Here is a 63,869-nt window from a genome sequence, read left to right on the forward strand (position 1 = left end):
TTCCAGAGGAAGGAACAGGCAGCAGACTTTGCTCTTCTGCAGCCTTTCCTGGTGATACCCAGGAAAACAGGGTCTGGAGTGGACCTCCAGCAAATTTCAGCAGACCTGCAGCAGAGGGGCCTGATTGTTAGAAGGAAAACTAACAAACAGAAAGGAATAACATTGACATCAACAAAAAGGACATCCACACCAAAACCCCATCTGAAGGTCACCAAAATCAAAGACCAAAGGTAGATAAATCCACGAATATGACGAGAAATCAGCACAAAAAGGCTGAAAATTGCAAAAACCAGAAAGCCTCTTCTCCTCCAAAGGATCACAACTCCTAGCCAGCAAGGAAACAAAACTGGATGGAGAATGAGTTTGACGAATTGACAAATTTGTCAATTCGTCCTATAATTGACAAATTTGTCAATTCGTCCTATAATTGACAAATTATAGGAACTGCTAACTAGAATAACCAATTTAGAGAAGAACATAAATGACCTGATGGAGCTGAAAAATGTAGCACGAGAACTTAGTGAAGCATACACAAGTTTCAATAGATGAATCAATCAAGCAGATGAAAGGATATCAGAGATTGAAGATCAACTTAATGAAATAAAGTGTGAAGACAAGATTAGAGAAAAAAGAATGAAAAGGAATGAAATAAGCCTCCAAGAAATACAGGACTATGTGAAAAGACCAAACCTACATTTGATTGGTATACATGTAAGTGACAGGAAGAATGGAACCAAGTTGGAAAACACTCCACAGGATATTATGCAGAAGAACTTCCCTAACCTAGCAAGGCAGGCCAACATTCAAATTCAGGAAATACAAGAACACCACAAAGATCTGCCTTGAGAAGAGCAACACCAAGACACATAATCATCAGATTCACCAAGGTTGAAATGAAGGAAAAAAATGTTAAGGGAAGCCAGAGAGAAAGGTTGGGTTACCCATAAAAGGAAGCCCATCAGACTAACAGTGGATCTCTCTGCAGAAAGCCTACAAGCCAGAAGAGAGTTGGGGCCAAAATTCAACATTCTTAAAGAGAAGAATTTTCACCCCAGAATTTCATATCCAGCCAAACTAAGCATCATAAATGATGGAGAAAAAAATCCTTTACTGAGAGATTTTGTCACCACCAGGCCTGCCTTACAAGAACTCCTGAAGGAAGCACTAAACATGGAAAGAAACAGCCAGTACTAGCAACTGCAAAAACATGCCAAATTGTAAAGACCATTGACACTATGAAGAAACTGCATCAACTAACATGCATAATAACCAGCTAGCATTATAATGACAGGATCAAATTCACACATAACAATATTAACCTTAAATGTAAATGGGCTAAATGCCCCAATTAAAAGACACAGACTGGCAAATTGGATAAAGAGTCAAGACTCATCAGTGTGCTGTATTCAGGAGACCCATCTCATGTGCAAAGACACACATAGGCTCAAAATAAAGGGATAGAGGAATATTTACCAAGCAAATGGAAAGCAAAACAAACAAACAAACAAAAAACAGGGGTTGTGATCCTAATCTCTGATAAAACAGACTTTAAGCCAACAAAGATCAAAAAGACAAAGAAGGGCATAACATAATGGTAAAGGGATCAATGCAACAAGAAGAGCTAACTATCCTAAATATAAATGCACCCAATACAGGAGCACCCAGATTCATAAAGCAAGTTCTTAGAGACCTCAAAAGAGACCTAGATGCCAACATAATAATAGTGGGAGACTTTAGTACCCCACTGTCAATATTAGACAGACCAACAAGACAGAAAATTAACAAGGATATCCAGGACTTGAACTCAGCTCTGGACCAGGTGGACCTAATAGACATCTACAGAACTCTCCACCCTAAATCAACAGAATATACATTCTTCTCAGCACCAAATAGCACTTATTCTAAAATCAACCACATAATTGGAAGTCAAACATCCCTCAGCAAATACAAAACAACAAAAATAATAACAAACTGTCTCTCAGACCAATCAAACTGTCTCTCAGTGCAATCAAATTAGAAATTAGGATTAAGAAACTCACTCAAAACCACACAACTACAAGGAAACTGAACGACCTGCTCCTGAATGACTACTGGGTAAATAACAAAATTAAGGCAGAAATAAACTAGTTCTTCGAAACCAGTGAGAACAAAGACACAATGTACCAGAATCTCTGGGACACAGCTAAAGCAGTGTTTACAGGGAAATTAATAGCACAAAATCCCCACAAGAGAAAGCAGGAAAGATCTAAAATCGACACCCTAACATCACAATTAAAAGAACTACAGAAGCAAAAGCAAATAAATTCAAAAGCTGGCAGAAGGCAAGAAATAACTAAGATCAGAGCAGAACTGAAGGAGAGAAAGACACGAAAATTCCTTTAAAAAATCAATGAATGCAGGAGCTGGTTTTTTGAAAAGATCAACCAAATAGATAGACCACTAGCCAGACTAATATAGAAGAAAAGAGAGAAGAATCAAATAGATGCAATAAAAAATGATAAAGGCAATATCACCACTGATATCACAGAAATACAAACTACCATCAGAGAATACTATAAACACCTCTGTGCAAATAAACTAGAAAATCTATAAGAAATGGGTAAATTCCTGGACATACACCCTCCCAAGTGTAAACCAGGAAGAAGTGGAATCCCTGAATAGAGCAATAACAAGTTTCAAAATTGAGACAGAAATTAATAGCATACCAACCAAAAAAAAGCCCAGGACCAGATAGATTCACAGTCAAATTCTATCAGAGGTACAAATAGGAGCTGGTACCATTCCTTCTGAAACTATTCCAAATGATAGAAAAAGAGGGAATCCTCCCTAATTCATTTTATGAGGCCAGCATTATCCTGATACCAAAATCTGGCAGAGACACAACAAAAAAGGAAAATTTCAGGCCAATATCCCTGATGAATAAAATAATACAATAATAAAAAAATAATAATAATACAATAAAATACTGGCAAACTGAATCCAGCAGCATATCAAAAAGCTTATCCACCACGATCATGTTGACTTTGTCCCTGGAATGCAAGGCTATTTCAACATATGCAAATCAATAAATGTAATCCATCATGTAAACAGAACCAATGACAAAAACCACATGATTGTCTCAATAGATGCAGAAAATGCCTTCAATAAAATTCATGCTAAAAACCTAATAAACTAGGTATTGATGGAACATATTTCAAAATAATAAGAGCTATTTATGACAAACCCACAGCCAATATCATACTGAATGGGCAAAAGGTGGAAACATTCCCTTTGAGAATGGCACAAGACAAAGATGCCCTCTCTCACCACTGCTATCCGACATAGTATTGGAAAAAAAACAACTCCATCAAAAAGTGGGCAAACTATATGAACAAACACTCCTCAAAAGAAGACATTTTTGCAGCCAACAAACATATGAAAAAAAGCTCACCATCACTGGTCATTAGAGAAATGCAAATCAAAACCACAATGAGATACCATCTCATGCCAGTTAGAGTGGTGTTCATTAAAAAGTCAGGAAACAGCAGCTGCTGGAAGGATGTGGAGAAATAAATAAAAATGCTTTTACACTGTTGGTGGGAGGGTGAATTAGTTCAACCATTGTGGAAGACAGTGTGGCAATTCCTCAAGGATCTAGAACCAGAAATACCATTTGACCCAGCAATCCCATTACTGGGTATATACCCAAAGGAGCATAAATCATTCTACTATAGACACATGCACACGTATGTTTACTGTGGCACTGTTCAGAATAGCAAAGACTTGGAACCAACCCAAATGCCCATCAATGATAGACTGGGTAAAGAAAATGTGGCACATTACACCATAAAATACTATGCAGCCATAAAAAAGGATGAGTTCCTGTCCTTTGCAGGGACATGGATGAAGCTGGAAACCATCATTCTCAGCAAACTAACACAAGAACAGAAAACCAAACACCACATGTTCTCACTCATAAGTGGGAGTCGAACAATGAGAACACATGGACACAGGGAGGGGAACGTCACACACCAGGGCCTGTCGGGGGGTGGGGGGCCAGGGGAGGGATAGCATTAGGAGAAATACCTAATATAGCTGATGGTTTGATGGGTGCAGCAAACCACCATGGCACGTGTACACCTATGTAACAAACCTGCGCATTCTGCACATGTATCCCAGAACTTAAAGTATAATACAAAAAATTAAAAAAAAAACAAAATAAATAAAAATAAATAAAGAAAATAAAATAAACGATAAGGAGAATTACCCTTTTTCAAGCACCCTGTGGTTTCATGCCACCTCTACTTGCAATCATTTGTGTAAAATGGAAAAGTTTGAAGTCATGCCAGGTTTTGTTGTATTCCAGCTGGTTCCATATTATGGCCTGTTGTGCACATTTTAAACCGATGGGCAAATTACATCAAGAAAAAATTCAGAGCCCAAAGGTTAACCTGCCACCATTTAGTTCCTAAATTCTGTATTTCTCTATTTTGTTTTCTGCCTGCTTTAAATTTGCTGTTATTTTTCTACTGAGATAAATACTACTGTTTGGATACATGCATGTTTTTTGTGTGCTGTTTTTTACTTTTGTAAACCAGTAAGATTGTATTAATATGTCATGGCTAAAGGTCTAATGTAAAAGCTATAGGATCTTTGTATGAGTGTTATACAGGTGTTTATGCCTATGTACACATATTTTGTTATATATTTTGGTTAAAAGGTACCAAATTGGCTTAAAGTTAAGGCATACTCATAAATTAATTATAAGCCCAAATGCTTTTCAAGTTTACTTAAGTAAAATCTTTGATAAATAAGCTGGCTTTAAAATTATTGGTAAAGTAATATTAGAGATTTCTTAAGAATTTTCAGCATTTTGTTTGTATTTATTGATCAAGTGATTTCACACTTATCCCTGCCAAAAACTATAAGGTGTCAAAATTTGGCACAAGGGCTATAAAACTATAAACCTAGCCCCAAATTGAATGATCTTTGGTAGTTTAATTTTTGATAAATAAGACATTTAATATTGTTAGTTTAATAAAAACTACTAAATCCTGAGTTATTGGTAATATCCAAATAGTTAACATTGTTTCTTAAACACCTGAAATTCATAGGCTATAAAAGTGGCTAACAGAAAAAATAATTTTAAATGATGACTGTCACAGTTTTTATGAATACTAGGTAAATTATTAAAAATAAAATAATTGGGCAAATGTAATAAATAAATGCTTGTAAACAAACTTGTCATATAATTTAGAATCTAAAGTTATATCAAATTAAATAATAGATATTCATTAAATGTCTAATTTCCAATTTAAAAACTTATACTGCAGAAAAACATTTTTTCTAAAAAATGTATTCTTATTAAAGGGTAAATTTTTGTGTGTAATTCAAAGTTTATTTAAAGATTATATATAAAACAAGGTAAATAAACCAGGAAATAAGAGACATAAAGAGGTGCTTTTTGGTAAATAAAGGATAAAAGAAAAATGACTTTATATGAGAGAGGATCTTATATGGTAAATTTCTATCCTAAAATAAAACGATTGTTCAAAAAAGAGATGATGTATATTAAGGACAAAAGAGAAAGTCTAAGCATGTTGTGAATGGTCTGTGTAAGTTGTAAGGTTAGCAAAAGAGTATTTTAAAAGTTATATGATCAAATTGGCTATACTTAAAAGGAAATTATAATAGTCTTTTTAGAAATTGGGCTTTGATATTAAAAATACACTAATACAAAAATAAATAACTGATTAGGACAAAATTTTATTAAAATTGACTTACTTTTAATTCAAGAAATTTATTTTTAAATTATATAATCTTTGTTTATTCAGTTCTTCAGATTGATATCTCAGAAGTTCAATTTCTGCTGTACCCTGCTGCCTCAGCTCTTTTCCATTTGAGAAGGCCTGGGATGGTAACTCTCTCTTTCAATGTTTATTGGCTCCTATAAATTTTTTTTTTGTTAATAGTCTAAATTAAGGGAAAGAACTTTTAAAAATAGGTAAATAAAAAAGCATTTTGCATCTGCCTTTGTCTGTATGTCTATTATGTCTATATGTTTATGTGTGTCATGTGGAAATAATATGTCACGACTATATGAAAGAGCTGTAATCAATTGGCTTAAAGAAAAGTGCTTACCAGGCTAATAAAAGCTAGCTCTCTGATGCCTTTTAGCTCACATGACTTTAGTAATACTTGGTAAGACTAATTTGGTAAATTTAATCAAAATTCTCTCCAATAGTTAAAAATCTTAAAGTCATGTTGTTAAATTAAGTAACCTGTTTTTTCATTGGGAATTTGGGTTACTAAGTGTATTAGTTCATTTTCATGCTGCCTATAAAGACATACTTGAGACTGGGCAATTTACAAAAGAAAGAGGTTTAATTAGACTCACATTTCCACATGGCTGGGGAGGCCTCACAATCATGGCAGAAGGCAAGGAGGAGCAAGTCACATCTTATATGGATGGCAGCAGGCAAAGGGAGAGCTTGTGCAGAGAAACTCTGGTGTTTTCTGTTTTTGTTTTAGTTTTTGAGTCATAGTCTCACTCTGTTGCCAAGGCTGGAGTACAGTGGCACCATCTGGGCTCACTGCAACCTCTGCCTCCTGGGGTCAAGTGATTCTCCTGCCTCAGCCTCCCGAGTAGCTGGGATTACAGATGCCCACAACCACACCCCACTAATTTTTGTAGTTTTAGTAGAGACTGGGTTTCACCATGTTGGCCAGGCTGGTCTCGAACTCCTGACCTCAGGTGATCCATCTGCCTAAGCCTCCCAAAGTGCTGAGATTACAGGCATGAGCCACTGTGCCCGGGCAAAACTCCCATTTTTAAAACCATCAGATCTCATGAGACTCATTCCCTATCAGAAGAACAGTGCAGGAAAGACCTGCCCCCATAGTTCAATCACCTCCTACTGGATTCCTCCATGATGTGTGGGAATTGTGGGAGTTATAATTCAAGATGAGATTTGGGTGGGGACATAGCCAAACCATATCACTAAGAGTTAAAATAGTAGGAGAGTCAAATGTGGTTTTGGTGAAGTTTATAAAAACACAAGCATGTGGTTTTTGCCAAAAAAAATGTGAATTTTTCTAGTTTACACACTATTTAAGAGTTACTTTATAATACCTAAAAAATTGATAAAACTAAATGTATAAAGAAAAAATAAAAAGGTGGGGAATGAGAAACATTGACTCTTGGGCAGCCACATGGTCACCCATTTTAAGAAGTTGTAGCTGGGCTGCATTCAATTACTAAAGGTAAAAATTACCAGTGGAATTTAGAGTTGGATCATACTCATTCTCACAGGGAGTTCACTGAATACATAAGAAAATGCAAACTAATAAGGAATAGATAAAACATTCAATACATTAGTTATTGTTATATGTAATAGCTAAAATGAAGGTAAAAAGGAATGCTAGGTTGGGCATTAAGGCTGGGCCAAGCTCAAATATGGGTCTGTCTCAGCTCAGGCCACTAGCCTCAAAGGTGCAACAAAAGGAAAAATTAAACCAGTGAAAACAAAAGTTACCTCTGAGTCCTGTGGTTACCAACAAGATAGTCGTGTAGGGGAAGGGCAAAACCAAGTAACTATTAAAACCAGAGGGTATAATGTAAAGGAAATGTTCCATTTTGTAGATTCCATCAGCTTCTTGAGAAACCTTTACTATAACGGATTATAACCACTTTAAGGACAGAATCTTTCGTTTTAAATGCCGCAGAATGAAAAGGCATGTTTGGGTTGATGCAGGACCCACAGCTCACTATTAAACAATCACTGATGAGTATATGTGATCCAGATGCACAGGAGGTTATTCCTGAGAGAATAGCCAGCCTAGTGGACTGGATAAATGCCACTGTAAGGTCTGTTTACCCTGAAAAGGTGTATTAGTCCATTATTGCATTGCTATGAAGAACCACCTGAGACTACGTTATTTATAAAGAAAAGAGTTTAATTGGTTCTGCAGGTTGTATAGGAAGCATGGCTGTGGAGGCCTCAGGAAACTTACAATCATGGTGGATGGCAGACAGGAAAACAGGCACGTCTTGCATGACCAGAGTCGGAGAAGGAGTGAGAAGGAGGAAGTGCAACACACTTTTAAACAACCAGATATTTTGAGAACTCACTATCATGAGTACAACAAGTGGCAAGTCTGCCCCCATGATCCAATCACCTCCCGCCAGGCCCCTCTCCCAAACTGGGGATTATAATTTGACATGAGATTTGGGTGGGGAGCCAAACATATCAGGAGACTTCCCAACTCTCCCTATAAATTGCCAAGTGAAGCACCCAAGATGAAGCACCTGATAGGCTTTCTATGCAAGCCATGTGGGACTGGCTTTAAGAAGACCAAGATACTCTCCCATTGACAATGCTTATGACCCAGATTATAGTAAATGCTGTGGTTAAGGGGGCCCTTCTACATGGGCACCCCAGGTGACATTACTCCTACAGAATCAAATAATTGTTTGAGAAGACGTATTTGCTGTCCTCATAGGTCTTACAGATGTTAATAAAACATTAGAGTAATTAACAAAATAAAGCAAAAATGGGAAAGGCAAAAGAAAGTCAAAGGACTCATCCCAGAAGGGTGGTGTAAATCTTTAGATGGTTATTAAGAAATGAAATAAATAAAATAAAAATTGATGGAATTAAAACAAAGGTCTTTACAACACTGTCAAATGTTGAGTGGACCAAGGGAATGTCTGCTGGTCCCCAGCTTTAAAGGGTCACAAACCAGTGTTCTGCATTTGCCTCAGACTGGAGATATTTAAGAAAAATCAAAAGGCAAATGTTATAATGAGAAAGCTGACATTGCCTTGGGTAATACTGAGGCAAATTAAGATAAAGATTTACAAAAGGGTCTGAGTACCTTCGCTCAGCTCCCTGCTGGAAACCTAAATCCTTTTTCACCAGAAAAGGTAAAATGGTCTAGGGGTAAAGAAGACAAGTTCCTGAGACTAGAACATAAAAATGTAAAGGTTGATAGGATTATGAAATTTGAGATGTTTAAACAGACTTTATGTAAGGTAGTTGTGATTTCTTTATGCAAATGTCTTATGAAAATGGGTATTGTATGTAACTGAGGGATGTTTCCCCTACCTAGTACTATAAAACTGAAGGCATGTAAATTGACCCTTTAAGAAATATTAGTTGGACACACTAAATGGGAACTATTAATATTAAGAGTGCCTGAGTCCACAGAATATAGGGTAGAAGCTGGAGCACTAGTCAGGGCTAGCATTTTATAATAAGCATAAAACCTCCACTTGATAGCTCTTTGTGGAGCATTTATTAGGGCTTATAGCAAAAAACATGTGAGCACTTAAGACTTTGGACTGGAGAATTTCTACTTGAGGGGCATTTACTGCCTTGCTATGGAATGTTAACTAAAGCTATTCCTATGCTAATGGAAATAATGATGCCCAAAACAGTTCTATGATAAAATAAAAGTGGTTTATATAGAATCCTGCTATGTGGTGATGCAAGGAGGAGGTACTTATGAGCAGGGAGCCTCTTTTTTTTTTTTTTTTTTTTTCCCTAGGACTGACTCTATTTGAGGAGCTGCCAGATCCTACAGTGCCTGATAAACAGCTCTCATCTGACAAGAGCTGCTTGGCTTTAGAATGGCAGTTCCAAAGTGAACAAACAACTTTGGAAGGCTACTGTTCTGGTTAAAGAAGAGTCAAGGAAATCTTTTACTTCTGAGTTATTTATTGTTTAGCGCCATTGGAGAAAGTATTTTTGTCAGCAAATTTACCTTTCTCTCTGAGTTCTCCAAAATTTAAAAACTATTTGTGGGACAATGAGAGCCAAGATGGCCGAATAGGAACAGTTCTGGTCTACAGCTCCCAGCATGAACGACACAGAAGACGGGTGATTTCTGCATTTCCATCTGAGGTACCATGTTCATCTCACTAGGGAGTGCCAGACAGTGGGCGCAGGTCAGTGGGTGAGTGCACCGTGCACCAGCCGAAGCAGGGGCGAGGCATTGCCTCACTCGGGAAGCGCAAGGGGTCAGGGAGTTCCCTTTCCAGGGGTGACAGACGGCACCTGGAAAATCGGGCCACTCCCACCCGAATACTGTGCTTTTCCGACGGGCTTAGGAAACGGTGCCCCAGGAGAGTATAGCCCGCACCTGGCTCAGAGGGTCCTATGCCCACAGAGTCTCGCTGATTGCTAGCACAGCAGTCTGAGATCAAACAGCAAGTCGGCAGTGAGGCTGGGGGAGGGGCGCCCGCCATTGCCCAGGCTCGCTTAGGTAAACACAGCAGCCTGGAAGCTTGAACTGGGTGGAGCCCACCACAGCTCAAGGAGGCCTGCCTGCCTCTGTAGGCTCCACCTCTGGGGGCAGGGCACAGACAAACAAAAAGACAGCAGTAACCTCTGCAGACTTAAATGTCCCTGTCTGACAGCTTTGAGGAGAGCAGTGGTTCTCCCAGCAGGCAGCTGGAGATCTGAGAACGGGCTGACTGCCTCCTCAAGTGGGTCCCTGACCCCTGACCCCCGAGCAGCCTAACTGGGAGGCACCCCCCAGCAGGGGCAGACTGACACCTCACACGGCCGGCCAGGTACTCCAACAGACCTGCAGCTGAGGGTCCTGTCTGTTAGAAGGAAAACTAACAGAAAGGACATCCACACCAAAAACCCATCTGTACATCACCATCATCAAAGACCAAAAGTAGATAAAACCACAAAGATGGGGAAAAAACAGAGCAGAAAAACTGGAAACTCTAAAAACCAGAGTACCTCTCCTCCTCCAAAGGAACGCAGTTCCTCACCAGCAACGGAACAAAGCTGGATGGAGAATGACTTTGACGAGGTGAGAGAAGAAGGCTTCAGACGATCAAATTACTCCGAGCTACGGGAGGATATTCAAACCAAAGGCAAAGAAGTTGAAAACTTTGAAAAAAATTTAGAAGAATGTATAACTAGAATAACCAATACAGAGAAGTGCTTAAAGGAGCTGATGGAGCTGAAAACCAAGGCTCAAGAATTACGTGAAGAATGCAGAAGCCTCAGGAGCCGATGCGATCAAATGGAAGAAAGGGTATCAGTCCTGGGAGATGAAATGAATGAAATGAAGTGAGAAGGGAAGTTTAGAGAAAAAAGAATAAAAAGAAACGAGCAAAGCCTCCAAGAAATGTGGGACTATGTGAAAAGACCAAATCTACATCTGATTGGTGTACCTGAAAGTGACGGGGAGAATGGAAACAAGTTGGAAAACACTCTGCAGGATATTATCCAGGAGAACTTCGCCAATCTAGCAAGGCAGGCCAACATTCATATTCAGGAAATACAGAGAACGCCACAAAGATACTCCTCGAGAAGAGCAACTCCAAGACACATAATTGTCAGATTCACCAAAGTTGAAATGAAGGAAAAAATGTTAAGGGCAGCCAGAGAGAAAGGTCGGGTTACCATCAAAGGGAAGCCCATCAGACTAACAGCGGATCTCTCGGCAGAAACCCTACAAGCCAGAAGAGAGTGGGGGCCAATATTCAACATTCCTAAAGAAAAGAATTTTCAATCCAGAATTTCATATCCTGCCAAACTAAGCTTCATAAGTGAAGGAGAAATAAAATACTTTACAGTCAAGCAAATGCTGAGAGATTTTGTCACCACCAGGCCTGCCCTAAAAGAGCTCCTGAAGGAAGCGCTAAACATGGAAAGGCACAACCGGTACCAGCCACTGCAAAATCATACCGAAATGTAAAGACCATCGAGACTAGGAAGAGACTGCATCAACTAATGAGCGAAATAACCAGCTAACATCATAATGACAGGATCAGATTCACACATAACAATATTAACTTTAAATGTAAATGGACTAAATGCTCCAATTAAAAGACACAGACTGGCAAATTGGATAAAGACTCAAGACCCATCAGTGTGCTGTATTCAGGAAACCCATCTCACGTGCAGAGACACACATAGGCTCAGAATAAAAGGATGGAGGAAGACCTACCAAAATCATGGAAAACATAAAAAGGCAGGGGTTGCAATCCTAGTCTCTGATAAAACAGACTTTAAACCAACAAAGATCAAAAGAGACAAAGAAGGCCATTACATAATGGTAAAGGGATTAATTCACCAAGAAGAGCTAACTATCCTAAATATATATGCACCCAATACAGGAGCACCTAGATTCATAAAGCAAGTCCTGAGTGACCTACAAAGAGACTTAGACTCCCACACATTAATAATGGGAGACTTTAACACCCCACTGTCAATATTAGACAGATCAACGAGACAGAAAGTCAACAAGGATACCCAGGAATTGAACTCAGCTCTGCACCAAGCAGACCTAATAGACATCTACAAAACTCTCCATCCCAAATCAACAGAATATACATTTTTTTTCAGCACCACACCACACCTATTCCAAAACTGACCATATCCTTGGAAGTAAAGCTCTCCTCAATAAATGTAAAAGAACAGAAATTATAACAAACTATCTCTCAGATCACAGTGCAATCAAGCTAGAACTCAGGATTAAGAATCTCACTCAAAACCGCTCAACTACGTGGAAACTGAACAACCTGCTCCTGAATGACTACTGGGTACATAATGAAATGAAGGCAGAAATAAAGATGTTCTTTGAAACCAACGAGAACCAAGACACAACATACCAGAATCTCTGGGATGCATTCAAAGCAGTGTGCAGAGGGAAATTTATAGCACTAAATGCCCATAAGAGAAAGCAGGAAAGATCCAAAATTGACACCCTAACATCACAATTAAAAGAACTAGAACAGCAAGAGCAAACACATTCAAAAGCTAGCAGAAGGCAAGAAATAACTAAAATCAGAGCAGAACTGAAGGAAATAGAGACACAAAAAACCCTTCAAAAAATAAATGAATCCAGGAGCTGGTTTTCTGAAAGGATCAACAAAATTGATAGACCGCTAGCAAGATTAATAAAGAAAAAAAGAGAGAAGAATCAAATAGATGCAATAAAAAATGATAAAGGGGATATCACCACCGATCCCACAGAAATACAAACTACCATCAGAGAATATTACAAACACCTCTACGCAAATAAACTAGAAAATCTAGAAGAAATGGATAAATTCCTCAACACATACACCCTCCCAAGACTAAACCAGGAAGAAGTTGAATCTCTGAATAGACCAATAACAGGAACTGAAATTGTGGCAATAATCAATAGCTTACCAACCAAAAAAAGTCCAGGACCAGATGGGTTCACAGCCGAATTCTACCAGAGGTACAAGGAGGAGCTGGTACCATTCCTTCTGAAACTATTCCAATCAATAGAAAAAGAGGGAATCCTCCCTAACTCATTTTATGAGGCCAGCATCATCCTGATACGAAAGCCTGGAAGAGACACAACAAAAAAAGAGAATTTTAGACCAATATCCTTGATGAACATTGATGCAAAAATCCTCAATAAAATACTGGCAAACAGAATCCAGCAGCACATCAAAAAGCTTATCCACCATGATCAAGTGGGCTTCATCCCTGGGATGCAAGGCTGGTTCAATATACGCAAATCAATAAATGTAATCCAGCATATAAACAGAACCAAAGACAAAAACCACATGATTATCTCAATAGATGCAGAAAAGGCCTTTGACAAAATTCAACAACCCTTCATGCTAAAAACTCTCAATAAATTAGGTATTGATGGGACGTATCTCAAAATAATAAGAGCTATTTATGACAAACCCACAGCCAATATCATACTGAATGGGCAAAAACTGGAAGCATTCCCTTTGAAAACTGGCACAAGACAGGGATGCCCTCTCTCACCACTTCTATTCAACATAGTGTTGGAAGTTCTGGCCAGGGCAATTAGGCAAGAGAAGGAAATCAAGGGTATTCAATTAGGAAAAGAGGAAATCAAATTGTCCCTGTTTGCAGATGACATGATAGTATATCTAGAAAACCCCATTGTCTCAGCCCAAAATCTCCTTAAGCTGATAAGCAACTTCAGCAAAGTCTCAGGATACAAAATCAATGTACAAAAATCACAAGCATTCTTATACATCAATAATAGACAAACAGAGAGCCAAATCATGAGTGAACTCCCATTCACAATTGCTTCAAAGAGAATAAAATACCTAGGAATCCAACTTACTAGGGATGTGAAGGACCTCTTCAAGGAGAACTACAAACCACTGCTCCAGGAAATAAAAGAGGATACAAACAAATGGAAGAACATTCCATGCTCATGGGTAGGAAGAATCAATATCATGAAAATGGCCATCCTTCCCAAGGTAATTTACAGATTCAATGCCATCCCCATCAAGTTACCAATGACTTTCTTCACAGAATTGGAAAAAACTACTTTAAAGTTCATATGGAACCAAAAAAGAGCCCGCATTGCCAAGTCAATCCTAAGCCAAAAGAACAAAGCTGGAGGCATCACGCTACCTGACTTCAAACTATACTACAAGGCTACAGTAACCAAAACAGCATGGTACTGGTACCAAAACAGAGATATAGATCAATGGAACAGAACAGAGCCGTCAGAAATAATGCCACATATCTACAACTATCTGATCTTTGAGAAACCTGAGAAAAACAAGAAATGGGGAAAGGATTCCCTATTTAATAAATGGTGCTGGGAAAACTGGCTAGCCATATGGAGAAAGCTGAAACTGGATCCCTTCCTTACACCTTATACAAAAATCAATTCAAGATGGATTAAAGACTTAAATGTTAGACCTAAAACCATAAAAACCCTAGAAAAAAACCTAGGCATTACCATTCAGGACATAGGCATGGGCAAGGACTTCATGTCTAAAACACCAAAAGCAATGGCAACAAAAGCCAAAATTGACAAATGGGATCTAATTAAACTCAAGAGCTTCTGCACAGCAAAGGAAACTACCATCAGGGTGAACAGGCAGCCTACAAAATGGGAGAAAATTTTCGCAACCTACTCATCTGACAAAGGGCTAATATCCAGAATCTACAATGAACTCCAACAAATTTACAAGAAAAAAACAAACAACCCCATCAAAAAGTGGGCAAAGGACATGAACAGACACTTCTCAAAAGAAGACATTTATGCAGCCAAAAAACACATGAAAAAATGCTCACCATCACTGGCCATCAGAGAAATGCAAATCAAAACCACAATGAGATACCATCTCACACCAGTTAGAATGGCAATCATTAAAAAGTCAGGAAACAACAGGTGCTGAAGAGGATGTGGAGAAATACGAACACTTTTACACTGTTGATGGGACTGTAAACTAGTTCAACCCTTGTGGAAGTCAGTGTGGCGATTCCTCAGGGATCTAGAACTAGAAATTCCATTTGACCCAGCCATCCCATTACTGGGTATATACCCAAAGGACTATAAATCATGCTGCTATAAAGACACATGCACACGTATGTTTATTGCGGCATTATTCACAATAGCAAAGACTTGGAACCAACCCAAATGTCCAACAATGATAGACTGGATTAAGAAAATGTGGCACATATACACCACGGAATACTATGCAGCCATAAAAAATGATGAGTTCATGTCCTTTGTAGGGACATGGATGAAATTGGAAATCATCATTCTCAGTAAACTATCGCAAGAACAAAAAACCAAACACCGCATATTCTCACTCATAGGTGGGAATTGAACAATGAGAACACATGGACACAGGAAGGGGAACATCACACTTCGGGGACTGTTGTGGGGTGGGGGGAGGGGGGAGGGATAGCATTGGGAGATATACCTAATGCTAGATGACGAGTTGGTGGGTGCAGCGCACCAGCATGGCACATGTATACATATGTAACTTACCTGCACGTTGCGCACATGTACCATAGAGCCTAAAGTATAATAATAATAATAATAACAATAAAAAAGAAAAAAAAAACTATTTGTGATTTCATGAAAATATAGTTATCTGCATAAATTTAGTAAGAATCTTTTTTAAAACAGGAAGATTGGAGACATTGGTTATTTTACCAAGGCTTGGACTAAAATAACATATTTTTAGGTAAAGTTCCAACAAAGCCAACTTGAAAATATATATGGCCAATATATTATTGCTTCACTTCATGTGAATAATCAGGCCAAGTATAATAAGCATAAAACTTATTTTAAACACAAGTTGGTCTTACTGTAATTTTCTTTAGTAGAAAGAAGGGCTAGAGAGAGAAAGAAATTGTTTCAAAGGAAAACTGTAACACCTGTTACTAGTTTCTAGCCTTGACTTTGCTTTTGAGTGCAGGTTGAATCATGAATTATTCCTTAGCTACAATAATCCCCTAAAGACAAAAGGTTATAATTTTTCTTTATGTTTTTAGTTAGCATTCTAATGGAATAGATTTCTTTGTCTGTTCTGACACACATATTCTCTTTTAATTTTCAAATTATTAATATTATTTATCTCTTGTTTTATTACTTCTTCTGAGAAAAGCAGAATTGTGATATTCTGAAGACTAGAGATTATTTGACAAAGCCTGCGAATCTCCATCATTTGGAATTCCACTGGGCCCAATGTGTTTTTCACTGCCAATTCCCTGCTGCTAAAGCTACACAAGCATCCTCTCTCGAAGCCCAGTGACTATCACAGAAGATAGTGAGATTGTGAGGAACAGTGTTGAGGTACAGAATTAGTTCAGACCCTCCGAATCAAGGATGGGTACACAGAGGTCTAAACAGCTGGTAAAACAAGGGACTTTGCCTTCAGTACTATTATGTAGCAGCTTCTCACCCATCCCAACCATAAAAAATTTACTGCTTCCTATAGAATTAAAAGAAAATTATTACTCAGAGGATATAAAGATACCTTGTGACAAAGCCTCCTGGGTGTAATACTCCCAGTTATGAGATTTATGTAGATAGATGTATTTAAAAAAAATTATCAGCCACCTTAAAACAAATTACTAAAAGACCACAAAAAGCATTATGACAAAAGTCTCTAAATTTCTTAGCTTAAAAGGATTTAACCATGCTTATGTTTTATATAGCTAATTGCTATAAGTCTGTTACTAAAACCAAAATTACAGTAGCTCAGCACATAGAAGTTAAAGATAAGTTAATTTTGAACCTCACCTTTGGCTTTTTGTTTGTAGGTTTTTATATTACATAAAAAATGTTTAAAGGTTAATGAATGCCTGCCCATATCCACTGGCATCTAGCTTACAACATTTAAATTGGCCGTAAGTCTTTTGGCTCTAAGGCTCTTGGCCGTAGGGGTTCTACTGAGGGACAGGATGGATCCAGAGCAGGTAGCCATGCCACCCAGCAAAGCTTTGGGAGAAAATAAAAGTTTGGTGGCCATTGATGTTGCTTCTGGTAACATCTGTTCTACATTCTGGAAGAATATAAGACAAAAATAAAATTCTAAGTCCTTCAGTCATCTGAATGGGCCCCTCCTTTTGGTCAAGGGCTTTCCAAAGTTAACCTGAAAGACTAGTTCAGGCCATGAAGAGAAGGGGGAGCTGGACATACCTCATTATACCCTCCTCCCTTTTGGAATTACTGATAGAACAGACTCGAGTCTGACAAGAAACATTTACAATCTATTCTCTCTGAAGCCTGCTACCTGGAGGCTTCATTTGCATGATAAAACATTGGTTTCCACAACCCTTATCTTAACCCAGACATTCCTTTCTATTGCATCTAAAGTCTTTAGACAGTAACTTAACTCTTTCACCCAATTGCCAATTGGAAAATGTTTTGAATCTACCTATGACCTGGAAGCCCCCTGCTTTCAGTCATCCTGCCTTTCTGGACCTAATCAATGTACATCTTACATGTATTGACTGATGTCTTATGTCTCCCTAAAATGTATAAAACCACACCATGGCCCTACTACCTCGGGCATATGTTCTCAGGACCTCCTGAGGGCTGTGTCATGGGCCATTGGTCATTCATATTTGGCACAGAATAAATCTCTTCAAATATTTTACAGAGTTTGATTCTTTTAATCTGCATTACAAAGATATTTTTCTGTGTCTAAACCATACCCTTTCTTGTCTTAAACCCCCAAGAATATTCTCTGTTGTAATAACATTTTAGTCTAAAATAAATAAATAAATAAACACAATACAAAAGCAAGCAGTACAAGATGTCAGAAGAACTTCACGCTCTTGGAGTTCTGTAAGAAAAAACAGAGGTTTCTCTCCAAAAAAAGAGTCTGGTGCCTTCTCTGTTTTGTTTAAGAAATACCGAGCTGTTAGACATTATTTTAGGTCCATCAGGCAGCAGAGGGTTGCAAGAGAAAGGACAGAAAGGCAGAAGCAAATGGAGAAAATAAAATTCAGTTGACTGAGAAGAAAAAGAAACTTTTTCTCAAAAAACAAATTCTAGGAGAAAAAGCATAAAGGATACACACCACACATACACACACACACACACACCCCCTTGGATATTAGCTTTTAATTAAGCTGACTTTTAACCATAGAGCTCTTAAAAAATCCTTTTAAATCTGATTACCATATTTTAGCTGGGACGAACTGCCAGTATTTCAAAAGTAACACAAATATCAAACCAGAAAGGATTTGATTTAGGAACCAAAACCAGGCTGCTGTGGTGAAAAAAGGGCAGAATCTTAGCTACTGAACTACGGCATAGTGTGACCACTATTGCTCTTTCAGTTTGGCGGGGCTAGCAAAAGGTGGCCTTGTTTTGTAAATAAAGATCTTCAGGTAGTCAAAAAAAAAATTTTTTTTTTTTCCCTTTTGCTGGCTGTGTTTTCTTCTTTCGTCTCTTTTTGTTGTTGTTCAGCTGTGGGAATTTAGCCAATTCAGAAGCGTTGTTCCCCATAATTTGGAACTTTCCTTCAAATTCGACCAAAGGAAATCTACCAGTTGGTCAAACCCAATGGGAAAAAGACCAAAACAACAAAAACCACCACCACCAAAAATTACAACAAACCCAGAAACAAACAAAAAAACACTTAAGCAAACAAACAAGCAACTGGCCAATTTATACAATTACTGAGCGCTCTAACGGTAAGGAGAAATTCAGACTGGCTGGGTGTTAATCTTAACTTTTAGTAATTAAGGAGAATTTCCAAGACAAAATCCCAATTCGGCTACTTACCTAGGAATGGGGCCCAGGCTGAAGATTGCCCTCCACCATCTTAGACGCAGGAAAAAACCTTAAACTTGCCTGCCCTGTTGGAAGTGAGCTGAAACTCCAGAAAAGAATCACCTGCGTTCCATCATTATGGAAGCAGGAAAACTCACCTTCCTTGTTGGAAGTGAGTAAAACCCCAGAAAAGGAGTTGTACAGCAAAAGAAACCTTAGATATCAACCAAATTTTGGGAGATCAGTGATTTTCTGCAGTGGGGAGCTCCCCAGACCTGAGCAGATTGTCCTATTAGTTTGAGCAATAAAGATCATTCAAGCTGGTACCAAGCACCAATAGGATATTTGTCGGTCAGGATCACCTCCACTTAGATTCCCTTCCACTGGTCGCCGATTTGTAAACCAAAAAATATCTGAGACAGGTCTCAATCAATTTAGAAGTTTATTTTGCCAAGGTTAAGGGCAATGCCTAGAAGAAAAAAAGCACAGAATCACAGAAATAGTCTGTGGTCTGTGCCTTTCTCCAAAGATAATTTTGAGGGCTTCAATATTTAAAGGAGAAAAGCAGGCTGGAGGGGGAAAGGAGAAGGTATGGTCACATTACAGAATCCACATGTTACAAGAGAAAAGGAGCAGGTAGGTGAATAGTCAATTATATATTCATCTCATACTCAGTAAATCAGCACTTTACCTAAGTAGCTACCTGTGCAGATAGGTAACATTTTGTCAGTAGGAGCAAAAAGAAAGTCAGCTTCTTGTATGACTCAGCCTTCAGCTTAATTTTTTTTCTTTTGGCATAATGAATTGAGGTCCCAAGTTTTTGTTTTCCTTTCACAGATCTGGAGTCAAAAGACCTGGGTTCCAGTTCTGCCAGCAACCTGCTGTGTATCCCATCAAATCACCTCTCCTCTTGGGGCCTTCTTATTAGTAAAATGAAAAGATTGGTCTGTGTACTTTCAAAGACTCATCCAGCCTCAACAATCTAACAGTCTGAAGGTTTCACACCTGGGAAGGGGGAATACCTGCTTTTAAACAGGCCATTACTTTAATAGCTGTTGAGCTTCTACTGTGTGCATGGCAGACATCCAGCAGTGGTCAGGATGTGTACAGTCTCTGAGAGTATTCATTTTCTATTGCTGCTGTAATAAATTACCACAAACTTAATCGCTTAAAACCACATGAGTTTATCATCTTACAGTTCTGAAAGTCAGGATCCTGCCATCGGTTTCACTAAGCTAAAATCAAGGTGCCAGCAAGCTTGTATTTATTCTGAAGCTCCAAGAAGAGAATGTATTTCCTTGCCTTTTCAAACGTCTAGAAGTCATCTGCATACCCTGGCTGGTGGCCTTTCCCTGCACCTTCAAACCAGCAGCACAGAGTTACCATGTCATCTTCACTGACTAACCTTCCTGCCTTTCTCTTATAAAGACCCTCGTGCTTATATTAGACCCACTCAGATGTTCTGGATAATCACCCTATTTCAAGGTCCTTAAGGTAATCAAATCTGTAATGTCCTTTTTCCTATTTAAAGAAATGTAGTCACAGGTTCTAAAGTTTAGTATGCAGATATCTTTAGCAGGGAGGGCCTTTATTCAGTCTACCACCCTGGACTTAGCCTTCATTTGTTAAAAGACCAGGAAGCTCTCTTCATATATGAGCCCATAAGAGATACTGTCCTCTGGGTGTTATACGGGGTACCAATGAACTCTTAAAGTGAAAAATGCCAGTGTCTGACCACTGCTACCATCACTGTCACCAACAAGCAACACTTGGGCATAAACTTTGTGAAACCCAATTCCTGTTGCCAGCAACTAACATCCACAAGGGCACAGACAGGCAATGTTTATGTTCACACCCTTCAGCAACATTGTCTTAAGATAATTTCCGAGTGAGATAGCATCAGAACAGATATCCAGGAGCAGCCAGGCACACAGTAGATGCTCAATAAAAGCCAGGAGTTTGGAGGTTTTCTCATAATCTTCATTAATCAGTGAGTTGAGGGTTCTGATATGCTTTTTTGGCTATACTACTTTGGTAGGTTTGCCAGGCCAGATCCAGTTAAGTCACAATAATCAAGCATGCCAATGTCTTCGGCTGCTCGATAACAATGTTGAGAGGCTCTGATAAAGTCCACTGCACCAGGGTAGATCTCTTTGTCTTCAGCTCTATGAATGAAAATAATCTGTTAATGCACTGGGGCTTAGCCATTGTTTGGCACTGACCTATGAGAGGAGGTTGCTCCTGCACTGCCTTTCTCTCCTCCCAACTGTGTCTTATAAGCTGCTGTCACCTTAACCACAGGTTGTCCAGAGAAACGAAAACTCTCCTCCCAGAGGATTATGATCCTTCCACCTGTACACCAGAGACTTAGGGCTACCATGGCATAGATGCCTCCAAAAGAAAAGAAGAAAGGAACTGACTTTCTGGCAGATACAGAACTGAGTCTCTGTGAAGGAGTTAACGGCCTTTCTGGATCAATAATACCATCCTCTGGTAAGGAAAAAATGCATCTGGTAACATGGAGGTGACTCTAGTAAATGAGAAGCTGGGAAAGTACCACAGTAGTAAGAGAAAAGGCATGTTGGCCGGGGGCACTGGCTCATGCCTGTAATCCCAGTAGTTTGGGAGGCTGAGGTGGGAGGACTGCTTGAGCTCAGGAGCTTGAGATCAGCCTGGGCAACATAGTGAGACAAAAAATTAAAAAATTAGCCAGGCATGATGGCGCATGCCTGTGGTCCCAGCTATTCAGGAGGTGGAGGCAAGAGGACCACTTGAACCTGGGAGGTCCAGGCTCCAGTGAGCTATGATTATCACTGCACTCCAGCCTGGGTGATAGAGTGAGACCCTGTCCCCCAACCAAAAAAAAAAAAAAAAAAGAGAGAGAGAGAGATAAAGAGGCACATTTTCTTGCCATAATTGGATAACTGCAGACTCAACCCTAGAAAACTGTCCTCTGACAGGAAAATAAAATGTTCTCCTACTTTATTAAGGTTGATAGAAATGTAGCAAAAACCTGGTAGCATTTCCTTGCATAGCTTTGGAGACAACAAAGGTGGGCTGGAATTTCTGCTGCTTGCTAGATGGATGGCCTTTTGATAAGCTGCTTACCTCTCAGTACCTCAGTGACCTTATGCATGAAACAATAAATTGTATACACAGAAAATAAAATGGCTGCTTCCTAGTGCTGTTGAAATACATTATATGGAAGTATTTAACATGACCACACACCAATTGGTCAATCATTGTTTTTCACTGTTAATGTTTCCCTTAACACTCTGGAAATCACTACAATTTTTTAAATCATCTAGTTTGACCCTTAATTTTACAGATATTTTCTGGAGATATTTTGTTACATTAATTTATATACAAATTTCAATGAAGATACTGTTTTGAGCTAAAATAGTCAGTGATTGTCAGATTTGACCCTGGAATCATATGATGTTTCCACAAAACCCTACATCAGGAAACGGTTCTGTTCAATGCAAAATGGAAGCTTTTCAGAGTTTTGTGATTTCCTTAAAGATCTATCCACACCAAATCTAATCTGGAAATCAAAAGCAGATCAAAGAGATAAAAAAGAAGTAATGTTGTTGGCAAAAAGATTTTAAAGCTTAATTGAAAAATTCTACTTTATAATATCTGAATTTATACTTTATTACTGACTAATCATTAGGTTTGCATATGCAATATCTTTCACTCTGTTTATATATACAACACAGGAAATGCTGAAATGTATATTCAGATCTGAGCTGTTTACATTTAGTTTTAGATTTGTTGGTATGTTAATTGGGTGTTTATTACGATTTAGAAAATTTGTCCATGGAAGCAAGGAATAAAAGAGCAATTCATAAAAAATCATTTTTCAATTTAGAGGAGATGGAGAGGAGATTTGCATTAAAAACTATCCACTATATTCTCTGCACTATTTTCCTTAGGAAGCAAGAATGTTCCAGGTTCCCCCATCTTGGAAGTTTTTCCACTTCATCATTAAACTGAGACCAAGAAAGGACAAGATAATGGAAGTGAAAGCTAAACTGCTTCAGACTGATGGAGGCTCAGGTCAGCCCCAAGAGCTTGGAGCACAGTAACAGGGCATTATAAGAGGCAGAAATAAGATAAGTTAGCAGCTCCAATCCAATAGCTTTTCTTTGCTGTTGTTGTTGTTTGAGACGGAGTCTCACTCTGTCACCCAGGCTGGGGTGCACTGGTGCAATCTTGGTTCACTGCAACCTCTGCCTCCCACGTTCAAGCGAGTCTCCTGCCTCAGCTTTCTGAGTAGCTGAGATTACAGGCACGCACCACCACGCCCAGCTAATTTTTGTATTTTTAGTAGAAATGGGGTTTCACCATGTTGGCCAGGCTGGTCTCGAACTCCTGACCTCAAGTGATCTGCCCACCTCAGCCTCCCAAAATGCTGGGATTATAGGTGTGAGCCACTATATCTGGCCTTCCAAACCAACAACTTTTCTAGGTTTCTTTATATATCAAGAGCTGAAGTCTTCTGCCACAAATGCTTCTGAGGTTTTATTTTTAATATGCAGCATTTATTCATTCCTAACCACGAACCATGCACTGTGCTAATGTACTCACTAAAACCTTGCAACTACCTAGTGAAGAAGGTATTATTACTCTCATTGCACAGATGCAAATGAGACTTGGAGATGTTAAGCAACTTGACAAAGGTCATCCAGAGAAGCAAGTTTGGATGCAAGTGTGGTGCAAGTGGTATGTGTGTGTGTGTGCGCATGTGTGTGTGCACGTCTGTGTTTTAGGAGAGGGATGAGAGTCTCACTTTTGGCAGAATGCTAAACCATGAATATGGTCCACTCTGCTTCTCTTTTCTCCCTTTTCTTTACTCTTGATAATTGCACTATACTTTCAGAAAATTGCCCAGTTAAGGCGCTATCCCTCTTCTTTTTTTTTTACCTTGGCATAACAGAGAGTTTAACACCAACGGTATTGCCAGAAATAGCTATTTTTGAAATACAGCAAATTGTGTTTGCACCAAATGGACCTGCCACTTATCCAGAAGTCACTCTGAGCAGCACAGAGGACTTGGCAACAACAATGAAGGATGGCACACCCTGCACCCTCCTTTCTATTGTTTATTTGTTATCACCATGCTGCAGACTCAGGTACTCTTTACATTTGCAGATTCTTCCACTCCATTCAAAACAACTACACAAGCCTGAAGGGCAAAAAGGGTGAAGGCATTCACCATCAACAAGAAACCTTTATTGAAGAAGGCAGCACAAAGGAGAATAAATAGCAGAGAAGCTGAGTAGGTTAAGTTCTGAAGTCAGACCAGAGAGGTTCGAACCTTGCCTCTGGTTGCATCATTGAGCTCATGGTGGCAGAGGCAAGACATGGTTTGTCTCGAGCTGAATGACCTTGGATAAGTTCCTTAAATGTACATAAGCCTCAGTGTCTTCATCTGTAAGATGGAGATAATAATAGCACCAACCTCACAAGCTTGTCATGAATATTGAATGACATCAGAAATGCAAAGTGCCTGCCTACATCAAGAACCTAAAAACTCCCTTTTATTATTGCAGATCTTCTATGAGTCATGCTTAGTGCTAAGAACGCATTACATAGCCTCAACCCATACCAGCTGGGTAGGGAGACAGGGCACATATATGAAAAACTATCATTGATAATACAAGGTAGACAACTGTCACATGAATAGCATAAACGCATGTTAGGGAAAACCAAAGGAAGAAATAAACACAAAATTATTTTAAAAATTAATTAGATTACAGATGGTAGTCCAGAAAGAGCAGGCAATTTTACCAATATTAAAAGTAGTTTTTGAAAAAGAAATAAAATCCAAGTCTTCTGGTTCATATGGTAGGATTTTTTTAAATAAAACTATGCCACAATAATATTAAGGAAAATAATCTTAACAACAGCAGTAGTTGGCTGGGTGCAGTGGCTCATACCTACAATTCCAGCACTTTGGGAGGCCAAGGCAGGAAGATTACTTGAGGCTAGGAGTTGGAGGCAAGCCAGCCTGGGTGACATAGTGAGGCCATATCTCTACAGAAGAAAAAAAAAATTAGCTAGGCATGGTGGTGTGACACCCATAGTCCTAGATGCTCAGGACGCTTAGTCAGGGGGATTGCTTAAGCCCAGGAGTTTGAGGCTTCAGTAAGCTGTGATCGTGCCAGCCTATATGAAAGAGCAAGACCTTGTTTCTTAATAAGAAACAACAAACAAACAAAAAAACCAAAAAAAAACCCAGTAGTAATTAACACTTCGAAGTCACCTTTTACAAGCTAGGCATTTTATACACATTATCTTATTAAATCCTCACAATAACCGTAGGAGGGAGGTACTACATTTTCCCCTATTTTACAGATGAGAAAATTGAGGTGCAGGAAGATAAGTAACTTGCCCAAAGTCCTACAGCCGGAAAGTGGCTGAACCAGGACTTAAACCCAGGTTTCCAGCAATCACAATGGAAAGTTGAAGGGGAGAGGAGAACAAGGTAAGCAGGAGCCAGGGAAATGACAGGCCAACTCTTAGTAGGGGAAACAGACATTCATGGCAAGTTAACGGGCCTCCTCTACTGGAAGAGGAAATTCAAGTAGAGGAGTTAGCAGACACAGAACAGTGTATAAAGCAGGTGAAAGGAGGCTCTGAATGCCAATCCAGACAGCAAAGTTTCTATTTGTCTGTTGTTTGGTTGGGGAGAAGACAGGAACAGAAGACGGGAGTCTGACAATTCTGTAATTAAGGGTTTTTTTTTAGACTCATCTGGTCACAGACAGAATGAAGAGGAAGAGTCCAGTGGCAGGGAGGCCAGTCAGTGGCTAAGGCAGCAGCTCTGATGAGGTGTTTTTCAGGTGTTCCCCAACTTGCCAGGGCATACAGCCACAAATCCACCTCCCAGTCTCACCACAGAGCATCAAGAAACTGATACTCTCTATCCATCTCTCCCTACAGGCTGTAGTACTTCTGTGTCCATAGCAGTAGACAAAGTCCTTTGGGAACCATGAAGATTTTTTTCCGCTACCAGATATTTAGATTCATCTGGCTCACCAAGCCACCTGGCCGGCACTTTCACAAAGATCACCAGCTTTGGACACCTCTGACTCTTGCTGACTTTGAAGCCACAAATCGCTGTAACAGGCCATTGCCTAAAAACTTTAACTTTGCTGCGGATGTGCTGGACCAGTGGTCACAAAAGGAGAAGGTATACGATGATGGGCTTCCAGTAGATGCTGGGTGTCCCCTTCTCTCTCAGTCTTCCATTTCCTTGTTCTGTGGTCTACCACGTAACTCCAATGCACTTTTTCACCCTCTTGGTTTCCTTTGTTTGATTTCCAATTGCCCTCCCCTCTCCCCAGGGAAGATCTTAGATCCTCAGCCACAAATGGCTGGGTGGCTCTGGAGCCTTCTCTATCTCCCATCCCCATGGTCGTTCCTCACAGAGTTATGCCTCTTTTCCTTCTCTTTTCTGCAAGCCCCACGCAACAGTGCTTTGTTTTCAAGTTGGTCACAGGCTTATCGAAAAAGTAGTAAATTGAGTTTTGGTTTTATGAATACAGTTATCATTGGAGTAATTAGGAGAGAGTTGGAGGTTGACAAGAATAAAGCAAGCAGCCCTTATGCAATGTTTACAGTGCAGCCTCAGGATGAGGTCTCTGTGTACTGATCCTCACCCCATGCCAGGCACTGAGCTAAACACTTAACCTAGCAGTGCTTATCAAAATGCACTGCAGGACCCGTGGATGGGAACATGATGTTAGGTACTAGACTGACAAGGTATTAAATAATATTGAATCAATTCTTCCTGTTAAATACAAGGGGAAAGCCTTCCTTGAAAGCCACTGTGTCTTTAGCACCTAACACTTGCTAAACACTCTCTTGAATAAAGACCGCAGGTAGAAGCTAATCATCTCTAGATAAAATTTAATGGCATAGTTTTGTTTTCAGCATATTTATTTTTCAATAACCTGTTTTTTAGCAAGTGGTAATAATTGTCCAATAATGGTGCTGATTAAATGTATATTCCTTCTGAAGTAAATGTATACACGTAAAAAGTAAAAAGTGAGTCAATGTAGAGAAGTATACAAAATAAAGAAGAATAGTGCAGGTGCAGACAGAGCTGACAGAAACAGTGATACTTAAATGACTAAAGATTGAGAAATACTGACCTATATCATTTCACCAAATCCCCATAACAACCTGGGTGGTTTGCAGATGAGGAACTTGACCTCATAGAAGCTAAGCTACTTATCCAAGGCCACACAGGCCCAATAGAACATAAACCGAGTCCCTGATCTTTACAGAGGTTACATCCATAGGGAAGAAACACGTCTGTCATATAATAAATTGGAGTCATCTGGAGTATGAGCACAACGATGAAGGAACACAGAGAAGTCAGTGGAGAAACAAAGAGAAGTCTAAGAAAAGCTCACAGACAAACTGACATGTCAACAGGGCTTTTAAGTATTTGCCAGCCAGAGAAGATAAAAGAAGCCTTCCAGATAGGGGAAAGAAGGGAGAGTAATTTTTTTTCCAGGTAATACATAAGGCAAAGAGGTTTTGCAGTACAGATGACTCACTTTGTAGAATGATGGGGAAGAAGTTACCTCTAGAAGTCGATCAATTGATGCCTCCCTCAACCCTGCTCCTTGTGACTTGTGAAAACCACACCTCAGCCTTAGGGTACAAAGAGATGTCTGGTTCCCAATCAAACTTAGTAGATCCATTCAGGTTATTTGGATGGGAAAGAATCTAATTTAAGCAAGAAAGAAATTTATTCAAGGAATATGGGAGAGCTCACAAAACTGGGCTGGAAGCTGGAGAGTCCATCTCAATGAGGACAGGAATCAGGACAGCTCTCTGAGGATGCATAAGCACTAATAATCCATAGACAAGTTTTCTACCAACCATTTTCTATCTTTTGATTTCTCTCAGAAAACCAAAAAGTCCAGAGAGAGAGGAGGTCTGATTGGCCCAACTTTGGTCAAATGCCCACCTACTGCTCGGGGAAGGGTAAAAGCAACCTGAGGGATTCTCTTTTCAAGGCTGTGTTCAATAGGAGAGGGGCAGTTCCCTCAAAGACGAACTCAGGGCGCTGTTAGCAGAACGCACCAGAACCAGTGCCAAAACAAAGCAGATGCCGCATGTAAGAGTAATCAGTCATGTAAACCTACCCCTCTCTTTTCCATGTGTCCCTGGTCAGATAGGGGAGAGATCAGCTAACCCAGCCCTGTGGTGGGTGAATGGCAAAGGGGATGAGGTAAAATGGAGCTTCAGAGAACTGGGCACCTTGTCCCGAAAAGCTGCCAACGTGCTCACCAAGCCCTGTGGCCTGCAGAGAGGAGACCGTGTGGCCGTGATTCTGCCCCGAATCCCTGAGTGGTGGCTGGTCAATGTGGCTTGCATACGAACAGGTCAGTGCCATTATTAGCATTCTAAATCACACAGAAACACAGAGAGACTGAAACTCAAGGGTTTTCTGAAATGTTAGCTCTGATTAGAGCTATGCATACAGAAGACAAAAAAAAAAAAAAGAGTTAAGCCAATCATGACATAATAATAACAATAACACTAAAAGGGAGGTATTAGTGTGATAAACATTTTGCAGAAGAGGAAACCAAGGCTCAGGTTAAGAAGCTTGCCGGGCGTGGTGGCTCACGCCTGTAAGCCCAGCACTTTGGGAGGATGAGGCGGGTGGATCACGAGGCCAGGAGTTCCAGACCAGTCTGGCCAACATAGTGAAACCCCGTCTCTGCTAAAAACACAAAAAATTACCCAGGTGTGGTGGTGTGTGCCTGTAATCCCAGCTACTCGGGAGGCTGAGGCAGGAGAATCGCGTGAACCAGGGAGGTGGAGGTTTCAGTGAGCTGAGATCTTGCCATTGCACTCCAGCCTGGGCAACAGTGCAGGACTCCGTCTCAAAAACAAACAAACAAACAAACAAAAGCTTGCCAAAAGTCACAATTAGAAAGTTATTCTATTCAGTCACAGCTAGAAAGCTATGTAATTGGGATTTAAAAACAAAGCTCTATAAAAGCAAATTTGGGTACCAACATCTCTTTGCAGTGCTAGATTATCTAGGACGTGTTCATCCAGATGATCCAAAATTAACTTCTCTGAATATACTTGGATCCTCCCTAACAAAAAAAAAATACAACAAGAAGAAAAAGTATTTATACATCAGGACTTGTAAGAATATGATTGGCACATCCCAGTTGAAAAATCTCTACCTTTTTTTCAGACTAACTAGTGTATTCAATGACACACTTTCTCCCAAAGTAGTAATTTATAATTTACCCCAAATAAAAATTCCAACAGGATTTTTTCCACTCTAGAACAAGAGTTAGCAAGCCATGGCCTGTTGGTTGGGCATCTATTTACATAAGTAATTTTAGTGGAATACAGCCATGCTCATTTATTTATATACTGTCTATGGCTCCCTTTGTTTCACAACAGCAGAAATCCTCATTGAGATGGAGATACTATGGCCCACAAAGCCTAAAATATTTGCTATCTGGGCCTTTATTGAAAAAGTTTTCCAATTCCTGCTCTAAAACATAGCATAAATGTTTATAAGTCAATTAAGAATAAATAATATCAAAGGATAGAATACGGTAAAAAACACAAAGATGTTTGTTGCAATGTTATTAATAATAATAGAAATTTGGAAACAACTAAATAGAAATGACTGAATTATAATAGGTGAGACTAAGTTTAGTTGTGGTGTGTGTGTATAAGTGATTAGAATTATGGTAACTCAACTTGAAATACCACTAAAATGATAATTACGAGGATTTCATAATGCTGTTGAAAATGATCTTTTTGCCAATATTAAATAAAAACAGCATTTTATAAAATTTGTTTATATAAAATTCTTTTTGCATTCACTAAAAACAACTTGCAAATGTTAAACCAGTTGTGGATTGAGAGTAGATTAAAGGTGATTTGTTATAAAAAATATGTAATATTGCTTAACATAAGTTATGAAATATATAAAATAATGGTGAAAACTAAACAGACAAGCTGAATGGCTAACATAAAACACTAAATTAAAGGTAAAGCAAGAAGGTGAGATTATATTTTCTAACTCAGAATTATTAAATCTTCAATGAGAAGATTGAAATTGTTTGTACTATACCACATAGCAAAATATTTTGGTTTTTTGCTGTGAAGTGTATGCAGTAAAGCCTGAGATATATGCTATCTGAAATCCACTAGAAGAAAACTTCTCCCAACCCTGAATTTAGAGGTCTACCCATTGAGTACATTCATATCACCAATCTACCAAGGGAGCTAATTATTTGTAAGTCATTAAGAACAAGTGGTTTGTAAAACAAATAATCTTAAATTTTTATATTGAGCGAATACTCTAAGGTGTTTTCTTAATCAACTTCCTTATCCTTATGCATTTATTCACTTTCTCAAGAAGGGATGAATTTAAAAGCTTTTAAAATATATTCATAAAATAAAATCTCCTTCCTAGCAATTCAACTCCACATTTTTGTATTTAGCAAACTTCAGGGAACTCACCAAGAAATGAGTAGTTTGGCTTATAGCACAGGTCTTGGAAGTTTGGGAAATGTATCTTTGAATCTTTTCTATCCTTTGCCACTTATTGACTTTGTGACCCTTGGGCAAGTTATTATTTATATACTGGGATTAATTTTAAGTGAGATACCAGGCACGTAATAAGTGCTCAATAAACAGTAGTGATTATCTGTATCACTTTATATACACTCCACTTCTTGTTCCCAATAATTCACTTTAGAAAGTACAAACTTCTCTCTTTCATCTAATTCGGCCATGTATGTTCTTCCCAGAATGAACTGGTACTTTAAAATCAGACATCTCCAGCCAGTGTTTAGGATGAAATGAGGAGGTGAGATAAACTAAGCATTGCAAAGTAGTCTAGGCAAACCTTGATGATGCCAGACAACTGGAGTCCATAGAGAAGAGGGCTGGCTCTGCCACTCACCAGCTCTGATCAAATCTCATATTCCATCAATGGCACAACCACATGGACCTACCAGAGTTGCTTAAAACAGTAGTCTCTAGGCATTTTTGACTGTATAATCTATCAATAAAAATATTTAGGATACACATCTTCCCATCTGGGTATAGCCACTTATGTGCTTCTACTGCACTAATATAGTATGCATATTATGAAACATACAAAAATGAGATAAAAGCATTAAAAGAATTGTAATTTCTCAATAATTTCTAATTCTTTAAAATTTTTAATATTACTTTAAAAAATTAAACAGGGATGAAATCTCACTATGTTGCCCAGGCTGGTCTCAAACTCCTGGGCTCAAGTGACCCTCCTGCCTTGGCCGCTCAATGCACTGGGATTACAGGTGTGAGCCACCATGCCCAGCCAATAATTTTTCAAATTTCTATGTTCATTTCTTAGTCCCAATGGATTGTTGAAAAACTCACTTTGGAGGCCACTGGTTTTTTTCTTTTGTTTATTTGTTTGAGACAGAGTCTCACTCTGTCACCAAGGCTAGAATACAGTGGTATGATCTCGGCTCTAAGGGATCTCTCAGGGATCAGGGTCCTGTGCAGTAACCTTGGGGATCAAGGCAGAGGTAGGTAAAGGATGGAATGTGATGCTTCTCACCGAGGCACAAAGCCCAAGTCTTCCACAATGGATAGCAGTTCTGTTCAGTGCAGGGCCCTCTGTCCTTCCCAGGCATCATCTTCATGCCGGGAACAATCCAGCTGACAGCAAAAGACATCCTCTACCGGCTACGAGCATCCAAGGCCAAGTGCATTGTGGCCGGTGAGGAGGTGGCCGCAGCGGTGGAGTCCATTGCATTGGAGTGTCCTGACCTTAAGACAAAACTCCTGGTGTCTCCACAAAGCCGGAACGGGTGGCTCAGCTTCCAGGAGTTATTTCAGTGAGTATTTTTCCCAGCCAATCTACACTGCTGGCAACAACACAAATTACAGCTACATCTTGGAATTTCTTTGCCTCCAAGGACTCAGGAACACTGTCAGTTGATCTGGGCTCTTACTCAGAAAAGAATTACCTAATAGCCAGGTATGTTGGTTCACACCTGTAATCCCAGCACTTTGGGAGGCTGACGTAGGCGAATCACTTGAGGTCAGGAGTTCAAGACCAGCCTGGCCAACATGGTGAAACCCTGTCTCTACTAAAAATACAAAAATTAGCTGGGCGTGGTGGTGCTCGCCTATAACCCTAACTACTCAGGAGGCTGAGGCATGAGAATCGCTTCAACTTGGGAGGCGGAGGTTGTGGTGAGCCAAGTTTATGCCGCTGCACTCCAGCCTAGGTGACAGAGTGAAACTTCGTCTCAAAAAAAAAAGAAAAGAAAAGAAAAAGAAAAATATTACCTAATAAATGGATTCAAGGGCTGAAGAAAGGGATGTAGCTCTGCCTCCACCCTCCTGCTTTCGACTGTGGTCTATGATGAGTATCCTGCGTGGTTTGGCCCTTGCTTAAAGCTGGACCACATCTCCCCCTACTCTCCGTTTTCTTCCTCAAACATGCCCTACCTCAGCTCCTGTTATTTCTTCTGCCTGGAGTGCTCTTCTTATCCCTTTCAGGAGTGGCTCCTTCTTGTCATATTTTGACTCAATATTTTATCCTCAGAAGCTTTCCTTGACCACACTACCTAGAACAGAACTACAAGCCACTCTATTACATCATCCTCCTGTTTTCTTCATATTACTCATCACCATCTGAATTATCATGTCCATTCATCCGTTCCCTTATGTAGAGTCTTTTTTTTCTCCTCTAGAGTAGGGTTTGGCAAATTCAGGCCTGCCACCTTTTTTTGTTGTTGTTTGCTTGTTTCTGTTTTTTTGTTTTTGTTTTTGTTTTCTTTTGTTTTTTGAGAGAGGGTCTCGCTTTTGTCACCCAACCTGGAGTACAGTGGTGTGATCTTGGCTCACTGCAACCTCCACCTCTGGGTTCAAGTGATCCTCCCACCTCAGCCTCCTGAGTAGCTGGGATTACAGGCACCGGCCACCATGCCTGGCTCATTTTTGTATTTTTAGTAGAGAGGGAGTTTCACCATGTTGGTCAGACTGGTCTCAAACTCTTGACCTCAAAGTGACCCACCTGCCTCAGCCTCCTAAAGTGCTGGGATTACAGGTGTAAGTCACTATGCCCGGCTCTGTTTTTGTAAATAAAGTTTTATTGGACTGCATCCATGTTTATTTATTTACATGTTGTCTATGTAACAACAGCAGAGTGGAGTAGTTACAACGGAAACTGTATGGCCCACAAAGCCTAAGATACTTGCTATCTGCTCCTTTACAGAAAATGTTTGGCAACCCCTGTCCTAAACCATAAGTTGTAAGAAAGCAGAGACTTTGTTTGGTTGATCTTCCTGTCTCCAGTTCCTAACACATAAATGGTGCTTAATATTTATAAATGAATGAACAAAAGAGATCACAACTGCACTTTTCCTCATATGTAAAATGGGAATAATTATACTGTACTTATCTCAAGTGTTGTTTTGAGGATAAATTAAATGAATATGTGAGAAAATGTTTTTCAAGCTGTGAAAAAATGAGTAAAATATTAATTAATGGCATTATCTTTCAAAGAGGTGTTGAATAGCTTACGTTTAAAAAAAAATTCATCCAGAGAAGTTTATAGAAAGAGAAGACATGTAAACCCTGCTGAATAATAGGGTAGTTTTACTTGTTAGAATGAAATTTTATCCTACTAATTAATATAAACCAAATACTATTGGCCAATCCCAAAATTCTTTCTCAAGGGCCACACCAGTGAATACTGCTTGTGTCTTTTATAAGCTGTGTAACCTTGGATAAGTGAAGTAACATTGCTGAAACTCTTTATCTTATCCATAAAATGGAGATGATGATAGTATCTACCTCATGGGGTTGTAGAAGGATCAAATGGGATAAAACATGTAAAATTCTTAGCTTAATGCCTGGCACAGAGTAATTACTCCATAAATATCATAGTAATTATAACTGCTATCATTATTATTTTCAAGTTAACAAAGCCATTCAACAGTCTAGTGATTCCTAAGGTAATGGTATTTATATTATTTGAATATGCATCTCCATTAGTAACATATTTTTAACATACCCCCAACACATGTATTTATTTATAAATTATACACATGTACTTTTGTGCATTATACAAATACCAAAAATAAAAATTTTAGAGGATGAGTAAAACAGTACAATTGTGCCACTGCACTCTAGCCTGAGTGACAGAGTGAGACCCTGTCTAAAAAACAAAAAACACATAATTTGCAATTCTTCTTTCTTCTTCTCTACCCCAGTTGTCTTGCACACTCCCTGAGCAGCAAGCACTTCCACTTCAGAGACTCCTGTCCTAAACAACTTTGCAATAATCTATTGAGTCCCCAAGAAACCTTAAAGATGCCACAAAATTTACAACCGATAAAGGACTTTAAATTCATGTGGATTTCAAATTGAAATTTGCACACTTTGGGAGTGGTTTCAAAGATGGAAAAAATCCTCATTTTAAACAAATGACTTTGGAGTGTCATAACTCCAAAAAGGCCAAGGATTGTTTCTCTAAAAACTAGGGAATGGATAGCCATCTCATTGCCAACAGTTGGCTAGTTTTTCAGAAGACTACACACAGCAATAATGTGGGCTAATTTTACATTGTTAGGGTTGATCTTTTATTCAATAAGTTCATTTTAAGGCTTCTTGCCCTCCTTCTGCCTCCCAAGTATAGAAGTCCATTAACACTTTCCAGAATATTCATAATGGGATGAGGGAAAAGGTCAAAATTATAAGCCAGACTGATATTTCTCTTTTTTCTGTTCTAGTGCAAAGGACCCTGTCCTGTGGGGTCCAGGACTCTGGATTCTGATCATGAGGGGTTCAAGATGGTGTTCCAAGCATGGGAACAGCATGACCAAAGATATGGAAGCAAAAAAAAAAAAAAAAATACCCTAAGGTGTGCAGGGAATGGACTACAAGCAGTTTGGTTTAGCTAGAGAATAAAATATGGAGTCAGAGTGAAGCCTGGAAGAGCAAACAGAGGCCAGATTATGGGAGATCTCACACACCATGCTAAATCTTAAAATTGGCCCTGTAAACAAGGGAAGCCATTGATGGGTTTTAAGAAGGGAAGTTCCAAGGTCAGGTTTGGATTTTAAATAGATTTATCTGGCAAATATGTAGAGGATTAGTTTGAGGAGGAACAAACTGGAATCAGAGAGGCCATTTTTGAGCCTCATCTAGGGCAGAGATAATAAAAAACTAAATCTGAGCTCTGATGAATAGGATGGAGGAAAGGAAACAAACTAAAGAACTAGCAGGACTTGGAGAGTATTGGATGTGGAAGATGAAAGAAGAAGGAGTCAAGGCTGAGCTGCTTTTTGACTTAGGTGATTGGTGGATGGAAAAAGAGCCAGTAGATGAGGCTAACATAATAAGTTTAGAGTTGGACATACAAGATTGAAAGGTCTGTGAACATTCAAATGTCTAGCAGGTGGTAGATATGAGTCTCAGGGACAAGAGGCAAAGATACAAAGCAAGAAGTTATTAGTACATAATTAGCTCTGAAATCTGGAAAGGCATAACTCAGAACTCAGGTATTCAAGGAAAGGAAGTCAGATAATGGAATCACTGCTTGAAAATCTTCCTGTTACAGATTGTGATGCTTTTTCTTTTAGATAGACAGATAGACGGACAGATGAAAGATAGATAGATAAGTAGATAAGTAGGTAGGTAGATAGATGGATGGATGAATAGATAGATGAAAGATAGGTAGACAGATGATAGATGATAGATAGATGATAGATAGATAGATAGATAGATAGATAGATAGATAGATAGATAGATAGCCTTCTATCAAAAGGTTTCCATACTGGATTGAGAAATGTTTAAACATAAGAGGTCTCCCCACAGCTATTAGAGTCTGTGAATAAATGCCCCTCTCTAGCCCAACACATATCAACTTCACTCTATACATACATTGAAAAGAAAATCAATATAGTTGAATGAATGATCTTTTTCTATTTTAAGGGGAGGAAGCAAGTTACCAAGAAAACCATGTTAATATTTTATGAAACTATTTTTAAATAATCCTCATTGTTGGCTGGAGACGGTGGCTCATGCCTGTAATCCCAGCACTTTGGGATCCCAAGGCAGGCAGATCACATAAGGTCGGGAGTTCAAGACCAGTCGGGCCGACATGGTGAAACCTCATCTCTACTAAAAATACAAAAATTAGCTGGGCATGGGGGCACACACCTGTAGTCTCAGCTACTAGGGAGGCTGAGGTGGGAGGATTGCTTGAACCTGGGAGGTGGAGGTTGCAGTGAGCCAAGATTATGCCACTGCACTCCAGCTTGCATGACAGGGTAAAACTCCATCTCAAAAAAAAAAAAAAAATCCTCATGTTTTTACCGTTTCAATGACAATGTCACTCATTCACCATCAAGATTAATTAAAACAGCATCCTTAACCCTGTTCCCTTCAACCAGAGAAATTAAAAATATGATACACCAGCCAGGTGTGGTGGCTTACACCTGTAATCCCAGCACTTTGAGAGGCTGAGGCGGGTGGATCACCTGAGATCAGGAGTTCGAGACCAGCCTGGCCAACTTGGTAACACCCCATCTGTACTAAAAATGTAAAAATTAGCCGGATGTGGTGGTGCATTGTCTGTAGTCTCAGCTACTTGGGAGGCTGAGGCAGGAGAATTGCTTGAATCTGGGAGGTAGAGGTTGTAGTGAGGCGAGATCATGACACTGCACTCCAGCCTGGGTGACAGAGTGAGACTCCATTGCAAAAAATAAATAAATAAATAAAATAAAGATAAAAATATGATACACCAGTCTCAAAAATTCTCAGATACTGTACCAGTTATTCATCATTGAGTAACAAACCGTCCCAGTACTTAATGGGGTAAACAGTAGTTATTTTATTTGCTCATGAGTCCCTGGGTCAGAAATTCGCATAGGGGTCAGCAGAGGCAGCTGGTCTCTGCTCCACATCAGCCTGACTGGGGCTTGAGTATCCAAGGTGGGTTCACCTTTAAGTCAGGCTGGCTGCCAGCTGAAGCACCTCAGTTTTCCTCCACATAGCCTCTCCCGCCAGTAGGACAGTCTAAACATCTTTATATGGTGGCTAAGTTACCCTGCAGGGAAAATGAAAACTATGAAGCTTCTTGAGGCCTAGGCTGAGAAGTCCCAGAACTTGTGCCACAGTGTATTAATGAAAACAAGTCATGAGATCACCCCAGATTCAAAGAGAGAGGACATAAGCTCTGCCCTACAATGAGGGAATGGCATACAAGGATGATTTGTTACTCAGTGATGGATAACTAATACAATATCTAAGAATTTTTGTACAGGGATGGAAGCAATCATGGGGCTATCTTTGCAGACAATCTTACACAGAGATTGTTTTCAGTTCAGTGAATTCAGTGGGTCAATGAAATTAACATGGACCCAGATTCATTCATCTTCCTATCACGTCACCCTCAGTATACATCCAAGATGGCCAGGGTAGCCCCAGACATCCTGTACTTGCACAACAATACTTAAAGGCCATAAAACAGGATGGGCCGGGGAAGAAGGCTGCATCTCTTCCTCATGACTCTTTTTAGAACAAGAAAATATATTCCATTAAAGCCTTACATCTCGTTGTCCATAACCGTGTCATGTGCCCAATCTTAAACCAAGGAATGACTGTGACTGGCTTAATCAAGATTTGCCCCTAGGAGCTATACAGGGACAGTCTCCCCTGAAGCACTTGATTGCCTGATACTTGAACAAAATCAGTTCTATGAGTGCAAGGAAGAAGGAGACAGCTATTTGGTAAGCAACTAGCTGCATCTGCCGCAGATATCGAAGATACTGAACAAAAATTATTTAAAAGTTTGAATCAAATGCCAAAAGATCTTCCTTTAAATAATAAAAACTCCTGAAACATTAATAGCAATGTATGAAGATTCAATGCTGATTTTTAAAAACGTACAGACTTTTTTTTAAAACACACTTGGAAAAAAAAATGTTACAATACATAAAATGCATGTCTTTTGTTATTAATATTGAAAGTTACCTTGGCTATTTCTTTACGCTATAGGGAGATGAAGCTTAAAAAAGAAGAACTGGGCTGTTAAATCTTAGCACTGATCTTCAAAGTCCCACAAAGATTTCTTGAGGAATTCCTCTCAGGAAAGCTTTGGATTAGGTTCAGTTCTGTTAACTATCTTCTGGTAGCAAGAGGGCATAAGTAGTTGAGCAGAAGAAACATCAGAGTTAAGCTGGTCTGCCATCTTCCACCACCATCTTGGGGTACATATTTTGCAGATTCGCCTCTGAAGAGCACAGCTGTGTGGAAACAGGAAGTCAAGAACCAATGACCATTTATTTCACCAGTGGGACCACAGGCTTTCCTAAAATGGCCCAGCACTCTCAGAGCAGCCTCGGCATTGGGTTCACCCTCTGCGGAAGGTAGGGAAGAAAATTCAGTTTGTTTTTGGTGAACTCCCCCAAAGCTGCCAATATGTGTATCCAACTAACTGATACTTCTCCTTGAATTGCTATAAGATATTGCCAATATAATAGCTACAAAACAGAACTCTTGCTGGCCCTGCCCAACCTAGCTCAGTAAATGGCAGCATCTAACCAGTTGATTAAGCAAGAGCTTAAGAATCGACCTTAATTAATCCCTTAACAGCACGTCTGGCTCCCTTTTCCCATTGCCAGGAAGGCCTACCCAGAAAGGCCTTCCTAAAAGAGAGGCTATCCTACCATTGTCACATCATCCTATTTTATTTTCCTCATAGCATTTATACTACTTGAAATAATGATATTTATTAATATACTTAACTCACTTTATCGTATATTTATTCACTATGCGTCACCCTAAAATAAGAGCAGAGATTTGGTCTTCCTTGCTCACTGCTGTAGAACAACGCCTAGCACATTTTGGCTTAACAAGTATTTGTTGCATCAATGGACAAACTCAAAAAATCATGCCACACGCAGCCTCCCACTGTACTCTCAGACCACCTGGGATTCTGAAAATGCCCTTAAGAAGAGTAGAAGTAGAATCTATCACCTTGTCTGGGGCTTCTTTTGACCCTTCTCTGTAGCCCTTAAGATACTGGGGCAAAGTCACCCCTGAAAGATACCAGTTTGTAATTTTTGTTTGTTTATTTTTGGTCTGTTTTGTTGCTTCTTCGTATCATTTAGGTATTGGCTGGACTTGAAGTCCTCAGATATCATATGGAATATGTCTGACACGGGCTGGGTCAAGGCTGCCATTGGCTGTGTGTTTTCTTCCTGGCTGTATGGAGCCTGTGTTTTTGTGCATCGAATGGCACAGTTTGACACTGACACCTTCCTAGACGTAAGTCATGTCCTCCAGCTAGATAGATCTTTAGAGTTCCTCCTTGTTTCCCATAAAATCACAAAGAAATTATTCCTTAGAATACAAGGCTTCTTGGGCTTCTGGAAATCATTTCTTTATACGAAGCAAAGTCTCAAGGGCCTCGGGTTTTGAAATGTATTTGACAGAACGGAGGGGGAACAACTGCAACACTCTCAGGCAGGAAATCCAGACTTCTGCTTCAAATAGCTCAGGATTTGCTAGTGTTGCTAAATCTGTAGCTACTTAAGAAACTGGTTCTAAATAACAGATTAGAAGTCTGAACTCTAAACAAATACTTCATTTCTGATTCAATGAAATAAAGATAATAGCTGATAAACCAGAACTCTTGTGTGCAGTGGACATTAAAAGTGGGGGTGCCTTTCTCCCAGAGCAGCTCCTCTTATTCTCCCCTAGCCTATACTTCTCACTTTGTTAGTTCTCAGAACCCGATACTCTTCTGGAAACCGGGCATGCATGCCCTGCCTTCTCAACCAGGGACAGTTAGATTGAGATATCAGGTAACTCCAATTTCTTTAGACTTTAGAAAAATGTGATTCAGGTCAATTATTTTTCAGCCATGACAAATTTATTAAGCTTAACAAAATACATATTATTACACACAAACTATACTTGTGTGTGAATAAAAGCTCTTCACCTGTTATTTTGCTAACTGGTCTGACAAGATGGTTTAAGGCAGCAGTCTGCAACCTTTTTGGTACCAGGGACTGGTTTCGTTGAAGACAATTTTTCCATGGACTCGGGGGAGTGGGGAGATAATTTCAGGATGATTCAAGTGCATTACACTTATTGTGTGCTTTATTTCTATTATTATTAAATTGTAATGTATAATGAAATAATTATACAAGTCACCATAATGTAGAATCAGTGGAAGCCCTGATATTGTTTTCCTGCAACTAGACAGTCCCATCTGGGGGTGATGGGAGATAGTGATAGATCATCAGGCATTAGATTTTCTTAAGGAGCACACAACCTAGATCCCTCACATGCACAGCTCACAATAGGGTTCAGGTTCCTATGAGAATCTAATGCCACCACTGACCTGACAGGAGGTGGAGCTCAGGTGCTAATACAGGCAATGGGGAGCGGCTATAAATACAGATGCAGCAGGCGTAATCCCAGCACTTTGGGAGGCTGAGGCAGGTAGATCACGAGGTCAGGAGTTTAAGATCAGCCTGGCCAAGATGGTGAAACCCCGTCTCTACTAAAAATACAAATAATTAGCCAGGCATGGTGGTGCGCCTGTAATCCCAGCTACTCGGGAGTCTGAGGCAGAGAATTGCTTGAACCTGGGAAGCAGAGGTTGCAGTGAGCCGAGATCATGCTACTGCACTCCAGCCTGGGTGACAGAGCAAGACTCCGTCTCAAAAAAAAAAAAAAAGAAAAAAATACAGATGAAGCTTCACTCACTTGCCCCGCCACTCACCTCCTGCTGTGTGGCCCAGTTCCTAATAGGCCACAAACAGAAACCAGTCTGTCCTGTGGGTTGGGGATCCCTGGTTAAAAGGTCTTAACATAAATGTACACTAACCTAAGAACTGAGATCTCTACATCAGGTTTACAAAGTGCCCTAAAGTTGGTAAGTTAAGTTAACTTTGCAGTTTCAAAATCTACATTTGTAAAATAAGAATACTTTTATTTTACAAAAATCATGTGTGTATTTTAAGTGCTATAAAAACCTTTATAGATTTATGCTATTTTTAGATGTATACATTACACTTTCTAAAAATAATTAGACTCTACGGAGCAGATACGCACGGTAGAAATGCTTACTTACCGATCAAACGTTATACTTTATCTGTGACAATCCAGGTAGCCCAGACATACATTTTGAGAGCCTTCTCCCAAATACTTAAGTTTAATACAAATTGTCAATACATTAAGGGACATAGTGGAACTTCTCCAGAAGGAGGAGCTCTAAAACATTAGTATTTCTCTAGATTTAAGATGCCTAGGCCATATCTTATTTAAGAAACCGGAGACATAATGAACTCAGCAAATTTTTAAAAATTAAGAAAAGGCCAAAAAAATGCTTATTTCTACATTTATTCAACTTACTGAAAAAGACTAATATATTTTATAGGAATGGAGCTGGAAAGGTCCCAGTAGGTTAGCTTATGCATCCATAGTCAATGCTATCCATGAATATATTGGCAGGAGGTTACAAGATTACACTATAAAAGGTAACTTGTAGCCCTGAGGAAGAACAAACCAGTTCATACTTGGGGTTGTTCTCAAATTAAGCAATCCACTTGTTGAATTAGATTGTGTATGTCTGTTACTGTAATATTAATATATATACATTCTTTTCAGTAACTGGAAATTCCCAACAGATATACAGTCACTAGTGACAAGTAATAAATATTGTTTTCTTATTCCTAGTAGTGACCACGGGATGGGCACATATTAATGGAAGAAAATAACAGGGTGTAGATATCAGCTCTAGTCATGGCCTTTGAATGACCACTTCTGACATCTGTGTCTTTCTCCATCATCCAGACGCTTACCACTTATCCCATCACGACCCTGTGCAGTCCTCCCACCGTGTACCGGATGCTCGTGCAAAAAGACCTTAAGAGGTACTTGGGCAGAAATCTCCATTTGAACCACAAACAATAGCTACCATCCAGGATCACAGATCTCTCTTTTTCAGCATAGGATAGCTCAGGCTTTCTCAGTCTTACCACCACTGACATTTTGAACTGAATAATTCTATCATCGGAGGACGGTCGTATGCATTACAGAATGTTGAGCAGCATCCCAAGACTCTATTCGATGCCAGTAGCACCTCCTCCTCCCCATTTGTGAAAATCAAAAATGTCCCTAGACACTGCCTAATGTCTTCTGGGAGGCAAAACTGTCCCCTAGTCTAAGAACCACTGGAATATCCTCTAGGACAACTGGACATTTTTCCAGGGACAACCAGACCAGCCCTCAAAAAAGAAAGAAAGAAAAGCACATTTATACTGCTTTGAAGAAAAGCTAACAAAGTTTATGACTTGAAGGTCATATTCAATTTAGCCAAACCATATGAACATCCAGCAGAGTTGCAATGCATATTTGTTTAATTCAAACTCAGTACATGAAGAGAGAAAGGAAGAGAGGAGCAAATTAAGTAGCACAGGCTTGTCCATCCTCTTTTGCCACCAAAGTGTGGTTGCCCAAGAGGGAAAGTGCTATGCGAAACAGAATAAAGCAAACATGAATCTTCTCTTTTCCTAGTCAGTGTCAACTCCTTTGCTCCTATGTCACGGCCTTTGAAACATGAGCATCTTGTTCACATTTCAAGAGTAATTCAGGGACTATTCAATGATTATTTTGAATACATATGATTTGTATTCCACCCACACCCGCTGGCCCATTTGGGGCCTCAGTGTATGAGGAGCAGGCTGTTCCAGGCTTTCTCACCTGTGTCCAGTAAGGCTAGTGGTTAAAAGCTAAGCTCCAAAGTCAAACAGGCAGGGCCCTGCTACTTACTAATCACGTGGCCTTGGACACTCAAGATAACCTTCAAGCATCAACTCCATCTAGAAGAGAGGATTACGAGCCCCCTCATAAGGTTGTGGTGAGAATTTAATGTAAGTGACATGCTTGGTGAGATCACCCTGACAAGTGGGAGGTGCCTGGTACAGAGTTTCATGAGTATCAACTCAGTCCTTTATTACGTGGAAGGCTTTGGGCAAGTTCTTTAACATCTCTGAACCTCAATGTCCTCATGTGTAAATAGGGGTTGAGAGGATTCTAAGAATGCTTCTAAAGCCCTTACAACATAGTGACTGATCAATCAATATTAGCTGTTATATCATGTGGCTCATCAAAAGCACTTAGTATCATTAATAGCATTTTCTCCTGCCTTTTTACATCTTTAATAACTAAGTTCTCCTCCACCTGCCAAAATGAAAGCTGTCAGGAATTTTTGTTGTAATCACTAATGTGCCCCCATATGCCTAGAACAATGTCTGGCAATATAGTAGGTGTTCAACAAGTATTTGTTGAATGAACTTTGCTAAGACTTGCCTCTCCAGCTGTTATGCTTGCTGCTTGAATGTCCTAATTGTCTTGCAGTGAAAGCACTCAGGTTCCTCTTGAAAAGACCCACGCAACTCTGTCTCTCCAGATATAAATTCAAGAGTCTGCAGCACTGCTTGACGGGAGGGGAGCCACTCAACCCAGAAGTGCTGGAGCAGTGGAGGGTGCAAACTGGACTGGAGCTATATGAGGGCTACGGACAGACGGAAGTGGTATATCTAAAGGGCATTTATGTTTAGTATGTGTGGGGGCCTTTCTGCCCCAGGTTTGTCAACTGAGCCCCTGAAGTGCCCCCGTCCCACTCTAAATTTTTAGAGAGTTTCCCGGGATACTTCACCTTGCCAGTAGTTACCAAAACTTGCAGATTGCTCAGTTAGGTTTTGATGAAGGGGAATGATGATTATTCCAACATTCCTGCCTCCCCCTTATGCAGGAGAAATCTCGGAGGCGTTAGCGGGTGGGTGAGGTTCAGAACTGAGCAGCTCTTCTTTCCACTGTGCTGGGAATAATCCTCTGAGACCATCCATGGGAAATTGATTCCAAGGTGCATTTAACAGAGTCTAAGGAGTGGTTTTCAATGTGTGGCCCTCAAACACAGCAACATCAACATCATCTAGGTAGATCTGGTAGAAATGCCAAATTCTTAGACCCCATTCCACACCTAATGAATCAGAAACTCTGGGATAATGCCCATCAATCTGTGTTTCAACAATGGTCCAGAATCTCAAATTTGATTCTAATGCACACCCAAGTTTGAGAAGTACTGGTTTCAAATAATATATTTCAGAAGGTGTGCCTGCACACCAGGAAAATCAGTCAAAATCAAATCTTAATTTTCATTGCCATGATATAGTTTCAGAATATAAACTTTTGTATACTTATACAAAGCTTGTCCTCTCAATAGGGAATAATTTGTGCCAATCAGAAAGGCCAAGAAATTAAACCAGGTTCAATGGGGAAAGGAATGCTGCCCTATGATGTCCAGGTAGGTTGAGAAAATATCTGACTGGTTCAATAAAGAAGAGAGAACATTTTCCTTTTCTGCTATTCATTGTACAACTATTCACAAGCTTCTTTCATTTTGTGAAAAGAAAATTTTAAGAACATTAATTGTCTCCTTCATTCCAGATTATAGATGAAAATGGCAAAGTTCTACCACCTGGCAAAGAAGGGGAAATTGCCCTCAGACTCAAATCTACACGGCCCTTCTGTTTCTTCTCTGAATATGTGGTATGAGGATACAAAGTGCTGGTCATGCTTAATACAGACTTGGGTTCAAATTTCATTTCCACCATGTCTTGCTATGTAATCTTGGGCAAGCAACAAAATCTTTCATCAACTGTAAAATGGGGAGATTATCATCTGTCACCCAAGAGTACTGTAAAGATGAAATTCCAAATGTAAGAAACCAGTTGCAGTGCTTATCCTCAGAAAGGAAAACTGGACAGGCTGGAATGAGGGTGCAGTTGGGGGGTGCTGGAGGTAGAAGAGGGGCTTTTTAAATACTCTTTAGGACCTTTTGTATTTTATACTAGGAACTATCTTTTAAAAAAATTAATTTCCAGCCAGGCACGGTGGCTCATGGCTATAATTTCAGCACTTTAGGAGGCCGAGGTGGGAGGGTGGCTTGAGCCCAAGAGTTCAAGACCAGCCTGGGCAACATAGTGAGATCCCATCTCTACAAAAACATAATACAGTTAGTCAGGTGTTGTGGCACATGCCTGTGGTCCCAGCTACTCAGAAGGCTGAGGTGAGAGGATCACTACAGCCCAGGAGGTTGAGGCTGAAGCCTCCAGCCTAGGCAACAGAGAGAGACTCTGTCTCAAAAAATAAAAAAAAATTAATTTCCTTTATAAGTAGGATGCGTAATGTACTAGTCACTTAATGAGTGCCATACCCATCTCTGTTCTGACCAGACTAATCCCCAAATGTCATCCTTGGTTCCCAGGACAATCCACAGAAAACTGCTGCCACGATAAGAGGAGATTTTTATGTCACTGGAGACAGAGGAGTGATGGACAGTGATGGGTATTTCTGGTTTGTCGGCAGAGCTGATGATGTCATTATATCCTCTGGGTTTGTACATTTGCCACTCTGAAGAGGTAACAATTCAACAGGGAGGGAGATCTCTAACTTGGAGGATGTGGTGGTCAAAAACTTCTTTTCCTCTTCAGGTACCGTATTGGGCCATTTGAAGTGGAGAGTGCACTCATTGAGCACCCAGCAGTTGTTGAATCGGCTGTTGTCAGTAGTCCAGATCAAATCCGAGGAGAGGTAGATGAATGTCATTCATTAAAGAAGCAATGTCATATTTTCAAGTTCTGTCCATTTGACCACTGTAAAGGCTGAACCAAGAGTGGTCAATCTATTAATTCTAATTATGAGGCATGCATTTGGCCAAAATATAAATCAGGCAACCAACTTTACAATAAGTTGTGTCCCAAAGGGGTGGTATTAGAATTCTTTTGATGGCAAGTGACAGAAACACAATTCAAACTGCCTTAAGTTAAAAAAAAAAAAAAGGCATTTGGTTCATATAAGTGACAAGTACTTAAGTACTGCCACATCCAACGGTTCATGTGAGGTTGGCAAGATTTAGCCTCTCTTCACTTTTGGCTCTGCTGTTCTTTGTTATGGCTCCATTTGATCAGATTCCTCCTACTTGATAGCAACCAACTCCAGATGTATACACCTTAGCAACCCTCCACCCCTTCAGGGAAGGATACAGCTGTGTTTCCAGTTGTTTCAAGTAACTCTCAAGATCATTTGCCTACCTTAGATCACATCTCTAACCAATGTGGTTCAGAGACTGGTACATGCTGATCAGTCAGACTTGGATCATATGTCTATCCTTGGAAGTAGGTGTTGGTGTCAGTCCCACCAGAGAGAAGTTAGGGTAACACTCCATAGGAAAATTAGTTACTAAAAAGGAGGAACAGATACTGCATAGGCAAAAGCCACAGATTTCACTGAATGGAAAACTGTAACGGAATTCAGAATATATTTTCTCACAGAAATAAGACAAATAGAAAATTGTGGGCTGGGCACAGTGGCTCACGCCTGTAATCCTGGCACTTTGGGAGGCCGAGGTGGGTGGATCACTTGAGGTCAGGAGTTTGAGACCAGCCTGGCCAACATGGTGAAACCCTGTCTCTACTAAAAATACAAAAATTAGCCGGGCTTGGTGGCGGGCACCTGTAATCTCAGCTACTTAGGAGGCTGAGGCAGGAGAACTGCTTGAACCTGGGAGGCAATGGTTGCAGTGAGCCAAGATTGCACCACTGTACTCCAGCCTGGACAACAGAGACAGATTCTGTCACCAAGAAAAAGAAAGAAAGAAAGAAAGAAAATTGTGGCCAGGTTCCCAAACAAGTCTCATGAGCCTATTTAGGACCTAAGGAAAGGGAACTCTGGCAATGACAATAATAGCCTTAATTCTAGGAGGAAGCCCTATTTTCATAATTGCTTTTCCTTATGGAAGTTTCTATAGACACAACAAGTGACAAAATTTCAAAACAATTTATCAGCATCTTTCCACATCTGTACCTCCCTTTCACACACCAGTGAGCCTCTGTAGTGACACTATGGATCCCATACTCTTACCTCCTGTGCCCACTCTACTCTCCATCTATTCCATTCTCAAAAATAGTTTCTTCCTGCCACCATGTTCTTATTCTCTCAATATAAATGATTTCAGCTGAACAGAAGTAACCACCAATTAGAATCAATGTATGAACAATAAATAATATAAATTATGCTTACTAACCTCAGTAGTTATCTAATAGGTGGGTTTCAAACAGCATTTCAAAGAGAAGCAAACAATATGAGGCAAAAAAGACCTCACATAGATCAGTCCTTCCTGAGAGGTTTTGGTTTTTGGCTTTGTTTTGTTTTTTTGAGATGGAGACTTGCTGTGTCACCCAGGCTGGAGTGCCGTGGTGCAGTTATAGCTCACTGTAACCTCTCAAACTGCTGAGCTCAGTCGATCCTCCTGCCTCAGGCTCTCAAGTTGCTAGTACTACAGGTGTGCACCACTGCACCCTGGTTAATTTTTTTTTTTTAAGTCTTTGTAGAGATGGGGTCTCACCATTTTGACCAGGCTGGTTTCAAACTCCAGGGCTGAAGCTATCCTTCTACCTCGGCCTCCCAAATTCTTGGGGTTATAGGTGTAAGCCACCACGCTCAGCCCCTTCCTGAGATTTGATCTCCCAGGATACATAGTCTTTCCTCCATTGAGACCCTTCAAACTGCTTTGAAACTATATATTCTCTAGGAACTCCATTTGTCCCCCTGCTACATGCTTCTAATGGTATAGGTTTAATGGAGTAAGTGGTCATCCATAAGCCAAGGACTGTCTGTGTAATAAATAGGATCAGTCTGATTGAAATGTTAAATACATACGTATCTGTAAATAGAACTTAGCTTTCTTGAACCGCTGCACTCCTCACACTCATAAACCATTTACCTGAAAATATTCTGAAAAACCTCACTTTGTAATTGTATCCAAGCTTTGTTCAGAGGTAACCTCTGGCATTTGCAGTCATCATACAAACTGTTATTAACAAATAGTAAGCACCTATGTTCAGCATTTGTTGCAAATCCTTGATGTGTCTGAAAAACAAATGAGCAAGATAAATTAACTTTTCTGTTGCAGGTGGTGAAAGCTTTTGTTGTCTTAGCTACACCCTTTAAGTCCTACAACCCAGAGAAATTAACTCTAGAGCTTCAGGATCATGTGAAAAAATCAACTGCACCTTACAAATATCCAAGAAAGGCAAGTACTTTGCCCAAAAGTTAAGTTTGGATGTTACCAAACTAGGGTCTAAGCTAGAATTAGATTTTACTGGATTTTGATTTTATAGTAACTCACTATATAGGTAGAAGACACTTTTCAATTTGTTTAACCCTAAGAATTTTGCTTTAAAATGTTTTATATTAGAACGGTATAAGTGAATTATAAACCAGAACCTTTAATCAACTCTGCAATACTGAATCACTACGAAGAGTCTTTCTAGGACTAACTAGTCCCATTCTGTATGAGAAAAACGCAGTGGCAAAGAATTGCCAAGTGCCTTGTTTTTAGGGACAGTGCTTGATTCACCTATCTCACTACTCTTATCCCTAATACTCCTATAAATTCAAAGTACATGCCTTGAAGTATCAAGTGACCTCATTTAATGTTCAGAAGAAGATGATATCCAAAGAAACTATGGAATCTTTCCTGAAACCTTCTTTAAAGAAGGATTTAAGAACAATACTACATAAATACATGAAGATGGCCCTATAGTTTCCTTCTAACCGTGGAACTGGTTGATAATTACTGATCCTCTGCATGAGATTTCTATTTCATTTAGCATCATTTCAGCCAAAAAGTAGTTAAACCTAAAAACTACTCACATCTTCTCCATTAAATTCACTAAATCAGTGACTGTTGACTTTCAGAAAGGCTATCTGAGGGCATTTTAAAATACAGTGGTCTTATTTTGAGAGAAGAGAACAAAAAGAGGATTTCTGTGGTCAAGTCAGGGCAGAAGGGAAACTGTATATACTCCAAATTATCCCTAAAAATCTTCCTCAAAACCTCCAGGATCCAGCTCTGAAAAGACAAGAACTGTTCTTTTTGTATTTAGCTGTAATCTCCATTTCTCAGGAACAGTAGAGGCCTAGGACTAGTTTGAACTAGGGGAAAGCAATGGGGTAAAGGGATTGTTACTTTCTTCTGGCAAAGCATTTCAGTGAATATGCACTAAAAGCCCATAAGATGGAGCTACACTGTCACCCTTCCTACATAAACAGACGTTTCTGGTGTCCATGAAATTCAATGAGCTTAGGCTAAGATAATCTCCACTTTAAAATGCAGTCTGAGTTCCATGCAAGCTCCCTCCTATTGCACTGACAACTGGAAGGATGGAATCAAGTGACTCATCACGTTTTTTTCTGTCAATTAGGTGGAATTTGTTCAAGAACTCCCAAAGACAATCACTGGGAAAATCAAACGCAATGTTTTAAGAGACCAAGAATGGAGACGAAGATAGTTTGATAAGAAAACTGAAGGGTTAAGTAGTAATATGGTTGCTTTCTTTTAGTATTTGTTCCTACTCTCAGTGACTACTCTCTTAAATTCAATGACTACTCTCTTAAAATGTTTAAGATCCTTCCTGCTTGAAAACTCAACTGTTGATTTTTTGGTTTTTATTTAGCTAAAAAATTTAAAAGTAAATAAAAGCCTCAAAAATATATGGATGAAAATTGTTATAATGACCAAACTGACAAAGGTAATGATGATGATTTGTAGTGTTTAAAACAGCAGGAATCAAATGATTGCTTAGAACAAGAAAGTGCACATTGAATCTGTACTTCATTTACCTTGTGCCTGATTGAATCAAAATAAAGATATATCCTAAGAGAAATGTTCAAGACAATTTCTTCTGCTTAACATCTTTATGAGACCAAACTTCAAGACATTAAAGTAAGGAGTATAAACAATTCAAAAATTAGTGAGTTTAATGAAATTAAGTACTGTATTATTGTGCCTCATTTTGAAGCAAATTAACTGTAAAATATCTGAATATATATATCTGTATATATATATCTGTATATATACAGATATATATATACTGTATATCTAGATACATATATACATGTGTATATTTACACATGTATATTTACACATTTACACATGTATATATAGATATATCTGTATTAACTCTGTAATACTATCTGTATATATACATATGTATATATCTGTATATATGTATATATATCTGAATGTATATATACATATATATATCTGTGTATATATACACATATATACATCTATATACATGTATATACATCTGAATGTGTATGTGTGTATATATACATAAAGCAAGAGATTTACTAAGAGGCCAAAAGAAAGGAAAAGTACAGAATACCTATCTTTAGGGAACAAATTTACTTTTATTTTTTATTTTATTTTTCTAAAAATATCAGGAACTATGAAAAACAAGCTTGATATTTGGCCATACCAAAAGCAAAATACAAGTAAAAATAACATTTGAAAAGCATGTTTAACCTTAGAGGAACATATATTAAAATACAAAGCTTAATATTCTTTCCTCTATAAAGCTAAGCAAATTTTCTAAACCACAAGACTGCAGTTGTTTTTTGTTTTTTTTTTTTAACTGACATAATTTTTTAAAAGAAAAAACTAAAGGGGGGAAAAAAAGCACTGATTCTTACCCTGGAATCTCATCATTTATCAAATAACATGCTCAAATATCAGTAAAAATAAATAGTTGATAAACCTGAAAACAAATTTTTTAATGAGTTCAGGTTATAACCCAACACAGGATTTCATAGCTGGGAAAGAAGAGCTTGTATAACAACGGAGCCTTACCAAATACAAATAAATATAAAAGCCAATTAAAAACAAACTATAAAATCAAAATCTTTCTGCAGCAGCTTTCACAAAGTGAAAACAACTCAGTTCCACAGAGCTGTATGTTCTGTAGGCATATGGCTAATTTTATTCCGAGTCCTTTGGTCTTGTACTATCAAAATAATCTTTGTCTTCATAGCAGCATGATTTAAAGACAAGATTCTTTTGATAGTACAAGACCAAAGGACTCGGAATAAAATTAGCCATATGCCTCCAGAACATACAGCTCTGTGGAACTGAGTTGTTTTCACTTTGTGAAAGCTGCTGCAGAAAGATTTTGATTTTGTAGTTTGTTTTTAATTGGCTTTTGCACTATTCACAACAGCAAAGACTTGGAACCAACCCAAATGTCCAACAATGATAGACTGGATTAAGAAAATGTGGCACATATACACCATGGAATACTATGCAGCCATAAAAAATGATGAGTTCATGTCCTTTGTAGGGACATGGATGAAATTGGAAATCACCATTCTCAGTAAACTATCGCAAGGACGAAAAACCAAACACCGCATGTTCTCACTCATAGGTGGGCATTGAACAATGAGAACACATGGACACAGGAAGGGGAACATCACACTCTGGGGACTGTTGTGGAGTGGGGGGAGGGGGGAGGGATAGCATTAGGAGATATACCTAATGCTAAATGACGAGTTTTAATGGGTGCAGCACACCAGCATGGCACATGTATACATATGTAACTAACCTGCACATTGTGCACATGTACCCTAAAACTTAAAAGTATAATAATAACAAAAAAAAAAAAAAAAAAGAATCTTTGTCTTGGAGCAAGTCTACTAAAGAAGGCACCAAAATCCTATCCTCCCTATTCACCTAAATGATTTGAATAATCCTCTTATCAATGCTTTCAAGGTAACTTCAACATCATTAAGAGTTAACATTCTAAATATCTAAAGCCTATGGAAGGAAGGTCCTGCCTATTCTCTTTGCCCCTCTCAAATCCTTCTAGTCTGGTTTACCAAGCAAAACCACTAGTTAGGAGGCTAAAAATATATTCCTATGTTCACTAGCCATTAAATAAACATAGCCACCAGTGCGGGAAGCCTAACATTTTTACTACTTTTTAAAACTTAAGAATAAGTCCATTTCCATAAGCTAACTTTACAGCCCCTCAATATTCTTACTCTGGACAGTTTACTTCACAGACTTTGTTGGTGTCTGTCTCTTCTAGCTTTTTTCAATTGTTTTACCCAGGAACAGTCCTTGAAAAAGCTTTCAAATTCAGGAAACCCCTGCAGGGAACCCTCATGGTATGTGAGTGTTAGCATTAAGTTGAAGAACATTCCTATTTCACAGAAACCTAGAACTGTCTAACTAGGGCTGAGTTCACTCTCTTCCTTCAGAGACAAAATTTCAGGCTGAGCAAATTTAGAGAAAGTGTTCCTCATCCAGTCATACACTAGTGCTGGGAAAAGGAGAGAAAACGCTATTTAGTTTGGTTTTGTGGTTCCTCCAGGTGGGTTATATAGCAAGATTTGAGAGTTGCACTCTTCATTCTGAAGTCCAAGTGGCTGCAAAAACATTTCAAGAGTTCCTCTGGCAAGGTGGCAAGTCAGTTTCCTTTTAGAACTGAGACTCTTGTCACTTGAGGAAAAAAAAAAATTTTCTCCAGAACTTTTTAGAAACTTGTTCATTTGTTCATGTGATGGAAAACATCTGCTAAACGGAATAGTTTCTATAGCCATTCTTCATTTTCAAAGCACAGCACTCAGCAAAAGCTGGCTTACTGTTTTCTTGTAAGTACTCGGGCAATTCACCTTTCAACTCAAATATCCTGTACAGAGCTCTTCCTCTAATAAGCCACTGGATGTGTATAGTGCAGATTTGTGTGCTGTTTGTCCAGGTTTTTGTTTTGGGTTTATTTTTTTAAACATTTTTACATAAATGGGTCTGTGATACAAGTAAGCAGTATTCAGAACTTCACTGTATCTCCAAGTTTTTGATAACAGCATCTCTGTGAAGAAAGCAGTGAGTTATGTCAACATCAGGATTTTTTTGTTGTTGTTAATGAGGCAAAACTTATCATGGAGACAACCACCAATGGGGCATCAGGAGTGTAGATGACAGACCTCTGGTTATAAGATATGATGACACAACATTATAAATTGGCCTTTGTTTCGGGAGGCTCCTAGCAATAGAAAAAGTTTTCTGTGAATTTCATCATTTATAAATCTTACAAATGCTACAACATGACAAATATTAGTGAAACCCGTTGACTCATCAACCTGGATAGAGAAGCTGCTGCTTTTCAGTTAATGACACACAACATTTTTAGCATCACATATCTTCAGTAATTCAACTTAATGAGAATAAAGTCTTTTCAATTTTGTACTACATCTTGCCCCTGCATTTTAATTTTATTATTAGATTCTCACCAACCATGCAAATTTTTCTTTTCTAAGTTCTGCTACTAAATAATTTGCTTCCTAAACCTTTTGACTGAATGTGATTTTTGAACAAAAGCCTTACTGTCTTGATATTCCAAAAGCCATTTAAAATAATAAATATTCTTTCTTGTCAAGTGGCTGTGATTTATAGTTATAACTGCTAGTTTTGTAAGTTTCATGCCACAGAAAATGCACAATGGGATAGGACAACTTGGATTGAGTCCATATAAAACCCTTGAGAAGTAGCTTTCATTATAAAGACAAAACAAAGAGAATTTCTTTGTGTCTCTTGTTGCACCCGTATACTGAAGTAAACTCAGAAGACTGAAATTCTTCCTCACTAACCTTATCAGAACTGTCTGTAGCTCTATACCTAAAACGCCTAAAACAGGCCTCTACTTTCTCACATCTTGCCTTCCAAAATTGCAGCACTGGACTGTCAGTTTTGTTACACACCAATGTTAATAAAATATAAAAACAGACACAACCAAACAAGAAAATCACAATAGTACACAAACTTCACTAAACAATTCACTTATAACTTATATGATCCACATTTTTGCAATGTTTACAACAAAGTGGCAGGGGGAAAGCTGAGCTGTGGCATGTAAAAACTCCTCCCTTAGAATGAAAACTTCACTCTGATTGTCTACTTCACAGTCAGTTTACTCCCAGAAGTCAGCTGGCATTGCATAAGAGGAGCCTGGAGAGGCCAACGTCCCCCTTCTCCCATCCTCCTCTCTGTGCAAAAGTAGCACAAGGGTCTGCCTGTACATACTACCATATGAGGCTGAAAGATCCCTAACAAAACTGTTAATAGGCTACAAAATCATTGTTCGCTACTGCGAGAACAGCATTATGCAGCATGCAAATAAAAAACGGTATTTTTGTCACAATTTTAGGTGGAATCCCAGCAACATCTCGTAGAACCCCAGTTGAGAAACCCACCTCCAACATCAAATGGCCTCCTATGAGAGGTCATTTTCATTTGACTTGGATCCTTCTGCGACTTGACCTGCAAGTGCAGGGTTGGCTCCACCCTCATTTACCACCTGTGGATCAGACATTCGTTTTGTCTGCCCCAGCTCCTCAGTATTCTCTGGTACTACCTGCTGGTTATTTTTTCCTTCTGCTGGGTTGTTTTGATCTGATTTGTCAGCAGATTCCAATATAGCTTCTTTCCCATTTTCCTGCTTTGGGTTAAACTGTGATGGATCCTTAGGGCTCTTTACCACCTCCTGGAGATTGTATTTTCTAAACATGTAATCTTTCATAACACTCAAGCAACAGACAGCTCTGATGATTTCTACTAGCACTGTGTACTGTGGATTGGTGAGATGTACTTTATTTTCTGAATTAAGGGTGCCCACTATTCCTGTAACAAAAACAGAAAACCATGTAGCTGAGGAGGATACCGTTAAGTTTGATAGGTACAAAAAATCTTTCATCCCTGTTTTTTGTTAAAACAAGATATATACTAATCCATTCTTCTAAGTGGACTTCAAATACTCTGAACCCTTGCAATAAATAGATACAAATGAAACCCTAAAACATTTAATAAAGTACTTTTTTCCAAAGAAAATTCAATTCTGAGTTAAAGATTTTATCCAACTACCAGAAAATCTCATATCCAACAAATTGAAATCAGTTAGATTTAATATTATTTTAAGAACATTTTAATATATTTGTCCTACACTCAAAAATGTAAGCCTTAAATCTTTAAAAGGAAAAAATCCTTAAAACCAAGAACAAGGCCGGGCGCAGTGGCTCACGCCTGTAATCCCAGCACTTTGGGAGGCCGAGGCGGGTGGATCACGAGGTCAGGGGTTCGATACCAGCCTGACCAACATGGTGAAACCCCATCTCTACTAAAAATACAAAAATTAGCTGGGCGTGGTGGCGGGCACCTGTAAACCCAGCTACTCAGGAGGCTGAGGCAGGAGAATTGCTTGAACCCGGGAGGCGGAGGTTGCAGTGAGCTGAGATCGTGCCACTGCACTCCAGCCTGGATGACAGAGCAAGACTCCGTCTCAAAAAAAAAAAAAAAAAAAAAAAAAGTGTTTACCATTGAATGTCTATGGAAAATCACTAAACGCCTATGGAAAAATCACTAAGAGAAACATACCTGCCAATTCTTTGATAACGTCTTCTCTATTCATGTGGCTGTGATTTCAAGATTTGTACACAATCTGAAATGTCCCTTTGTTTGGAGCTTTAAACCAGGGTTCCAACCATGTTTCTGCACACGTTTTCATATCTTCTAATAAAGCCTTGCAAGTGCCTGAGATGGGTAACATTCATAGAATAACTCAAGTCTTCTTCTTCTTGGTTTTGTACATATCCTGGGGAATATGATGCACCACTTTCTCAGGTTCTGAAAGAAAAAAAAGTTATCACAGAACCAAAAAGTTAAGAAAATAATTTCTCAGACATTTTAAAGACTGAACTCTAGGCTGGGCGTGGTGGCTCACGCCTGTAATCCCAGCACTTTGGGAGGCCGAGGTGGGCAGATCACTTGAGGCCAGGAGATCGAGACTAGCCTGGCCAACACGGCGAAACCCGGTCTCTACTAAAAACACAAAATTAGCCAGGTGTGGTGGCAGGTGACTGTAATCCCAGCTACCTGGGAGGCTGAGGCAGGAGAATTGCTTGAACCCGGGAGGCAGAGGTTGCAGTGAGCTGAGATCGCACCACAGCACTCCAGCCTGGGCCACAGAGTGAGATTCCATCTCAAAAAAAAAAAAAAAAAAAAAAAAAGATTGAACTCTAAAATGAGTATTTACTGGCAATGACATAAGTTGACAAAGAAGAAATCCTCATAATGAATTTTAAATGAATCTACCTAGTCATTTTTTCCAACTAATATTTCTTCAGTGCCTAGTATGTACTTATACTGTATGTAATATTTAAACTTTTCATCATTACTGCTTACACTAGAAGCAGCTGTTTATGTAGACATGCTGTTAACATTTTTGTGATGTCCTGAGTTTTCAACCATAACACCATGCTCTTGTATTCCTATAACAACAACTATCAGTGTAACAAACATTAAACAATATATACTTATTTACAAAACACACACACACACACAAACCTGTGAGTCACTTATAAAGATTTAATTAATATATTAGCTAAGTTAGAGTGGAAGTCTAAATATCAGACCCGGGAGGCATCCCAGAACCATGCGGGTATGAGATCATGAAGGGGCAGTCCTCAGGCTGCAACCCGCCTGCATACAAGTCTACTTGGGACTGCTCCAGAAATGTTTAAATTAGTTGGCCACACTGAAAAAATAAAAAAACTCCAGACTTCCAACTTCTTTTGAAACATTGGAAGATCTGGCCCTACATTCCCAAACAGCAACAACTGGCTGAAGCTGAGTAGCAGCTGCCCCTTTTAGACAGAACAAGCACCCTAGTTCTGCCTTAAGTTACATACGAAGGAAGCAGCAAAGCCAGGTTTCCACTCCTAAGCCAAAGTTATGTCCACTACCTCGTTCTACCTCTCCACAGGCCTGCTGCTAATACAGTGTGCAGAAGCTGCGAGCAAATGCTTAACTGAGCCATGCCCAAGAAGCCATTTTGTAAACAGTATTCTCTGAGACAGGAAGATACCCAGATGTCATGGAATCGATAATCTTAACAAGCATCAGCCATACCTATCCCAAGTGTCCTGATGAAGATGATGTTATTTGCTCCACTTTCCACTGCCTGGAATCTTCTTAGCCTCATCTCTGCAGATGCCTTAATGTCACCAACTTCTTTCTTCAAGGCAGCCTCCACATCATCATCTTCTCCCTCACTTCCAGAGGGCTGCTGATCCTTGCCTGTAAACTGTTTGCATAAAACGAATGAGCAGAAATGACATACCAGCTCACATTTAAACACTATAATTAACTCTGTGAAATCTGTGGTGGCAGGTGGCTCGGTATTGACTTTTTGTTTGTTTGTTTTTAGATGGAGTCTCACCGTTGCTCAGGCTAGAGTGCAGTGGTACAATCTCTGTCACCCAGGTTAGAGTGCAGTGGTGCAATTTTGGCTCACTAAAACCTCCATCTCCTGGGTTTAAGCAATTCTCCTACCTTAGCCTACCAACTAGCTGAGATTACAGGCACAAGCCACCACGGCCAGCTAATTTTTGTATTTTTAGTAGAGATGGGGTTTTGCCACATTGGCCAGGCATGATCCACCCGCCTCAGTCTCCCAAAATGCTGGTATTACAAGTGTGAGCCACTGTGCCAGGCCCGATAATAAAACTTTTTATTACAAGAGTGAGACAGCACTCCCTTCAAAATGTGGAGGAAGAAGGGAGTTCCCTCAGACTATGGTATGTAAAATTTGAAAATGTTTTTAAAAGCATCTTGGCAGTTTGAGATGGAGAGAAATGTGCTGAGCAGATAAATCATTTCAGGGTGGACCTTAACACCCTCACCAGGTATCTGTGTGCCTGACATGACACTGTCCTTTTAGTGTGATTAGACCAAATACTTGTGGAATTAAAAACTGTTACTCTTGTTCTACTTAGGAACAAGGCACAGAAATACATTGTTCAATAATTCTGGCCAGGCATGGTGGCTTAGGCCTGTAATCCAAGCACTTTGGGAGGCAGAGGTGGGCGGATCCCCTGAGCCCAGGAATTTGAGACCAGCCTGTGCAACGTGGCCTGAGAACCTGTCTCTACAGAAAATTAGCTGAGTGTGGTGGCACATGCCTGTAGTTGCAGCTACTCGGGGGCTGAGGCAGAAGGACGGCTTCAGCCCAGGAGGTGGAGGTTGCAAAATCATGCCAATGCACTCCAGCCCCCAGCTTGGGTGACAGAGCAAGACCGTTTCAAAAAAAAGAATTTGCTCAAAGTACCAGTGTAGACAGGACATGTACCTGTTGCTCAGTTTTCTGCCCCCCAGTGCCCAGTGGGATTCCCAATCAGGCACAGTAATAATTATACACATTTACAGAAACTTTATGCCATTATGTACTTTATGTATATAAGCAACTCTCTGGCCAATCTTAAAGTATTCTCTTTTATATCAAGCTCAGCAGCATCAAGTAATGTGCCCATGTTCGAGTTCCCGAGCTAGTAAAGGATGAGCCTTGAATTCAAATTCCCTCTGTATTACCCTCGCTGTGCATGTGTGTAGTGGTCCAGATCCTAAGCCAATAATATGATTTCCATTGAGACCAGCCCAATGAAAGTCTTAATGACAATAAGACTTTAGGTGTTATTGGTAAACAAGTTTTTACTTTCTCTTTTTCTTTCTTTCTTTCTTTTTTTTTTTTTTTTTTTTGAGACGAAGTCTCGCTCTTGTCACCCAGGCTGGAGTGCAATGATGCAATCTCAGCTCACTGCAACCTCTGCCTCCTGGACTCAAGTGATTCTCCTATCTCAGTCTCCGGAATAGCTGGAATTACAGGTGTGTGCCACTACCGCTCAGCTAATTTTTGCATTTTTAGTAGACACAGGGTTTCACCATGTTGGTCAGGTTGGTCTTGAACGCCTGACCTCAAATGATCCACCCACCTCAGCCTCCCAAAGTGCTGGGATTACAGGTGTGAGCCACTGCACCCGGCTTAAAAGTTTTTACTTTCTAGAATGTTATTTTAAGTGCAATAACTAGCATTAGTACTAAAATTATTTCAGAGATATTATTGCTTCAGGCAAACACATTATTACTGCCAACTTCACAAAGCTGTCGTGAGAAGTGTGTTTCTGAAGGAGCTTCAGCACACCGCCTGGCCATCAATGAACAATCAATAAGCAGGAGCTAGGCCGGGGGCGCAGCTCACGCCTATAATCCCAGCACTTTGGGAGGCAGAGGCAGGAGGATCGCTTGAGTCTAAGATTTGGGACCAGCCTGGGCAAAATAGGGAGATCACCTATCTACAAAAATACAAAAATCAGGCAAGAGTGGTGGCGAACACCTGTAGTCCCAGCTACTATGGAGGGTGAGTGGGGAGGATCGCTTGAGCCAGGGGATGTCAAGGTTGCCCTGAGCTATGATAGCGCCACTGCACTCCAGCCCGGGCAACAGAGCAAGACTCTGTCTCAAAAAATAAATAAATAAAATAAAAATAAAAGTAAGTGGGAGCGACTGTGATTAATGATGGAAAGACAATGTGCAAGCACTTGAAGCACAAAACCGATTCCGCCGTAGTCTGCGAGAGCCACAGGGCTAGGTGTGGAAACGCAGGCGAGGCAGCGCCCCTACAAGCTTCAGGCCAGAGACACAAGGCGCGCAAGCCTACACCAGCAGCCGGCCCTCCAGCCTTCCCTCCGCCCTGACCCCAAGGCCTGCCGGACGCCCGCCCACCCAAGACCGGTACCTTTTCTGGCCCATACATGTCGTCGCCTTACTCGCTGAGCAGGCTGTAGGCCCCCACACACTTCACTCATTCATGCTGCAGATGATGAGGATGCCCTGTAGCCCGGGCTCCAGCTGCCGAGGCCCACCAGAGTCGCAGTGCGGAGTTCGCTTGGCCAGCACATACTGAGCTTGCCTTTCTTTTCTTGCAGCCAGGTTTTCCCATGGTTTTTGCAACCCATAAACCAGGAGATTCCCTTGGGTGCCTACACTACCAGGGCCCTGGGGTTCAAGCACAAAACTGGGTGGCCATTTGAGCAGACACCAAGCTAGCTGCAAGAGATTTTTCTTTTTTTTTTTCTTTTTCTTTTTTTCCCCCACCAGTGGCACCTGGAACCCCAGTGAGATAGAACCTTTCCCTCCCCTGGAAAGGGGGCTGAAGCCAGGGAGCCAAGGGGTCTCGCTCAACAGGTCTCACCCCCATGAGCCCAGTAGGCTAAAATCCACTGGCTGGAAATTCTTGCTGCCAGCACAGCAGTCTGAAGTTGACCTGCCACACTTAAGCTTGGTGCGGGGAGAAGCATCTGCCATTACTGAGGCTTGAGTAGGCAGTTTTCCCCTCACAGTGTAAAAAAGCTGCGGGGAAGGTTGGACTGGGCAGAGAACCTCAGTGCAGGAAAGCCACTGTAGCTAGCCTGCCTCTCTAGATTCTTCCTCTGTGAGCAAGACATCTCTGAAAGAAAGGCAGCAGCCCCACTCAGGGGCTTACAGATAAAACTCCAATCTCCCTGGGACAGAGCACCTGGGGGAAGGGGAGGCTGGGGGCACAGCTTCAGCAGACTTAAACGTTTCTACCTGCCAGCACAGAAGAGAGCAGCAGATCCTCAAGCACAGGACTCAAGCACAGGACACACTGCCTCCTCAAGTTGGTCCTAAACCCTGTGCCTCCTGCCAGGGAGACACCTCCCAGAAGAGGCCGACAGACACCTCATAGAGTAGAGCTCTGGCTGGCATCTGGCAGGAGCCCTTCTGGGACGAAGCTTCCAGAGGAAGGAACAGGCAGCAATCTTTGCTGTTCTGCAGCCTCCACTGCTGATACCCAGGCAAACAGGGTCTGGAGTGGACCTCCAGCAAACTCCAGCAGACCTGCAGAAGAGGGTCCTGACTGTTGGAAGGAAAACTAACAAACAGAAAGCAATAATATCAACATCAACAAAAAGGAAACCGATACAAAGACCCCATGTGAGGTCACCAACATCAAAGATCAAGGTAGAAAATTCCTCCCAGATGGGGAAAAACCAGAGCAAAAATGCTGAAAATTCCAAAAACCAGAATGCCTCTTCTCCTCTAAAGGATCACAACTCCTCGCCAGCAGGGGAACAAAACTGGATGGAGAATGAGTTTGATGAATTGACAGAAGTAGGCTTCAGAAGGTGGGTAATAACAAACTTCACCGAGCTAAAGGAACATGTTCTAACCCAATGTAAGGAAGCTAAGAACATTGATAAAAGGTTACAGGAACTGCTAACTAGAATAACCAGTTTAGAGAAGAACATAAATGACCTGATGGAGCTGAAAAACACAGCATGAGAACTTCGTGAAGCATACACAAGTATCAATAGCCAAATCAATCAAGCAAAAGAGAGGATATCAGAGATTGAAGATCAACTTAATGAAACAAACCATGAAGACAAGATTAGAGAAAAAAGAATGAAAAAAAAATGAACAAAGACTCCAAGAAATATGGGACTATGTGAAAAGACCAAACCTACAATTGATTAGTGTAGCTGAAAGTGACGGGGAGAATGGAAGCAAGTTGGAAAACACACTTCAGGATATTATCCAAGAGTACTTTCCTAACCTAGCAAGACAGGACAACATTCAAATTCAGGAAATACAGAGAACACCACTAAGATACTCCTTGAGAAGAGCAGCCCCAAGACACATAATAGTCAGGTTCACCAAGGTTAAAATGAAGGAAAAAATGTTAAGGGCAGTTAAAGGTCAGGTTACCTACAAAGGGAAGCCTATCAGACTAATAGCAGATGTCTCTGCAGAAACCCTACAAGCAAGAAGAGAGTAGGGCCAATATTCAACCTTCTTAAAGAAAAGAATTTTCAATCCAGAATTACATATCCAGCCAAACTAAGCTTCATATAAAGTGAAAGAGAAATAAAATCCTTTACAGACAAGCAAATGCTGAGAGATTTTGTCACCTCCAGGCCTGACTTACAAGAGCTCCTGAAGGAAACACTAAATATGAAAAGGAAAAACCAGTACCAGCCACTGCAGAAACATACCAAATTATAAAGACCAATGACACTATGAAGAAACTGCATCAACTAATGTGCAAAATAACCAGCTAGCATCATGATGACAGGATCAAATTCACACATAACAATATTAATCTTAAGTGTAAATGGCCTAAAAGCCCCAATTAAAAGACACAGACTGGCAAACTGGATGAAGAGTCGGGAGCCATCACTGTGCGGTATTCAGGAGACCCATTTCACGTACAAAGACACACATAGGCTCAAAATAAAGGGATGGAAGAATATTTACCAAGCAAATGGAAAGAAAAAAAAAAGTAGGGGCTGCAATCTAAGTCCCTGATAGAAAGACTTTAAACCAACAAGGATCAAAAAAGACAAAGAAGGGCATTACATAATGGTAAAGGGATCAATGCAACAAGAAGAGCTAACTATCCTAAATATATATGCACCCAATACAGGAGCACTCAGATTCATAAAGCAAGTCCTTAGAGACCTAAAAAGAGACTTAGACTCCCACACAATAATAGTGGGAGACTTTAACACCCCAATGTCAATATTAGACAGATATTATATATATAATATATATTAATATATAATATATATTAATGAGACAGAAAATTAACAAGGATATTCAGGACTTGAACTGAGTTCTGGACCACATGGACCTAATAGACATCTACAGAACTCTCCACCCCAAATCAACAGAATATACATTCTTCTCAGCACCAAATAGCACTTATTCTAAAATTGACCACATAATTGGAAGTAAAACACTCCTCAGCAAATGTAAAGGAACAGAAATCATAACAAACAGTCTCTCATACCACAGTGAAATCATATTAGATCTCAAAATTAAGAAATGCACTCAAAATCACAAAACTACACGGAAACTGAACAACCTGCTCCTGAATGACTACTGGGTTAATAACAAAATTAAGGCAGAAATAAATAAGGTATTTGAAACCAATGAGAACAAAGAAACAACATACCAGAATCTCTGGGACACAGTTAAAGCAGAAAAAATTTATAGCACTAAATGCCCACAGAGGAAAGTGGAAAAAATCTAAAATTGACATCCTAACATCACAATTGAAACAACTAGAGAAGTAGGAGCAAACAAATTCAAAAGCTAGCAGAAAACAAAAAAATAACTAAGATCAGAGCAGAACTAAAGGAGAGAGAGACATGAAAAACCTTCAAAAAAAATCAATGAATCCAGAAGTTATTTTTTGAAAAGATTAACAAAATAATAGACTGCTAGCCAGACTAATAAAGAAGAAAAGAGAGAAGAATCAAATAGACATTAAAAAATGATAATGAGAATATCACCACTGATTCCACAGAAATACAAACTACCATCAGAGAATACTATAAATATCTCTATGCAAATAAACTAGAAAATCTAGAAAAAAATGGATAAATTCCTGGACACATACACCCTCCCAAGACTAAACCAAGAAGAAGTCGAATCCCTGAAGAGACCAATAACAAGATCTGAAATGAAGGCAGTAATTAATAGCCTACCAACCAAAAAAGCCCAGGTCCATATGGATTCACAGCTGAATTCCACCAGAGGTACAAAGAGAAGCTGGTACCATTCCTTCTGAAACGATTCCAAACAACAGAAAAAGAGGGACTCCTCCCTAACTCATTTTAGGAGGTAGGAATCATCCTCCTACCAAAACCTGGCAGAGACATACAAAAAAAGAAAACTTCAGGCCAATATCTCTGAAGAACATCAATGCAAAAATCCTCAATAAAATATTGGCAAACCAAATCCTACAGCACATAAAAAGCTTATCCAACATGATCAAGTTGGCTTCATCCCTGGGATGCAAGGCTGGTTCAACATATGCAAATCAATAAACATAATCCATCACATAAACAGAACCAATGACAAAAACCACATGATTATTTCCATAAATGCAGTAAAGGCCCTCGATAAAATTCAACACCCCTTCTTGCTAAAACCACTCAATAAATTTGGTAATGATGGAACATATCTCAAAATAATAAGAGCTATTTATGACAAACCTACAGCCAATATCATACTGAAT

General features: G+C 39.7%; 1 protein-coding gene and 1 pseudogene across 1 annotated transcript; one reads left to right on the forward strand and one right to left on the reverse strand.

The window, feature by feature from the left end:
* Positions 1-25,744: 25,744 nt before the first annotated feature.
* ACSM4 (acyl-CoA synthetase medium chain family member 4) lies at positions 25,745-49,814 on the forward strand. The gene is made up of 13 exons (XM_002822847.2): positions 25,745-26,197; positions 28,196-28,406; positions 31,688-31,895; positions 38,301-38,444; positions 39,189-39,345; positions 41,884-41,963; positions 43,502-43,625; positions 44,318-44,398; positions 44,542-44,643; positions 45,362-45,489; positions 45,588-45,687; positions 48,068-48,187; positions 49,362-49,814. Exons 1-13 carry the CDS (start codon positions 25,997-25,999, stop codon positions 49,446-49,448), a joined length of 1,743 nt encoding a protein of 580 aa, XP_002822893.1. The 5' UTR covers positions 25,745-25,996; the 3' UTR covers positions 49,449-49,814.
* Positions 49,815-54,209: 4,395 nt separating this feature from the next.
* LOC100432668 (THUMP domain-containing protein 1-like) lies at positions 54,210-60,130 on the reverse strand (annotated as a pseudogene).
* Positions 60,131-63,869: the final 3,739 nt, after the last annotated feature.

The sequence above is a fragment of the Pongo abelii genome, chromosome 10 (genome assembly GCF_028885655.2).
Source record: "Pongo abelii isolate AG06213 chromosome 10, NHGRI_mPonAbe1-v2.0_pri, whole genome shotgun sequence".
Taxonomy (NCBI): Eukaryota; Metazoa; Chordata; class Mammalia; order Primates; family Hominidae; genus Pongo; species Pongo abelii.

Coding starts and splice junctions, on each gene's coding strand:
- ACSM4 (XM_002822847.2), top strand. CDS start 25,997: ATGAAGATTTTTTTCCGCTACCAGATATTTAGATTCATCTGGCTCACC. Junction 28,407..31,687: donor TGTGGCTTGCATACGAACAG/GTCAGTGCCATT, acceptor TGTCCTTCCCAG/GCATCATCTTCATGCCGGGA. Junction 45,688..48,067: donor CAGATCAAATCCGAGGAGAG/GTAGATGAATGT, acceptor TTTCTGTTGCAG/GTGGTGAAAGCTTTTGTTGT.